Consider the following 72,089-nt stretch of genomic DNA (forward strand, 5'->3'; position numbering starts at 1 on the left):
TAGAACATCGGATTCCTGACGCATATATAGACACATTCACTGTTAACTGAAACCATTAATGCATTTGGTAATGTAAAAAGCAGAAGTGTGTTAATGACAGACCCTTAAAACTTTACAGAAGGGGAGAAATTTCATGAAACCTGCCAAAACATTTCACTCCCATATTAAAAGAAATAAGAAATTACATTTGAATAAAGAAAATGAAGCTTTAACATTTACCATTCAATGTTCATTTCATGATTGCTGACTTCTGCATTTCTTTAAGATGCTTTTATCCAAAACGTTTAAATGAAGAACATCAAAAGCAATTTGTCTTAACTAAGAAAATCTATCCCTCAGATACTCATTCAAATGTGGACATTATTACTGTTATTATTTTATTATTATTCCCATTATTCTCAATGGTGATTCTCATTAGCATCTCATTACTGTAAGAAAATACTGTAATACAATGATTTAAAAAAACTAATTATTAAAATGAGCATCAATGAAGTTAATTTATTTTTAGCAAATTCAGCAAATTACCAAATTACCAAAATTCAAACAATAAATAAGTGTAACAATAAATAATAATAATAAAAAAAAGGATTCAACTGTTATTCAAATATAATTTATTATACTTTTATTTAATTATAAAGTATTTAATGAGAATCACTGCAAATGTTGGGAATTAAAAATAAGTAAAAACAAAAAAAAACAAAAACAATCAGAATTATTTTAGTTTCATTAGCATACTAATGTGGTTTTTATTAGCTGAATCAGGATTTATAGTAGTTTTTATATTTTCCATTTTCATTTTAGTTAAAGTTATAGTAACTTTGTTCTTTTTTTTGTTTTTGACTTTTACACATTTATATAGCTTTTATTTATTTTTATTTCAGTTTTAGTGGAGTTATTTTATACATCAAACTACACTTAATGGCAAATATTGCCTTGAAAACTATCTGTAATAAAATTGTATATGTTAATTAATTTCAGTTAACGTTTATTTTAATTCAAGTAATGAATTTATCATTTTTTTTTATTAAAATTTAATTTTATTTAATTTTATAATTTTAATATTAGTGTTAGATTTAGTTTTAGTTAACCCTGCAAAATGAAAAACAAAAACAAAAGCAATGCACAGTAATGAGAATTTGGTGACGTACTTAATTGTCGTTTTAAATAATAAGGTTGCAATGCAAAAACCTATAACATAATTCCTATAGAAATTTCTTCTTTTGAGGAATTTTTTCTTATAAGCTGACAGCGTAAGTAGGTTTATCTACTCCACGCTCTTATGCAGTGAACATAGCCATCGTAAAAAGCAAATCTACCTTGATGTGTGACAAGCGTTCCCTGGGGCAAAGCACTCTGGGAGCCATCTGTGTTCAAACTGCAGGGATTACATTGCTCAATCCCCATAGCAAATAAGGGAATTAGGGTGAAATTTAATCATATACCGAATTATAGTCACTGACACGATATTACAGCCCCCCCATGAGTTCTGTGTGAATGCAGTTCAGACTGATTGACTTAATCTCATTCCTCAACCTGATTTCACGAACATGGTATCTTCCTTGCTTGATATTCAGTTTCCTTTCCATTGGATTTTCCTGTGAGCATTTCACATTCAGATTGAGTGCTTACATTCCTTTCACTGGGACTGTCCGGATGTCACTTGCTTCATTTATTCATTAAGATATGCTCGTAATGCTTTCATATGATCGCTGTTGAGCCAGTCTGATGTGAGTTATTGATCGTACATAGATTTTTGTGTCCAGTCATTTCGATACTCTCAGTTCTTTTTTTCAGATACTATATTTCTCATTGCAGAAGCCATATCATGTTCGGTATTTATTCTCAAAGTCATATTGAATCAAATGAGTTGGCACATGTTTTTGTCTTATTTGTTGTCTGTTGGCAGGTTTCCCTGTTCCTCCAAAGATATTAAGTTATTTTCAAACGGCACTCTGCCCAGCCACTTCTGAAATACTTGGTTTTCGGGAAACATACTGTTAAATGTAATTTCTTTTATCATTGTATTAAAAATAGATACTGTATCACTGAACGACCATGTACCAGTGCATGATGACAAATAGTCATACTGTTTCCACTTTGAGAGCTACAGCAGATAACCCAAAAGCTACTGCCCCAATAACTGATTTTTTTTTGTCTGAGAGTGTATGGAAATGCTCAATTAAAGGCAGATCCTAAGAAAAAGGCATCTACTGATATTGCAAAACTGTTAAAAACCAGCTCAGCTTCTAGAATGATTTAGCAAGTACTTTACTTGTTGATGCACTTCAAGAGTTGAGACCAGACATCCGTTCACAGTCCCTCTTCCTCTTTGCTCTTCATACAGGTCAATCATTCTGCAGTGTATATATACAACTGTGTATGTGAGTCTGAGGCTCTGGGGTCACAGCACTCCACTCCACGTCCCACGCCAAGCTTGTTTTTTTAAGAATTTTCCTTTCAGTTCCCTTCTTACATGCACATACGCCCATTCATGAACAAACACACAATAAACATTTATTCTCTTACACAGGAAGTTTGTGCTCTATTTAAACTGTCATTGGTTCAGAAGGGACATGCTTCCACAAAATGTTACAGGACATCTGGGTGAACTTTAACTCAAATCTCAGATCCTCTATTCAGTCGTTTTTTAAGTTTGACTCTCCAATTAGCACATGGTCATTGTAAGTCAACTGCTGAATACTGTGTCTACTATATCCAAACGAATAAGAATACCAGAATGTATTCGGCCTAAAAAAAAACATCAACTTAAGTTTAAGGCAGCACAAACAGTTGTTTATTTAGCAAATTCAGAAACATTGTGACAAATTATTACAATTTAAAATAACTCTTTTCTACTTTAATATAGTTTAAAATGTATTTATTGTATTGATGGCAAGACTTACATTTTCAGCAGCAGTCTTCAGTGTCACATGATCTTTCAGAAATCATTCAAAGATGCTGATTTTGTGTTCAGAAAAAAATATTTTAAGGATTCCTTTATGGATAGAAACTAACAGAAATGTCTATATTGTCACTTTTGATCATTTTAATAGACCCCTGCTGAGAAAAAAAAAAAAATATATATATATATATATATATATATATATATATATATATATATATATATATATATATATATATATACACACAGTACAGACCAAAAGTTTGGTGTTTTTGAAAGAAGTTTCTTCTGCTCATCAAGCCTGCATTTATTTGATCAAAAATACAGAAAAAAATGTAATATTGTGATATATTATTACAATTTAAAATAATTGTTTTAAAATGTATTATACTTTAAATGATCATTTATTTTTGTGATGCAAAGCTGAATTTTTAGGACCATTATCACATGATCCTTTAGAAATCATTATAATATGATGATTCATTATCAAAGTTGGAAAAAGTTCTGCTGCTTAATATTTTTTCAGAACATGTGATACTTTTTTAGGATACTTTGATGAATAATAAGTAAAAAAAAATAAAATAAAAAAAAAGAAGCTATGTTTTTAAAATATAAATATTTTGTAATAACAATATATACTACTGGTCAGTAATTTGGGGTCAGTATTTTTTCTTTCTTTCTTTTTTCTAAATAAAATCAATACTTTTATTCAGCAAGGATGTGTTAAATTGCTAAAAAGTGATAGTAAATAAAATATATTATTAGAATATATATTATTAGAATTTTCTTTATTTTGAATAAATGCAGTTCTTTTTAACCTTTTATTGATCAAATATATTAGACAGCAGAACTGTTTCCAACACTCATAATAAATCAGAATATTAGAATGATTTCTAAATGATCATGTGATTGACTGGATGTTACAATTGACACTGAAGGCTCAAATAATGATGCTGAAAATTCAGCTTTGCATCACAGGAATATTTTTTTTAAAGTATATTCAGATAGAAAACTATTATTTTAAGTTGTAATAATATTTCACAATATTACTGTTTTTTCTGTATTATTGATCAAATAAATGCAGGCTTGATGAGCAGAAGAAACTTCTTTCCAAACTTATGGTCTGTACTGTATTTATATATTGAATGTTATTTTTTTTTTTATTTGTGTTTTCTATACAGCTAGTCCTATAACTTTTAATGTCGGTCAAACAGGCCTTTATTGAAGTGGTTCATGCCTCAAATAAGTTATAAAGTGGAGCAGAGTCAATACAGCCTGGCTACAACCCGACTAACAGAAATAACACAGAATCTTTAATTTTTAATTGCATGACGAAAGTCTACGGCAGCAGAGGGTTCAGTCAAGCGTCAGAAGTCTATCCTCGGAAAATAATTTTCACCAAAATGAGCGATGACCTTTGACTCCACACTGGAACCATGGGAAAGTTAGCTGGGAAAGTTTGGCCAGACACAGCCAGACGGTTCCAAGTCCCAGTCCCTATCTTTGGATGCCAGATACCCCCCACCCACACCAAAACACACCCGAGCGCTAGAAATCAGCCTACGCTTACACACACACACTCTCTCGCAGATACATTCACACACAAAAACCCAGATGTGTGCAGCTCACCCACCCACATGCACACTCAAACACTCGAACACATAAATACCTGCCCACACTCCCACACTTTTGCGAATATACGTAAAGACACAAAGTTTGTTCGAATGAATTTTCACGTTCAGCTACTTCCCTGCATGCATGCATCTAATCCTCACTCTCTTACACATGCATGCACAAATTCACACACTCTCTGCTTCCTTCACACACATACTTAAAAAAAAAAATTGTGAGATTTGAGTTGTCTTAGTTTGTGTCCATTCGATCTCCCTCTCGCTCTTCCTCTTCTCAAATGCACCCTAACGAATGCAGAATTCATTCAATGTTTATGTGTGTGTGTCTGTGTGTGTGTGAGAGAGTGGGTGTCAGGGTGTTGGGTGGGAGGTCTTAGATGCTGAATAACAGTAGTGTGTTTCTGGCAGCTGTGTGTGAGTGCGACCGAGTGCAGAGCTGTGTGGGCGTCCTCAGCGCGGCGGCCATGCAGAGACTGTCGGGCTCAAACCGGGCCTTGTGGCTTGTAGCCACCACACTAATTGGGTAAAGTTGAGTATATGTTTTCCACAGCCTGAAATATATCAGCAGTAAAAGTCTGAAGTGTCCACAATGCTCGGTTCACACAGTCTTATGTTACAGGAGATCTGAAGTTTATTCCAACTTATTTGGCATTTACGATGACTTTAGGTAAATCATTTAATTAAATTGAATGTTAATGGCTAACATTCTGGCAAGGTTTCTCTCAAACTTCATAGAACATTTGCTCAAAGTTGTCTGGTATTTAATAGCCTACCTAAACTCATCACGAAAACGTCCCTGTGGGAAATTTTTCGCAAGTTGCAAAATACATACCAGTAAATAAATATCAATGCAGTAAAGTTCATATCACTCCATGTAACAAGCTTGTTTGGTAACTTGCACTGAATTGGACTCAGAATGTGGAATCCTTGGGTACAAATACCGTGAAAACTTGACTCACGATGAAACGCTCTTTTATCGCTCACGATGCAACACTGTTTTAGCGCCACTCAGTGGACATTTCACATTGAACATCTCATGAAGCATACACTACGCATTTCGCATCTTGTGAAGAAATTCCCATTTGTACGTTTTTGTCGTGAGATCAGGTTGCAACTAGCATAATGCTCTAAAAACGAATAAATATATATATATTCATCATTTATGGCACCTTTTTCTGGTTCAGAGAATATTCAAAAAGGTATTCTCCCATAATGTTTGCAAAATTACTTTTGATAGCCAACTTTAAAAATTATACTAATTATAAGTAACTGTGCAACTACATGTTAACTAACTCCTTAAACTGTTTAGGTTAAGGTTAGTAAAATAAGTTGATGTAGGCATGCAAAGCTCCTTACAGTCAGTAGAATGTCTTTGTTAGCAGATATTAAGCCGACAATCTACTAATACACTAATGACTGGTAGTTGGCATGTAGTTGCAAAGTTACATTAATTTTCTAAAATGCATTTCTAAAAACTGGATGTTATGAGCATTTAGCAAACATGCAGAAATAATGTTTTCATAACTTTTTTGTTTGTTTGTTTGTTTGTTAGCTGGGACAAGTTTAAAAGCAGCATATATAGCAGCAATATAAAGCAGCACAACAGTCTGTTTCTTTATTTTACAGGTAAAATAACTGGACATTTATGACACCAGAAGCATTGCACATTCAAGTTACAAATGGCCGCTCTTACGATAAAAATAAGGTGGATGGAATGCATTTTGATGTGAATTTGGCCTTACAGGTACAACAAAATTTGATTTCAATATTTTGAAACTCCTCAGTGGAATGGTTTGATGCATATTTCAATCTCACAACAAGATTTCTCCTATGATTCAATCAGAACATAGCTCTGTCGCAGTCATAAACAGATAAAAAGATTTGAATGAGAATGAAGCAATAAGCTATGAGAGGCCGTGAGGGATATTCTTGGGCACAACATGAAGCAGTGCAGTGTGAACAAAACTACAGAAATATGAAGAAAAAAAAGACACCAATTTTCAATAGTCTAGTTGCAATTAATATTGATAATTGGAATAAATTATTTGTACACAAGCCAACAAAGTTAAAAACAAGAGCTTAAACCAGCCGATCTGGTCGGTTAGTTGGTTGCTAAAAGCTTTAATCAAAGATCATGTTTTTGAAAAGAGTACTGCAGTGATGACGGATGTTTGCAAAAAAAAGTGGACTAGAGTGGGTTTACCTGTTTGGCGTGAGGATGTTTAATGTCCTCGACGGCCGCTGTCATCCCATTTACCAAACTGTTAGCCACCAGCTACGTGAAATCTTGAGCTTGTGTTAACTGCCGACCATATTAAACTCATAAAATAATAATAATAATAATAATAAAACTGACTTGAGGACAATGGAACCAGAAGTACTAAAATGCTAATGCTAATTTGTTTTTGGCCTGCATAAATACATCATCCCTGTAGCATTCTTCTAGCATTGTACAAGTACTTCTCAGTACAAGAAACCACTTCAGATGTTTTGCTTGAATTGCATTGAATGATGCTGGATACAATACAGACCGGATTAATCCGAACAAAAGTCTATGCATGCCACGCAGATCTGTGCGAAAGGGGAAGGCCAATGACGCTGACTCTGGGGGTTTCAAGCTGCAACAAGAACAAACGGATCACAAAAGTTGTCCAAATGAATTGTGTGCTTTATATTCCAGTTCTTATGAAGCCATATGATATGATGCAGCTTTGTGTGATGAACAAACTGGAATCTGGCTGCCGTAGGTCTCGTTGGCATGCTCTCGTTTAAATGTTGGCAATAATGTTCATGAACAAATCGATTCTTCCCAGTGAATCAGTTGGACCCGTGTCTGAATGATTCTTTTACAACTCGACTAATGATCGATCTGGGTGTTCAGTTCTACTCATAGAGTCAATGATCCAGTAGCAGTTAACAGATTGAGTGATTATCATATTCATTTTTGGTCTGTTCCTCACACAAAGCCATCATATGACTTAAGAAGAAATGGAATATAGTGCCTAAGCATACATTTACCATATTGGTGCATTAAACCCCCAAACAGTGACCAACAATATAGTAGTATTTTTGTGTTTGTATGACACAAGGGTGAATAATGATGACTTTTTATTTTTTGGCCAGCTATTAATTGATTATATATATTTCTCTTTGCTATTTATTTTACATACCACTACTGTACCTCTCAAAGTTTGATTTTAGTCAGACTAATGCAACAATTCATCTTTAAATCTAATGCATTCATTTATCAAAGCTGGATTTACAGAAGCAGAAAGCGCAATTGTAGATTGTCTTTAGTTCAACATGACATTAATCGCCATCTTTGTGCACATGCTCCAAAAGAAGAAGACGCTTCGTGTTTATTCATTGAAGATTCGTTACACTTGCTGCTTTTATTTCATTGAAGTGGCAGATGTGTATAAACTGAAACTTACATTATGATTTTCTAGCATCTCTGTTTTTATTGACAGCAGAAAAATAATGCATGCAGACTGATATACCTCATGAAATGCAAGTTCAATGCATACACAGATAAAAGACAAGAAGAGACGAACGAGTATGTATTTCTGTGTATGCAGCGACCACTCATTCTTTTAGGGAAAAGGTCTGTGTGGTTTAATTGGCTGAATCTCCTCCAGACCCTTGCTCTTGTGTATGTTGGCCTCACAGGACAAAAGGATCTTTTATCTGATCACTGGCTGGAGAACTAATGGAGCAGCTGTCAGATCTGTGTGCCCAGATCGTAATGACATCGGCTTTGGAAGAACAGAACAGAACAGAACAGGTAGGCCACTCGCTCTCAACGCCCACGGCCTGTGGCTCATTTCCCCTGGGCTTTGAACTGCCCTCACTTTGACCTCTCTCTTTATTTCCCTGTGTTCCCTCTCTCTCCGCTTTTCTGAACATATGTTGGGCATTGTGCTTTCTCACATTTCTCCTTTTGCTTTCTGTATTATCACTAGACTAGAGGATGACCAGTTGGTTTATCATCATGTCTGAATCATTAAATCCATCTTCCCTTTGCTTTTTAAAAATATTGTTTACCACTCTGAATTCTGCTTGGATATGCATTGCAAAATGCAGATTTTATATGTTAAATTGCTTGGAATCCATAAATTGCATTTAGTTGTGCTTCACACAATTTACCATTGGTAGAGCATGGTGCTAGGCTAGCAACACCAGGGTCATGGATATGAATCCCACTGATTGCATGTACTGAAATAAATATGTAGCTTAATTGCAATAAAAGTTACTTACAGTGATACACTTTTCAGTGATTATGGTAAATATCTGTTTCATATATGTATATTTTTTTATCATTGATTTATATTTAAACACTGAGATTTTTATAAATCAGAATATTTAATAGAGTGTAGATTATGATCTGTTGCAATACAGAGTAAACAAAAACAAAAATTATACACACACACACACACACACACACACATATATATATATATATATATATATATATATATACATACATACAGACAGTACATACAAACATACAAAATATGTACATACGGAAAATGTACATACAAAAAGTCACAATTTGGACTTTTTAAGAATTGTGAGTTACATTGTAAACTTTCAATTGCAGGAAAAAGTCAGAGTTGTGAGATAAAAAGGCCTGGTTATTATTATTTATTTATATATTTTTTTCATGGTGGAAACAAAAAACAGAATTGAGAGGTGTAAACTAACTCACTATATGAACTCACAATTCTGAGGATATATCTCAGAATGTTTCTCTGAGAATTGTGAGGAAATAGAGTCCAAATTGTGATAGTTAAAATGAAAAAAGTCTGACTTGTAAGACAAAATTACCTTTTTTTCTGTAGCAAAAATAGGCTTCCATACAAATGAGAGTATAGAATTGCTATCAACTCATTGCTGTTTTTGTGGATGAATTGTGCAGCTGCTCCTTGGAAACAAAACAAGTGCAATCGGATCAAATCGAATGTTTCTGTTGCTTCTATATATGTGGTGAAGCAATTATAAGACCCTTTGTGCAGGGAGTAAATTATATTAATTGAGACTGCAGCTGTGGGGAAACACTTGACAGTACCCACTCACCTGCTTCTGAATGTAATTTACCTTGTTGGAGCCCTTTCTGACATACCCTGTTTCGACAAGTGTCATTCACTTTAATTTCAGTGTAACGCTGACACCCAGAATTATTATTTAAGCACTGCATCTGTACCAATTCATTTTCACTAGCCGAGATCTCAGAAAAGCAGAGAAATCATGTTGATCATGATGAAGTCATCCAGCTATCATGAGAGAGGATGGGATTATTGTTCTGAGAGAACTGACATTTGTCCACTAGTGTACAGTACATTCCTGAAAAACCATTGCACCATTTTAATCCTTAAAACATATATTACGGTTTCCAAAAAATATTCAGCAGCAATGCTATTTTCAGCATTGATAATAATAATATTTTTTTTCTTGAGCACCAAATAAGCATTGATTATAATTATTTCTGAAGATTTATAAATGACGATTGGAGCAATGATGCAGATAATTCAGCTTTTCCATCACAGAAATAAACTACATTTTAAAATAAATTAAAATAAAAACAGTTTTAAATTGTAATAATACTTCACAATACTGCCGTTTTCACTGTTTTTGTTATTAAACAGCACTAGAGACTTCTTTCAAATATGAAAAAAAAAAACAATACGTGTCAAATTATTTTCTTCAACACACATTGGTTATAATTTCCCAGAAACATTTAAAAGATTGCATTCACACTGACAGTGGACGTGACGTGAGCCAGTCGACAGTGACATTATTAGTGCGCTGTAGAGTTCAACATCTGAAACAGAAAAAGAACAACATTAACAAAAGGAGGATGGAGGACGTTGTGATATAGGAGCTGTGTTATTGTTGTGTCTCGCGGGTTTGACAAAAATGGACATGGAATGTCGACGTGTACGTAAAGCAGTTGAAATAGTGGAAAGGAGGACTAAGAATCTCCAATGACAACTGGCGGTTCTACAATTGCTACAAGTGCCTCAGCGTCTGTCCATCTATCCCTGTTTGCCATACTTGCAAAATAAGTTGATACAATGTTTAATTTATGTTTACACAGCGTTTTAAATCATGGCGGGTGAAGGCGTTTTCACACACATCTGGCCAATCAATGTATGCTTAAGTCACGGGTAGTACCAGTTTTGCTGGTTAGACCCTGCGCTGGAGTAGGAGCTAATTTGGTTCCCGAAAAAGGCAGTCCTGTACAAAAATTGTACCCAGTTCTGGATGCTGCGAAAATGGCAAAAAGTAAATAGTTCCATAATTAGTTCTGGTACTATGAAAAGGTTCCCGCGGTACGAAAGGCCCTAATAATTTACTACCCTGCTTTAACCTACCACTGCAGACCACAGGAACCAGATGAGTCCTCTGCACAATCTGACTTTGCTGCAGCCTGGAATTGTACTGCTGGTTTCGTCTGGTCAGAGGAGAACTTTTTTCTCCATTCTGTTACCGATGGAGTTTCGGTTCCTTGCCGCTGTCGCCTCTGGCTTGCTTAGTTGGGAACACTTCATATGCAGCAATATCATTGACTTGATTGCACAGGTACTATTTAAACTGAACTGAACTCGATGATGACATCACTGAATGAAATGATGAACTGCCTTTAACTGAAAATTTAGTGTTTACTATTGTCCTTTTGCATTATTGACACTATTTTCCTATTTAATACTGTAAAGTGCTTTGACACAATCTGTGTTGTTAAAAGCGCTCTATAAATGTTGAGTTGTCTTTAACTTGAACCAGACCATAATATACATCCAAAAACATATACATTTTTACAATAAAATTACATTCATTTGCTATTAAATCAAATAGAATGTGTCACCATGGATGGAAAACTTACCCAATTAATATGTTTCTCTTGTAAACAGAACTATTTTGTTTTAATGCTAAAAAAAAACAATAAAAACATGTTTTATTTTGTTTTTCAGTGAAAGTATTGTCTCACTCATCCTGTGAATCAGTTGTATTCCTTTTGGTGTGATTTAAAGCTCATTGTCAACTGCACGGTTGTCATTTTTAGGATCAATGTGGTAGCCATCTGTCAATCAGCTGTCAAAACAGAAACGTCTCATATTTTCCTTGGCATCTTTCGTTCGAATTTTGGCACAATATTGTAACATTTATCAGTTCCCAAAATCATCTCAGTTCATCTCTGTCAGAGAAAAAAAAGAAGGAAAAAAATATAATCAAGCATGCGTGGCACCTTCGCCAGGCTGCTAGCTGTTGCTGGCCTACTTCCTAAAAATAGCATCTAATACCAAGGCAGATTCGAAGACTTTTACTGTACTGCTCTCTCTCTTTCTTTTTCTCTTTCTCTCTCACCCTTTCTGGCACCCCCCACCCAACTCAACCTCCACTTTCTCTCTTTTGTCTCCTTTTCCGTCTGATATCTCTCTTTCCTCACACCCTCCTTTATTAGTGGACACATCGAAAGTGTTGTTTAGCTATTTATATCAACTGTGATATGTAATTCTGTAGAGTATTCACATATGTATTATTGCGTAAATTGAAATGTGTTTCTCGTGGCATGCATGCACATTTATTTAATAATAAAATGTGACAAATGCAGTTTAAAACACATTTCAAGGAATTCACTCTATCATAGCACGTTGTTTACAGTTTGGCGCACATACTGTATGCTGCTTTCACACAAATAATTAAACCTTTCACTTACAGCATTATGTGCTCATTAATGCTTATTAAATCTCTCTTTCTCTCACACCGCAGGACTGAAGAAATTAATATGGAAGTAGTGTTACAGAAATGTCATACACTTAACAGAAGGTAAAACGCTCCTTCTTCCTTTAGTGTGTGCCTCAGACAGCACATAATCTTTTTTTTAATAGTCATATTTAACAGTATAATTCCTCATGAAAACTACATAACCATGAACCATGAAAAAGAGAAAAAAAATCCACCAAGCAGTGAATCAGAGTGAGAGAATTGCAACAAAAGAATATGTCTAAGTCCAGCACTGTGAATAATGCAAATCAGTATTTGTTATTTTTCTCTTTAATTTGATTTTCACTTGCATTGTTTTTGTGGGATTGTAGTTCTTTCCTTCATTGAAGCCATTAAAAACACAAGTTTTTTTTAACACATTTTTGAAAGTTTTTTAGATATGTTTTTGATTCAAATAAAAGTTTGTAATGTTGTGAATCCTCATGTAGGTAATAATTGCTTTGGTTCATGACTTATAACTATTTAATAAAGACTTTTTTTTAATCACCGTGGGAGAAATACTTCTGGAACCAAGGCCACTGAGTTTATTTTTTATCATTCTGCTCGGAAACAGTGTTGTGCTTATAAGGCACCAAGCTGTTGCAACAACCACTGAAGAAAGAACTAATCAAACTGTCATTGATTTTTCTATGAAGCACTTATTAGAACTAGGTTTGAATCATCTTAACCTAAATTGGCTGATTTCAAAATAGCCCACTCTTACTATTTCTGCCATCGTTATATGCCAAAAATAAGAGTATGCTATTCTGAGTCATATTTACTTCCTGTCCGGGTCCTGGTTAAAAACATTTTCAAGAGATGTGAGTCATTCCAAAGGACTCTATGGTGACAAAAATGTACTCGATAGCTTGATATTTCACCTTTGATTATCAGCATGAATTTTGAATTGATACTTTGATGTTTTTGGACATAATAAGCGTCCGTTGCTGCATATAAAAGAAATTACCGACCTTGTGTTTTGAGGACAGAAGAACTGCATGTCATGTCAGCTGCCCACATACAACAAGATACGAAATACTCACAATTCTCAAATTGTTTGTCAGCCAGCTCGCTCCCTCGGTTTATCTAAAGCACACGCTTTTTTTACATGAAGAAGGAGAATCTTTGTCATAGTCTTTTGGCCATGGGTGTCTTATGCAGCCTAATCCAGCGGCAGTGTTTGTGTGTGTGTGTGTGTGTGTGTGTGTGTGTGAGGAGAGGATTAGAGCCAGCTGAATCACTGTGTGTGGGAGTGTAAATATCCTGAAAGAGGAGTGAGTAGTGGCTGCATACAGGACCACAGCCCCTCCCAGCATCTCCCTTTTCACTCCTCTTCCTGCTGCAGACCCCCAAAACATGTCTGAGAGCACATCTCTCAATGAATCTCCGCATCTGACGCTGAGGAGCAGTAAGAGAGATGTGCTGAGGGGAGAGGTTTGTTTTGGTTGAGTCACTGTAACAATGAAAGTCTCTCAGTCACAAACCCCTTAGAAGGGTTTAGTTCCCGGCGGATATTCACTACTCGAGGACCACACTCAAGGAAAGCACAAACATCTGTGCATGCTCAAAAGTAAGAATGACTGTATTGATAATGCTTAAACATTCCGCTTTGGGTTTGTTCTCATCCCCCACCCTAAGTGTCAAAAAGCAAGCAATTAATCTAGCATAAACTTTCAAGATCATTTTAGCCTTAGGTGTTTTACTCCAAACTTTTATTACAGTTTTACAGTTTGAAAATCTCCTTATGACTAATAGAATGTGCTGCGGCGTCGTTGTAATATTAGCATACTGAACTGTGATTGATGATTTTGATTTGCATATCGATTCAATCGATCTTCCCTTCCTGCATGGAGAAACCCTCTATTTTGACAATATTTTTACAACCAAATATTCTTGGGAACTGCTTTTACTGATTTAGTCCGATTGATTTAAAAAACGTTTAAAAATAATACAGATCAGACTCAAAAGAATGATTCGTTCATGAATCAGACATCGCTGCCAAATTAGACCGCATTGATTTAACCTCAATGACTGTGTTTACATTTGCTCTGATTATGATAAATATACCCTGATGTGTCACACAAATGCCTTTTCTATTTTTGGGTTAAAGGTCATACCCTCTTAAGCTAAGTATGCAAACATAGATCAGAATGTGAAAATCTGTATTGTTAGAATGCATTTGTATTGTAAATATGCATGGTTTTGTCATATCTATCTATCTATCTATCTATGTATCTATCTATCTATCTATCTATCTATCTATCTATCTATCTATCTATCTATCTATCTATCTATCTATTAAATATACTCTCTCTCTCTCTCTCTCTCTCTCTCTCTCTCTATATATATATATATATATATATATATATATATATAGCCTATAGTTATAAATAAAATAGCATATATAGATATTTATATTAAATAAAAACTTTGTGAAATAGAACCTAAACTTGCTACTTCAACACTATTGTGCTTCTTTGTGGTATTTCCTTCGGGAAATGCAAATACTTTTTTTTCTTCTTCTTTTGTATTCTCTTTAATTACAAACTGAAGATCCAGAATTGCTGAAACTTTTACTAGCTAATTAACTCATCTCCAGAAAGTGCATTTTTAAAAGTAAAAAAGTAATTATGTTGTTTATGAGATTGCCTGCAGATCTTGTTATTGGCCATCAGCGCAGAACTCTATAAATGGAACAGGTAGAACGAAAAAGATGTGAAAAAGAGCCCACTGGAATGCACAAGGACTCAGTATGTGACAGGCTGTAGGCAGCAGGTGAATTTGCTCTGGAGGAGGAGGGGGCAAGAATAGCACCGGTGTGGGCGTACAGGCGGCCACCGAACCGTTATGCTGTATGCTGGCGTATTTTCAGTAAGGTCAACAAACATGATAAATGTCCGCGTGTGTGTGTGTGTGTATACACACACACACATATATGAGGCGGTGCATGCGGCTGATATGAGGTTTGGTATTCCATGCAGCAGCCTCCCACGCGCCGCTATCGCCCACGCCAGGATCTGCGTCACGCAGGCGCGTGGGAGTGAGAGAGCAATGTAGCAAGCGCGGAATATCCCAATTCTGGCAGTAGGGGAGAGAGCGGAAACCAACTAGTTTGAGAGTCCCTCCGTAGTTCAAACTACAGAGTGCGTGAGAGTTAATTCAATAACAGAGAGCCGAAGGACGCGTCGCTTACCCGCCGAACGCGCGGCACCTCATTGGACAGTGAAGCGTCGCGTAACTCTACGGAGCGTCATATTTCAGAACTTTAATAATCATTCAACCACACGCCACTTTTGGAAGAGTTTTGTTGGAAAAAGACAACGAAAGAACACCAAAAGGTATGTTTATTTCCCAATACTTTAGCTCAGTCTTGCTTGCAAATGCAGTTGAGCGCTGAATTATTGTTTTGTGTGCAACTTTCCTGCGTGTTATTGTGATCCATGTGCGCGCCGTGCAGACCGGACAGCTCTCGGTACCGTGTGTGAACGCGCCCCCGTGGGCGTCTGGTCGTCGGCAGCTGTGTGTGTACAGCATCCTTAGCGTTTCTTCACTTCCAGTCAGAGTATTCCCAATGCTTTCCACTGTGCAATGGTTTTTGTATGTGTGGATTTCATACGCTGATATATTTTCCCAAGGAATTTCAAGAGCTAGCTAAAGGATATTATATGAAATGTTATTTTAAATGTTCAATAATCTATATTAATAGCTACTGATTTGTTTACATGTAGATAATAAAAGTATTGCATGATGATAATAATGATAAAAATGTATCTAGTTGCATGCAGATATTACAGGGTTAACAATCCAGAAGCTACATTTTTTAGACTATTGTATTATTTGTATACAGTATTGTACAACTAAAATAACATTCCCAGTGAAGAAACAAAATTTGTTGTGATTGTTGTGCCAACTGGTTTGGTAAAAAAAAAAAAAAAAGGTCTAAAGATGATCTGCCATTTATTTGTTCAAATTTGATGAACGGTGTAAGAAAAGTACAATTTCCATGAAATTTTGGTGGCCAAACAATGTGGCTGATCATGGCAAAGCAAAAATTAAGGCGAAAACCTTTACTTTTTTTTTTCTGGAAAATTAATTTTACTTTTAAGAGTATTTTGCAAATAGCACATATCAAATATCACCTCTTTTTGCTGAATTTTTAGTCAAATACAGCATTTTATGTGTAATATTAAAATAACCAATGCATAATGTACAGCCTGAGATAGACAAATATCCTAACTTATTTCAACCCTAAAGACTTGATTTATTTTAGATGATTTAAAACCATATTATTTATAGTTATAAACAATGATATCATATTCATATTGCATGAATAGAAGATGGCTCCAGACTGTTTACTTTATTTCTACAGCCGAACTGAACAATTTACTTCTAGCAGTCCTGCCATAGTCTGCAATGACAGAATAATAACAATATGATAAGTGTCTATAATAGAAACTACCCTTGATGCTTGGCTCCTAATGCTAATGTAATGCTGTTCTGCCACAGATGGTTTATTATTGTTCCCATAAACATTAGTAATAGTTAGTGATGCCTCATATTTGGTTTATCATTTGAATAATAAATTGGAATGAGGTAATGGGAATTTTTGTTTCGAAATGTTTCTTGTGTCCTGTGAATTTATGACTCATTGTTTACCACTTCATTGTACACACTGGGCCCCCAATACACTGACTCGGATGTTACTAATATTAAATGCAAAGTGGTGAACTTTTAGCATGCTATTCTCCTTCTCTACTTTCCTCACCAATATTTCCCCCTATTATTTTCGAAAGACCCTATGACGAATCGTACAGTATTTGGGTTAAAGGCACTGCCACTTGAAATTAATGTGTTTGCACCCATCTTTTGAAGTGCTTTGAGAAAGATTATCAAAGTTGAACTTGAGTTGATGGTCCTCATAAAGAAGCAGTTGAAAGGTGATGTTGAAGATGTTTATATATATGATAGTGGCAAGTTATTTTACATCTTCTAGTATTTGTAATTATTAACATACCGATTCTTGTTAAAAGAATAGGCTAGTTGACTCAAAAATGGAAATGTTCATCCTCATTTCATTCGATTTTCTTGGAAAAGTGTAAAGGGTATGAGAACATTGCTGCTGTTTTCTTTAAAGTGAAAGTGAATGGTGACCAGAGGCTGACCAATATACTACTCCGAATCATCTGAACTCAAAAAATAGCAGAACTGACCATAATTCAAGTTGACAGACATTTCTCACCATTCACTGTCAATGTGCGGAAAAAAGCAGCATGGACATTCTTCTAAACATCTCTTTTGGTGTTCCACAGTAGATAGTAGATTTTTTATTTGTATAAACTATTACTTTAAGAGATACCCCACTTCTTATGTACACACAAACAATTGCTTTTCTTGTGTAGTCATCCACTTAAGAAGTGAATCGATTGTGTTCCTCTTATAGTGTCTGATGTTCCTTTCACAAAAACAGCCCTTGTAGCTTTTATATGGAGAGCAGCTGTTCCACAAACATTTAGTCTGATGCAGAGGACTGATAGGTTTCCTATCAAGAGAAGTTCCTTAAACGATAGATTCATCACATTCACAGTATTTAGTACAGGTCTCGATGAGAATCCATAATTCATTTAAATTGATAAGAGGCCGCGGTTGGGCAACACGAGTACGTGCTGTGAGTGCTTTCAGCTTGTTGCGTGAAGCCCTGGCCTTAGATCTCCAGCATTAGGAAGCCAATATGCTGCGGGGAGAGAAAGCTTTGGATAAATAGCTGCCTGAGTGCCATCCATGCTGATACTAAATTGGTTTCAACAAGGCACCCTTCACTTGGGTCTAGGCCTCAGTCATCCATCAGAGTGGTGGATCACTCTGCTGTGCAGTGGGGTGTCCTCATTAGACTCCATACACTCACTCATCAGTACTCACTATCAGCCTCGCTGTGTTACTGTTCTTACTCACCTCTAGCACACTAAAAGTCATGATGATTTGGCAGCATCTGTCATCTTTTACTGCCACTGAAAGAACAATAATTGAGGTCTGGTTTTCAAATTGGCATTGTTCTTCATTTTTAAAAGTGGCTATTTTATTTTTAATTATTTAAAATTATTATATATATTTTTAACTTTAGATTTTTAAATTGTTTATTTATTTAATCCTAAAGTATGTGCGTGTAGTATAGAAATGCCATAAAATAATTTCCTTTTTTGCTGTTATAGGTTTGTTGTTGTAGTGTCTCGGAAAGCAGTTTCTGTCTTTATACTTCATTGCGGGCAGAGAAAAGTGCATATGCAGATGTGTGTGTCTGTGCAAGTTGGTTTGGAAATTTAGGGTAGAAGGAAAATATTTTATAGGCATATTCATTTCTAAAAAAAAACATGCAGTTGGTATATTTTAATGTAAAATGCTGTTTTCTGATGACGTTGAAACAATATCAGTTTCTTGACATATCTGTAGGGGTCAGAATACTCTCAGAAAGAATATGTTCCCAAAATATGATTCACAAATGAGTAACCTAATTCTTATTCACAAAATATGATTCACCACTTTAAAAATTTAAAGGCTTGTTTGGAGATCTTCAGACAGCAATGCTGTAGGAAACCTCTGGAGAACCTCTAGGCATCATTTTGAACGTGACTCAATTATCATTTTGTGTACTCAATGAAGTTCAATATATCATTTAAGCAGTGTTGTGGGTAACGCGTTACAAAGTAACGCGTTAGAGTACTCTAATTACTTTTTTCCTGAAATGTGTAACTTAACGCGTTAGTTTCGTGCGTAAGTAATCAGTAACTTCGTTATTTTTTTAAAAAAGTAATCCGTTATTTTAAGGAAAGGAAAATCCCGACTGCAGCCTGCTTTTTGTCAGACAGTTGTCCTAGGTCTACTGTGCCACCTGCGGATGTATCAGCGGAGCCGAAGCTCTGTGATCGTAAAGTCAATGGCTGTGATGCGTCTGTGCCCTGCGCCTGACCCTGTGTGTGTGTGTTTTTTTTTTTTTTCGAACTCCCGGCAAGATGGCAGAGAGGACAGCGTTTGGTTTATGGAAGTACGCACATTATTTTCAATTTGTCAACGAAAAAGAAATCGACTGTCGGACAAACGTTTCGAAAATCTGCTTCTGCTACGTTTTAATCACTACTTTGAAGAGTAAATGTAAGAGGACTGTGTTAAAGCGAATTTAGGCTTGTGACTGTGAGTGACACTTTAATAATAATTAGTTCGGCTATTAAGCGATTTGTCATTTGCCTGTGTGGCAGTGAAGGATTTAATTCGGTTTATTATCATTTGTTTGTTTGACAGGCAGCTGTTAATTTCTGTTAGATCGTTGGCTGGCTGGTTGTTCATCATTTCTGAATGGATTTAAATCTGCAAGCCTGTTTAAGGTTGTGTTTACAAGTAAGCATACTTGTACTTTGATAACTGCATTATGTAAAGTTAAAGAAAAATCAGGAGTTATCTTGTGGTGCTCATAATATACAGTAGCCTAGGCTACCCGGGCTGGGTAGGTGCGAATTTTGATTAATAATATGTTCTGTGATAATAAATAAATAAAACGCCATGTGGAATAGCCGATTGCTGACTGTCTTTCCTGTTATTGTTATCCTGCAGTGTTAATTTAGTCGGATGACTGACGTTATTCATTGTCGGGAGTCACGACTTCTAGGTGCATTTAAAGGGGCCGGGGGCTGTGCCTGTCATGTGTGAGCCACTGCAAACGGCTTTTAATTTTTGGTAACGCATGAGTACTCTAACGCGTTACTTTTATGAATAGGTAACGCTGTATCATAACTAATTACTTTTAATTGATGGTAACGTTGTAACTTAACTAACTACTTTCCAAAGTAACTATACCCAACACTGCATTTAAGTGTCTCTCAATGCCTTTCCCCTGTAATGGGGGAAGAAACCGTTGACCGTCTTTGAAGTTGTTGTAGGAACTTAATAGATAATTTTGTACGTTTTCAGGTTCCTTGAGGTTCTCCACATCGTTCTGCCACTGATCTGATGAAACTTTAATTTCTGCCATGATCTCTTCATTTGTACTGTGACAAATGAATAGACAAGTTCACAAACTATGACAAATCCGTGATCTAATTGACATTCACATAATATCATTCAAATATGCGAAACATCATTCAGTACACAATTGCGCTTTGAATGACTGAATGATTATTCATGTGCATTGTCTATGCATCTGTAAATCATCACTATAAATATGCGCCGATCCAAAAATGAGTGGCGATTTGCAACTGCAGATTCAAAATATAAACATTTCCCCACCAAATATTTCAGATATATCATTTCTAAAACACATCTAAAATAAGCAAATGAGCTTAGTTACCACATTGGTATGCATTACAGTATCCAACAAAGTTTGCATGCGTGAACATTTGTTGTGCATTCATAATCCCTGTATCCTTCTAAGGAAGAAGTGGGTGAATTAAAGAAAAATGCAGAGCGCTATCTTCTTAGCATGCACATCTACCGTCCCACTCCCACACTGCTTCATTACCCCACCTCCCTCCCCTGCAGCCAATCTCGCTTTTATCTGTGCTGCTGTGGATCCAGATCCTGACAGTGGCAGCTGTAGAAGCCAGATCCCAGTAGAAACAAATGAGGCCTGTGCTGAGAGAGTCCACCTACGCGTGTTGCAGAGGTGGAGTGTGGTATGTGACTCTCCCAGCAGCTCAGGAGCCTGACAGGCGCTCTCTTATAGTCGCCACTGTTGGATCCAGCCACACATTTCTTTTTCTCCCCCTGCTGTGGCAACCAGTGTCCTCTCCTTCAAGCACTTTTGCTTTGTTTCCTGTAATTGCTGCTTACTTTGTTCCTTCCTTTGTTCAGGTATGGCAGCGACTTTACCCAGAACCCTTGGGGAGTTGCAGCTCTACCGCATCCTTCAGAGGGCCAACCTGCTGTGCTACTACGATGCCTTCATCCAGCAGGGCGGCGATGACGTTCAGCAGCTCTGCGAGGCCGGCGAGGATGAGTTTCTAGAGATCATGGCTCTCGTAGGCATGGCCAGCAAACCGCTGCACGTCAGACGCCTACAGAAAGCTCTGCGCGATTGGGTCACAAACCCTGCCCTGTTCAATCAGCCCCTCACGTCCCTTCCCGTCTGCAGCATTCCCGTCTACAAGCTGCCCGAAGGGTCGCCCACATTGTTGCCTGGGAATGGCGCCCGAGGAGACACCCAAGTCAAAGTGCCCAAGTGTTTGGCAGCTGCTTGCGTGGATCCCGGAAAAGTGGAATCAGGCAACGGGAACTCTTCTGCCACAGTTTCGCCCCTTCAGAGTGGCAGCGAGCCACGTTTTTGGACTGGGCACGGCACAGAGAGCGAGCACAGCCTGTCCCCGGCAGAACTGGGCTCTCCGTCTTCCCCTCGGGACGGCCTGGAGGCACTAGACGCGGCTGCTGTTCAGTCTGTGGCAGAGTGCGTAGAAAGAATCGCTCAGACTTTGCCCAAGAGTGACCCCGGAGAGGTTAAAGAACAGTTGAAGGGAAATAAGAAGCTTGCCAAGATGATCAGCCACATCTTTGACATGAGCGATGAGGATCCGCACAGGGAAGAGGAAATCCGCAAGTATAGTGCCATATATGGGAGATTCGACTCGAAAAGGAAGGATGGAAAGCATCTGACTCTGCACGAGGTGCGTTTTACGGAGCTTTTGCATCTTTGGGTGCTTTTGGGGTTTAAATGTATCATGCACTTCCAAGCGTGCCCTGTTGAAAAAATAAGCAAATGCTGGTTAGGTATGTTTTGAAGCATGGCAGCTGGTTTAAGCTGGTCCTTAGTTGGTCATTATCTAGTTTAAGCTGGTCCTGAGCTGGTTATGAGCTGGTCCTGCCCTGGAGCTAGTTGCTTAGGACCAGCACATGACCAGCTCAAACCAGCTGCCATGCTTCAAAACATACCTAACCATCATATGCTGATTTTTTTTCAACAAGGTAGCTGCACTTCCAGTAAGAAATGATTCAAAAAGTGCTTCATCAGTTAATTGGCTGCACCAGAAATATAATGCAGGGGTGTTGCTTGCTTGTGGGACTGGTTTAATTCTTTGCATGTGACAATATGTATTATTTATTATCAAAGTAATAATACAAATCCCCTTTGTTTTTACATAGCTGACTGTGAATGAGGCTGCAGCACAGCTATGTATGAAGGAGGTGGCATTGCTGACTCGCAGGGATGAGCTTTTCGGACTGGCCCGTCAGGTCTCCCGAGAGGTCACCTACAAATACACCTACAGAACCAGCAAGTAAGAACTTTGAGGTCATTTCCCAAACATGAAACACCATGGTCGACTATTTTTGGACATTTGGTTAAAACTGAAACATGCAATTTTTCAGTTTTAAAATAATTTCTCATATCCTAGTTGATTATGCACAGAAAAGTTTCCCTAAAAAGTGTTAACACTGTGTGTTTGTAACATTGTAGAAACATTGCACTGTTTGAGTAGTTCGGGTAACCAGCAGCATGAATTTTGGGCAGGATGGTCGCTTTGTCAGACCATTTCCACAGATGCAGGCCTTAAATATGAGAGCCAGTATCTGTGTTTAAAGCATTTTACCATTGTTTAAATCATAAAATTCCCCACCTAAATCAGTGAATAATTTTCTAATAAACACAAAATATCCTGCAGATTCCACCTTGTTAGTATAAAGAATGCACATTGTAGAGGAGTTGTTTGTTTTAATGGATTTAAATTCTCTGCATGCATCACTTTTTTACACCCCATAACTGACTAGAGTAATCATTCATGATGTTTAGCCTTTAAGCCAAGAAAGAGATAGCTCGTGCTAATGCATTGTGAGCAGCTCAGGATCTGCTCTCTGGTAGTCTGCTTAGAGCCGAGCCGAGATATCAAAGTCAGCTTTGTGCGGGGCGTGTGTGTTAAGGTGTGAAGTGCTGCACTGAGGTCTACAGAGAGATGAGAAAACTCCCACTCCTATGCATCTAAAGGCACACAGGCCTTGTCAGAGACTCAAAACCTGCCATCCAAAGAGACCGTGCAGGTGTTTCCTGGATTGCCAGGCTTGCGTGTCAGTGGATGGAAAATTCCTTTTGGCGTTACATAATTGTAGCCACTCATTCAGAACTTGAAAGATTGCATCACAGTCGTGGACTAGGTATTGCGAAAGTTATCTAGGCCAAGTTTTCTTACAACGCTTCTTACGTCATATAATGAAATTTACCAAGGGCACTCCTAAATGAGGTTGCAGGTGAAAAGCTAGTATTACTAAAGCATACATTAGCATTTTAAGGCCAGGGTTTTCAAGCAAGGGTCTATGATATATTTGAAGGGGTGCCATGTAGGAGTTAATAAGCATAATTAATAATGGGGGTGGGGTTTGAAAATCCTTGTTTTAAGTTTTTTTTCTTTTTTAAATTAAAAATAAAAATATCAGCACTTTGGTTAAAGTAATTGTAATAACATGTCCACAATGGTAGATTATGGCAGAAAAAAACTAAATCTAATTGCTTACCCTTACATATTCAAAAGTTTGGTGTCATAAGTAAGTTTTTTTTAAGTCTCTTATGTTCACCAAGACTGAATTTATTTGGATCAAAAATATAGCAATCACTATCAGTGTGAAATATTATTTCAATTTAAAATAACAGTTTTCTATTTTAATGCATTTTAAAATGTCATTTGTTTCTGTGATATTAAAGCTGAATTTCCTGCAGCCATTATTCCAGTCTTAGTGATTCTTCAGAAATCATTTTAATATGCTGATTTGTTTCTCTTAATATAATAAATGTCGAAAACCGCTGTGCTGCCTAATATTTTGGTGAAAAACCAAGATCATTTTTTTTCAGGATTCTTAGATTAATGGAAAGTTCAAAAGAACAGCATTTATTTGCAATAGAACACTTTAACATTATAAATGTTAAAAAGTTTTGTATATTTAAAGCATCCTTACTGGAAAATTATTATTTTCTTAAAAATACATATATATATTTACTGACCCCCAAACGTTTAAATGCTTGATGAATTAATAAAAAAATGTGTTCTGATACACACACACACACACACACATATACACACATATATGGTCAGGTCATTTTTTAATTTTTTTATAATGTAGAATTGCTAGTGGTTTTACCCAGCTTTTTCAGTGCTGAACATTAATTTTCTTTACTGCAGATCTCGATGCGGTGACAGAGATGAGCCATCGCCCAAGAGAATTAAAACTGAGGTGAGTAAAATTACTTTGTGATTTCTCCAATCCGAACTCCAAATAATCTGTCTGTAGCTTGTTATTAATGTGCGCTACGGCTCTAACACCGATATGTGAGGAAACTGTTGTAGGAGGCAGGATTGACACTGGGTGGGTCCATTGGCTTTTTGTTTGCATAGCTGCCTGTCAGCATACTGAGCTGTGTGGGAGGGCTTTGCAGGATCATGCGGGGTAGCTCCACCAGGATTGCATGTCATGGTGTAGGGGAAAAGTCAAAGTTCAGCCTGGAGAAGTTACAAAGGACCAATGTTCGCAAGCCCACTCCCTCGATCACACCTTAAATCCATATTTAGCTGGCCCACGGTCATTATTTTTCCATAACCTACATATCCGTGATCAGCCTGCCCTGTACTGCACACATAGTGATCTTATTGATGTGGCTTGCTGAAGAGGCCTTTGTGCTCTATGGCAGCTGTCCATACATGGCTCTCTAGTGACACATTTGATCATTGTCCAGTCGTTAGATCTACTGGAAACTTCTAACATCCCACATCAATGCTTCTGGGCTGGGCTGGTGTCTGAAGAAGAGCAGGTGTTTGCCCGCTTAACCTCTGCACTAGTTTCACTCTGCGTATGGGCACAAAACATGTGACCACTTCGGAAAATCTGTGGTTTCTACCCACTCTACATCTAAGGAGAAATGAGACCTTTATCATTAACAGACAGCAGCAAATTACCAAGTGCCTTCCTTTCCCCCTAATTTGCATTGTTACTCACTTAATAATCATATTTTACCTCACTTTTACGTCATGTTCCCACACTAGTCATGTGAATAAACACCAGCACCAGAGAAGCTACTATAAAACTGTAGCTTGTACACCACCATTCATAAGTTTGGGGTCAGTAAGATGTTTTTTTTTTATGTTTTTGAAAGTCTTTTCAAACTAGGTTTGTGGAAACTGATACATTTTATCCAGATTATTTGATGCATTGAAAAAAAAAATAAAAAAAATAAAAAAAAACTGACCACAAAGGTAGAGTAGTTACTCTAGTCAATGCGTCATTGACTAGAGTAACTACTGGATGACTAGTAACTGGATGACTAGTGGATCAAGCTAATAAAAAGTATGGTTTTTGTAATCAAAGCCAAAATGATCTAACACAAAATAAATTAAGATCTCAGTTTGGGTTATAGAATTAAACACATTAAAAACTTAAATATGTTAGTTACTCTAAATACAACAAAGGAAATATAGAAAACAAATTTATTTGTAGTTAAAATAATTAATGAAAGGCTATATTAAAGAAAATACTGTGCTATGAAAACATTTATTAAGAATGCTGCACATAAGTGGTAGCCATATTTAGTGTATGACACGAGCACTGAACTTAGCAGAAATCATGTTGAGAATGCATTATAAGCATATTTATCAACACAGTCTTTTGCAATAGACATTTTATGTGAAGCAACATACAATAATGGAATGAATTACTCACCATTTGTTTGAAAAAAAGACATCTGCAAATTCAACAAGCAGTGACAGGCATCCAAACAGCACTCTCTATTCAGCAAATCCAGATCATTTAAGCAGGTTCTTGCTACAATTATTATTATTATTATTTTCATATAAATTAATTCTGTTTGGGTATAAATGTGATGCCTCATGTCATGCTGATTAAAGATGTCATAATTCTAAATGGCACAACCATTTTATAATTTATGAAACAAATTATTGGAATTTAGTGAGGTAGAAATCACTTTATTTTCTTTATAGAGCCACAGATTAGTCACACATCCATGACACCCACAAACATAACTGAACAAACTGATTCACGGAACGGGATCTGAATTTCCTGCAATGTTTAAGAAAGTGTACCAACATACCTTGTTTTTCATGCTACTTGAATTGGTGAATCATTTTTTTATTAAAACAAATTCCAAACTGATTCACTCATTCTTGCTTTCCTGATAAATTTAAAAGAGAGGGAATATTTTGTCACATTGTTTTAGCAATTTACCAATTGGTCAAGCTACCTCACCGCTAAATAACTTGATTGTGCACAAAGCAAGCTGAACTTTTTTCTGTACTATTGAAAATTCTAGTCAAGGTAGTGTCTTGCTGCTTGATGCTTATTGCATTGTTTTTGCATTTCTGATGCAGTTAACTTGCACCCAACTCACTCTAGAATGGATTTTCCACGTTTAACCATTTCAAAGCGTGTGACAGTTAATAGCATGTGTGTCTCAACTGCAGAAAAGAAAAGCATAAACTTCCCCTCCCCCTCTCGCTGTCCCTGTCTGGCCTCGACTCTGCCCACATTACACTCCCATCCACACCAGTGAGAATAAGCCGCCCGCCCACATGCACCCAGACAAGGTCCAAATGAGATCAGTTTCGCGCCCACCCGTATTCTTGAGGTAGAAGTGACATCATTACGTGGGTGCACTCGGAATCACCCACGCCCATGCATTTGCGCAGATACCACAAAGTGAAAAGGGGCCGAGTCTGAAGACACATGCGTATACATGCAGCCGTACGCACGCACCTTTGTCTGTTCGCTCTAGAAGACCATAGCAAGAAAGAGAAAAGCCATAACTCACAGGAGTGGCTCGATGATATTATTGTTACTGCGTGAGTGTTGGCAAATTTGCGTCAGAGCTGTTATTAGCAGTTACTTCTCTGCCTCAAACACCCAACTAGTAATGAAAAGAATGGAATGTCTGTGGTAGTTTACACCCATGGCAACCCATGTAAACATTTGAAGTTTTCAAGCTCATCCTTCCTGTAGTAATTAATACGTAGCGGTACGGCAGACAAAATGTTCTGTTTGTTCATCCGCCCATCAGGTTGAAACTCATCCTGAGGGGTTTCTTAAGTGGTGTGACATTTTATTAAGTATCTGACCTTTTCGCTCCAGAGGAATGAAGCTTTAGTTAGTGAAAAATCAGTGGCTTCGCTCTGTGAAGTGGTTGAGATGAACAACTTGTCCTGGAATTGTTCAGGACTTTTTCAAATGTCACACTAACCCCATGGACCTCCAGTAAAAAGCTGATTCATATTGCTATCTCTTCGTCTTTGACCCACAATAACAATATCGTGCACATTCATTATCGTGATACATCACATTACCGAATATCGGCACTTGTCTAATCGTCACTTCCTGGTAAACTGGCATTATAAATCACTAAGAAAAGTAGAAGAAGCCACTGAATATAATAATTTTCATATGTAATATATTACTTGCATCTCAGAGCGAGCAGACATAACTAAATGAATTGCATTCGGAAGTGGATGCCTGCTGTTAGAATGCAGTCGTGTAACATTTCTGGGATGCAGTTTTACAGAAATATTTTGATGACAGACTTTGCTCGGGAATTTCAAAATGACCATATAACATTTCAGATGCTGTGGAACAAGATCGGTCCGCTGGTTAATCATGTTTTGCCGTCCCATAGTGCAAAATCATATTATTTTTTAATGCGCTTGGAAGAATTTACTCGGCAAAAGCGTTTCCATCTTCCATTATTCGCATCAACCCTTTTTCGCACAATAAAAAAACCACCTCAAGCGAGCATAAAAACTTTTTTGCAAATTAAGTGATTTTTATTCAAAATTTGGGGTTTTCTGATGCAATACTTCAAAAAACGGGGTAATGGAAACATATCTATAATTTGTGTACTTACTAGAGGTATATTGTCATATATCCTCTTGTGATGTGATGTGTTATCTTTTGGTATTAATTTGCAAAAAAAAAAAGGCCTGCACACTATAAAGCTGCATTAAGTGTGAAAAAAACCCCCACAGCTTTAATAGAGGAACTGCAAATATTTCTGTCACAACATGATCACCTTCAAGGCCTGAGACTTGTATTTGACCTTCACAGTGTGTTTTATTTTTATTTTTTATTTTTTGTGCAAATTGTGGCTTGTTTGGATAATTGTGGCTTAGTGTTTGTGGAGTTTTTGGCGATTGCTTCATTTTTGTGGTGTTAAAATACTCGCTTGCCCGCTTAACTTGGATGAAACTATGAGTAAGTGGGTTAATTCTTCAAAAAAGTCCGCAATAAGATTATCCTGTTTATTTGAGCAGAATTAGGTAACATTCAATAGCATAAATTTGGGCAGGACTGTCTGTTTGTCCTGCTGAAATAAGGCGCGGATCGAGGGAAACCGGTTTTAAAATCATTATTTTTGCAGAAATGGCAAAATTCATTTTGAAATTGACTGCTTCTGGAAGGGAATATCAATCGAATGTGTATTGATCTGCAGGAGGGCTGTTTTGACCTCCAGGAGGCGCTGCAGGCTATTCACATGCGCCAGGAGACCCTTAAGGAGCAGCTAGCCCACGCCAGATCTAAGGGAGAGGAGACGGTTGGGCGGAACATCCAGGTGACTGACTGCATTATGACAGTGTGTTTATTTGTGTGTGGGAGAGGAATGCTCTCAGGCGCCTCGCTGACTCCATCTTCATGTCTGTCTATCACCACACGTCTCGCTCTGCTATCCTATCATGCAGGTTTTTGGGTCAGTAGCTGCAACAGCTTCACCTGTCCTCCTGACCATGACCTACTTTTGGTCGACTGGTCTAATATATAAACAATTAATGGTTGGATATTTGTGAAAGAGATGAACTGATCAAACTGACTTTTATCAGCTTTTATATATCAGCTGATTGTTGTTGTACTAAGACAAAGTTTATACTTGTCTCCATTATGTCTCAACCTCTAAGCATTTAAAACATATTCTGGGCTGTCATTTCTCTTTTCAGTAGATGGAATGACAGAATGCATTGTCTCAGAAACATCAGTTAATTATGCTGCTTTTGTGTTGTGAAGTGGAAACGTGTCATTTTGTAACTGTGAATAGCATCTTCCTGTGTTAAAAAAAGCCTCTTTTTAGGTAGGATGCCGTTGCACATGTAGGAGGGGTGCTATTGGAATCAATCAGGCTCCACACATATTGTGTTTTTAATAATAATCAGATAAATGTACTGAGAAAACATGAATATAAACATAACAAATTATTTATAGTAATTGTAAACGCCGTTTCATATTCAAATGGGATTGAGGAGCCTTCAAATGAGCAGATATTTGGAACTGTAGGAGTTTGTTTATGGTTAGTTTTGTTTTGTATCACTACACTTGCGGTATGTTATGAATGATGAATATTGGAAATCATTTCTGTCACTCTGTACGTATGATGCTACACACATCCGCCTGTCTGACTCCCTGCTGTCTGTGCATATTACAGGTTCAGCTGGAGCGTCTGTTGGCCAAGCAGATGGAGATACTGCATGACGCCGCGGCGCAGGATAGACTGCAGGCTCTTGAGTGGAGGGTTCCACCAGGGCCCTACAAACACAGCACAGGCAGGCAGAACAGCAACGGGATCTCTGCTGACAAAAACACTGACCAGCAGGGTAAGTTTGTGCATTATAAAATTTGAGATGATGGGTTATTTGTCATGTTGTGGATGCTTTTATCCAAAGCAACAAGCTGTGCAGCAATTGCATTAATTTTTTTTTTAATCTTGTCTACGAAATCAGGTTTTTTTTAACCACCTAAGGTCAAACTAGGGAGTTCACAAATATAAAAAAAAAACATAAAAATATTTTTGGGGCTGTCAGAGTTAATGTGTGGACTTAAGATCGATGTAATATGTTTGACTTTTTTTTTTTTTTTTTTACTTTGCCAAATGACAATATAACCATTTAATTTTCTTGTCTAAAGAAATTGCACTAAAGTACTAGAGTTTAATAGTAAGGGAAAAAAAACATGCATATATTTTAGTGCTGTCAATAAATCGCATCCAAAATAAAAGTATTTGTTTATATAATATATATGTGTACTGTATACAAATATACAGTATTTTGAAAATATTTACATATATTAATATATTCCTATATTTTATATGTAAATATATTTTACAAATTTCATAAATATATACATGCATGTGTTTGTATTTATATATGCATAATAAATATACAGTATTCACACTTATATTATGTAAACAAAACTTTTATTTTGGTTGCGATTAATGGCGATTAATCATTCAAAAGCACTAATATATTTATAAAGAATAAAAAAGTGTTCATCTCAGATTTCAGTTTAATAAATAGTAATATTATCAAACAATATATACATATATATAATAAACATTACATTTAAGTTTACATTTATATGTATATATATATATATATATATATATATATATATATATTTTTTTTTTTTTTTTATAATATGTAATAATAATAGTAATATTAGTAAATAGTTTTCATGATTATAATATAAAGTGAATTATTTAATTTGGGAAAGAATGAATTTTATTAAATTTCAATATCATGAAAATATTTTTTATATTAATATAATATAACATTTTATAGTTAAATAGTTTTGGAAGTCCTTTACATCAAAACTTTTGAAAATCCTAAAGCAAGAGCAGTTGAGAAGCACACTGCACACTGCATTATGTAGAAGTCAATAAATTCATTTTCACGATCCCAGACCAGAAAAAAACAACTAGTATTATTATTACTGTCAGAAAAGCAGACAAACTGTCTTTTACTCTTGAGTGACCCTCCAGATTATTTTTGAACACATTAGACAGTACCGAAAACCGGTGAAGCGTTTCGGTTGTTGTTTCTCAGATAATTCAGTAGCTTGCATCACCTGTTCCAGACTCTCTTTTTTCTCGCTTCTTGTTGGCACTCTCATTTCTGGGGCTCATCTGGCAGCTGCAGGCGGAGGCGGGGTGGTGGGTGTCAGAGAGGGGAGGGGGACGTCGGGTAGAAATATGAACACAGCTTTGCGTTCTGCTACTAATCTTGTGCCTTAGAATGCCACCCGTCTGGAGTTCATTTTGACCCTCATGTTGGTACATGACAATAATTACTGCACATACACCGAATCTGAGCACTGATTATCTGCATCACAGCACAAGCACAAATGTTTACACCTTTACATGGGGTTTTACATTGCAAAGAAGTGACTGACCAAGATGGGTTTTTTTGTACTGATATATTGGCCACCTAGCTCTTTAGGTATAATATAATTTGATAAGATGAAATAAAACATAATTTAGAGAAGATTTTATGCATATATAAGTGCAAGGTATTCTATATTGTAATTTTTGGTATTCTACACATCACATATTTCCTTCTTTTATGCACCAGCCATTGAGATGAATGGGGATGCTAAGAGATAGCTTTCTTTGACTATTAGAGCTCCTTGGAAATAATTAGACTTAATTTCTCATCTGCTGTAATGTGAAATGCTTGTTCATTATTTATGATAATTATTTGTGGTTGTTTCACACTGCGCTGAACACAACAGTGCTCTCTCCCTCCTCAGCTCTGAGAGTAACTCCTTCATGAACTCTCGGAGTACACGATCCCTGTCAGCTTCCTAATATCCCATGTGTTATATCCCCAGAACCCCAGAGTGGGCGTATGGGATCTGCAGAGAGAGAAAGACAGTGAGAATTAGATGAGATCTAAATATGTCCTTCTTTAACCTTGACTGGCCCTCTGCAGGTTGGGCTCTAACAAAATGAATGAGTGCTGTTAGGGGGGCAAGTAATAGCATTTCAGTTCCATTCTAGAATTTGATTTGAGTGTAAATATGCACACATAGATTTTTAAAATGCTTTAAAAGAAGTCTCATTTACACAGTTTAAAAATTCTATTTTATTTGAATATGATTCTTAGAAATCATTCTAATATGCTGATTTATTATCAATGTTGTGCTAGCTCAATATTTTTGTGGAAACCATGATACTTCTTTTTTTAGGATTCAATAATGAATATAAAGTTTGAAAGAATAGCATTTATTTGAAATCGTTTTGATTAATCCTTAAATGTAAATAAATGTACTTTTTATCCTGGAAATTATCATAATAAATAAATGCATGTGTATAAGGAATTATAATTTGAATGCAACAAAGTGGAATTAATTGTTGAAATTTAACTTAGTTTAATTTTATCTAAGATAGATAGATAGATAGATAGACAGACAGACAGACAGACAGACAGACAGACAGACAGACAGACAGACAGACAGACAGACAGACAGACAGACAGACAGACAGACAGACAGACAGACAGACAGACAGACAGACAGATAGATAGATAGATAGATAGATAGATAGATGGATGGATAGATAGATAATTTTGAATGATGGATGGATACAAAAATACAACAAATAAACTTGAAATTAAACTATATAAATTAAATAATAAAAAAATCTGATACAATAAGTTTATTTAACATAGTATGAAATACTAGAGAAATGTAATAACTCGAAATAAAAATAAAACACTACATAGTACTGTAAGAAATACATATAAATAGATTTTTATTACAAATGTTGGATGAAAGACAGGGTGGCAGGACACAGTTTCCCAGAATTTATTACCTGTATCGATTTTCTTTCATTTGTAGCTTAGCGGATTCCTCATCCTGTCATTCCAATGCAACTTCCCGTGGGACTCGACCAATTCCGATTCGCTCTGAATTCCAACCTTGAGGTCCAGTGGTCGTTAGCTTCTGTGGTTTAAAATGAGGTATTGCGAGGAGTGGGTGGCAGAGACGTGTCCCCTCAGCTGCTGCTGGTAATTAAAGGGCATTGTGTTAAGTTAAAAATGACAGACATTAGTCATGATGCTGCACTGATGCTGTCAATAGACACAAATGAGATCAGCCAGCCAGGGACAGAGGAGGTTAATGTTCTGTGTGAAGGTGTATGCCGCATTCACTGTCCTCAGGCTATTACGGCATGTGCGTTGGCTGGCTTTAGTCAAAGAAAAAGGTGCATTTGTTTCAAATGAAGCTCAGTTGCATGTGCAAGTGAGAGTATTGTGCCGAGTGTTTCTGGTAGGCGGAATGCTTGTCTCATAGCATTAGCTTGGACTCTGTAATGGACATAATGATGCAGCCTTGTGTTTTGTTAAATGCCGATCGTGAATACAGTTGCGAGGTGAAAAGAGAACATGAGTTAAATCGAAGGCTTTGTTTTGTTTCGTCTCTACAGGAGAGAGGCCACTGAATCTGAGGGTGACCAGCCAGAGGACGAGCGTATCAGATGGAGACACGCCTCTCGGAAAGCAGCTGGCCAATGAGTTGAAGAGACATCATCACGCTAATGCAGAGAACAAGACATCAGCAGCCACAGGTGTGTGTCGAAAGGGATATGAATATGTGTCATGCAAAGACTAAACCTACTGAGCTGCCTACATAGGCAACATTTAAGGCATCATAAGCACCCTAAGGCTAATACACCTAAGAAAGCCAGCATCATATGTGTCCTTGAGAAAGAAAGCATCCTATAATGCATTACAATGAGCTTAATAAAGAGCTAAAATGCTCATGGAGTAATTGAGAGTTCACATACACAGTTTTATTTTTTTTTTACGTTATTATTTTTCGCTTTAAACATTTTAATTGCAAAAAGAAAAAAGTGAAAAAATGGCTGTACATTTATTATATTATTATAAAATACATTATAATTTTTTTTATAATAATAATAATAAATTAACATTCCTTAAATTTTAGAAGCACGTGGGGATATGACAAAAATTATAATTATCAATTATTATTATTATTATTATTATTAATGTATTATTTTATTTTTTATAAATTGTCAGTTTTTTCCATTTTAGAAACTTATGGGGACATGGCAAAATGACAACGCCTGATCATTAAATTCATAAAGTAATGAAATTATTTAATTTCAACATATGTTCTATCTTCACTTAATTGTGAAATGCTAACTATCATGATTTGATCTTTAACACTGTGAGGTATTTTTAACCATTATATTTACACATTAAGGAATGGTCCATTTAATGTGTAATTGCCAACTTAACATTTTCATTTATGCATTTAGCAGATGCTTTTATCCAAAGCAACTTGCAAATGAGGAACCTTGCAAGCAATTTATCATACATTACATAAAGGGTATCCGTATAGTCTCTTAATCTTTTTTCGTTTTCTCTTTTCCAGAAAACGGAGCAAATGCATCTTCACATGCCCTCAACCTCTCTGAGAAGAAGACCATTAAATCCGAGCCGGAGGATTCCAGATAGCAGCCGTGAATGCTTTCGTTTCAAACCTACAACAATACACGTCGTCTGTCAGTGAATACTAAACAAGCACAACTACAGTAGAGCCTTAACAACCAATGTTGCCTCAAAATAGAGTTTATTTTAGTTTCTCGCCGTTTTTGTTTTTGCCAAAGCACCTAGAGCCCTTATTTCCATTCTCCTGAGTAGATTCACACTGTTTGTGCTGTCACTGACTGTACTCGTTTAATTCTCTCTAGCTCTCATCACTTGTTTTTATGCTCTCCTATCGCTGTGGACCACAAAGTCCGCTATTTGTACATACATAGAAAATGTCTGTTTGAAAACAGTTCAATGTTATTTAAATACAGTATGTGTTGTATGTATATATGAATGCATGTAAAATATCACTGAAATGGAGGGATGCAGTGTTTTTAAAGTTGTTAGTAAGCAGCTGTTTTTAAGTGAGCCTCCTGGATTGGGTTTCTCTTTAAAGACCCCATGCAATCACTTTCATTTCCTGTATCGACTATTTCAATTTTTTTAAAGAGCCAGTAGGCTTTATTTACACCATAAACAGTGATTTGCTACTTGCTATTGCTATTAGATAGCTGGTGGTATTGTTAGCAAAAACAATATTATCATTGTAGAGAACATTTAATTCAACAAAAATATTTGGGCTGCACAATGTATCAACATATTATTGATATTGCGACAAGGCTAAATGCATCAACAAAAGCGAAGCTTGGCACAGTTCATTTGCTCAAGTACTTGTAAATTTAGGCAAAAATGAAGAAATTAAGACGGAAATATTAGTATTGTAATCCTACAGTATTTTAAGGTATTTTTTATTAAATATTCTCTATTTTGTAGTATTTTATTATTTCTTATTTTAAGTATAGTTATATTAAATAAGACAAAAACAGTGGGTTCATTTTTTTGGTGAACTCTGCTCGCTTTATGATTACTAAAAGATGTTTTAGTTTGTTCTTGTAAAGTCTACCCAAGTGCAAACAAAGTTTTTCACAAGTTGTTCAACAGAAAAACGAAATATCGCAAATGTCTGTTTTTTCCCCAATATCATGGAGCTGCAATCAATATTTTTTTTTTTTTTTTTATCCCACAAGAGAATGTTTAATTTTATTTTTTTTAATCCGTGAAAGTGAATTTTGTCACTAGCACACTAGCATATAGATGACACATAGGGACTAAAAACTCTAATTTTGATCTCATGGGGTCTTTAAGGAAGTCGTTTGTCAGAATTTCTGATAGCAATGCTAACAGATCTGAATATAAAAGTCTACTATGGTGCTATGGCTGAATTTATTTGCGTAACAGAGGAAAACTGCGGCACACGTTGCTATTTAAACACTGAAATCTCGGAGCCAGATGTTTGGCCTCCTTGTCATCTTGAACGAATAGTAATGCCTGATTTATTCCGATACTAAGCACAATTAATATATTAAATCATACTCTATACATACCGACAAAATGCTAATATAGACAAGCATGTCTCCCCTCCCGACCAATAGTCATGTAAATAGTTTAAAGACATTCGCAACTGACTGGACTTGAAAACAGGGCGTCATTACTGCACCATTCCAGTCTTTATCATAATCACGTAACGTATTTGTATTTCTGAATATTTAGTCGTAGAGCAATACCGGGTAGCTGTTGTCACTTAACTCAGTGAACGTGTCTAGGTGTCCCAGCCCAGAGGACTTTCACTGTACAGTATTTCTACTCTGTTTCGTAGTGTAGACATAGTCTTAGATTCAGCTAACAACGTGCAAATGTATGTGAAACTGATATGCACTAGTGTTTGATTCTCAAATTTGCATCCTACTGCTCAACCTTTCTGTGTTTCTCAATGGTGATACATGTTTTTGTAGGACTTGTACCAGTGAAATCATCGAGTCACACTCTCTATGTAGTTTTAGAGTATCATGTGAGGTGAAGTAGGCACAAGATAATCAGGTTTTCCACAGTTACATGTCTGTAATGTACCGGTCAAGCTGTTTTATAATCTGTATTTGTGTCAAAGACAAATACCTCTCTATATCGGTACGAAGAGACCGATTTTTAACGTCCTGATCATACACTTCAGTATTTCGAGGGAATATGTGGAAAATATTGTGTGCTTTTATTTTTTAGGATTATTTTCAGAGATCTCGAGTATGCAAAATCTTAATTTAAGTGCCATTTTAAACATATTTTTGAGAGCGTGCGATAAGTTGGTAGGTTATGAGATGTCCCGTGTGATATAGACGAGCGTTATGTGAATATTTATCTGCATTTTCAACTTTTTGCCTTAGTTTGAAACATTCCATGTTGCGATTCTCCACTGGTGGTAATTTATTTTGGATGTTCATTTTAGTTGGAATGGGAAATGAGATTTGGGAAGTTGTATGAACATCTGAGACTTAAAGCCTTGGCAATATCAAGCTCACTAAGAGCACTGGAACAAAATTGACTTTAGAAAAAAAAAAAGGAAAAAACTGATTGGACCTTACTGATTACATCATTACCAATGACCTATATAGCAAGACATATCTAGACGCCTACCTTTGTTCCTTGCTTGTTACTGTCTTTAACCACTCACAGAAATTATCAGTCTTTCTCTAATCTTTGTACCTGCTTTGTATAATAGACTTATGCATCTTGGACTGTGGGATGAAACTGTGTTGTCAGTAGAACTTGTTCTCATCACTTTTGAGTAGAGAGTACATTAGGATATGCATACGGTAGTCCTGCACATATTGTTTTGTAAACACTAATATATTTAATTTGTTATAGAGCACATGAACATTAAACTCTATTTTTTTGACATCTGATTGTGAAGTCCTTTTCATTTCTGATGCTTTGTTTTAGGGCAAAAATTTTATACTGGACATCAAGTGGTTTTAACATATAAACACTGAAATTTCAGAGGCACTTTTGACCTCCTTGTCATCTTAAAGTATAAATAGTGTCTGATTTTTTCCGATAATTAATATATTACATCATACTCATACAAACAAAATGCTAATATATACAAGCATGTCTCCCCTTCTGACCAATAGTCATTTAAATAGTTCAGAAACATTTGCATATGACCGAACTTTAAAACAGGTTTTGATCAGGCTACTGCACTATTTCAGTCTTTATCATAATCACGTAATTTCTAACACATAAGATATGTTATATGTTTAACATATAAAAGTAGACATGAAATATCCTTAAAATAAGAGGTTTTTACTGAATTTCCTTAAAACCTCAAGGCTAGAGCGTAACAGGGCTGTGGGAGGAAACTTCAACGCCCACAATGCACTGCCCTCTATCACACTATATGTGAGCGGGAAATACAAAAAAGCGGAAGTATCATTTGTAGTTTGACAAAAGCCCTGGCGGTTAAAAACGTAAAACGCCTCATCCGGCGGAGTTTTGCTGAAGGGGAAATTTCTTTGCAAGTTAAACGGAAAATAATAGGCCTACACATTGTTTACTTTATTATGTTAATGACGTTGTAACAATATGAAGTTGAAAATGAGTAAATTTTCATGGTTTAATTAATATTAAGATTATTATTAAGAATTATGAATTTCAGTCGATTATAAATGTATTTAAATTAAGTTTTAATCCATTTACTGTCTTTTGAATTAGTTTGTTTTATTAATATTTCCTGTAACCCGTGACTCACTGAACAGATGTCAGATGTTCTTCTTTTTTTCATGATTATTTAAACGTAAATTACCATAGCTAGAAAACCTCAGTTTCAGTCTGATTCAGTAAATCTCCGACTACAGCTGTAATGGTCTGCATAATTATATATAGAGACAAATTCCTGGCCATTATGATTATCTATGCCTATTTAAAATAATAATAATACATAAATAATATATATATATATATATATATATATATATATATATATATATATATATATATATATATATATATATATATATATATATATATATATTAAAAATGAAATGGAATGGAGGCAGCCTATTGGGATTATGTAATGATTAAAAAAAAACATCTTATATTTTATTTTCTTCTTGGATGCTTTTGAAAAGTCCTTAATCAATTCACATAAGTGTTATTATTCAGCTTATAATAGTTTTAGTATGTAGAATTGTTTTAGTTTAAGTTTTAGTATTTTTTATATTTGCTTTTTTCTGTCGTTAGTAAACACAAATTACCTGTGTAATTTTGGATGGCGAATAGAGGAAGTTAAACGTATTTTGTTATGAGTTGGTGATGTTTCTTATCTTCTTTCAAGTAACGCTAGGCCTATCTTGCCTTGCGTATAGACAGATGACACTGAGGGCAGCGTGTGGGCCGATGTGTCTTCACCTCTATTCATTTGCATCTACATCATATTAACACATTTTGAAACTGCAGAATGACTCACAAACACTCACTTTTGTGCTTCCACCCTTTGTTGTGCGTACGCAATGTCTGTGTGCGTGTATAAACCGTACAAACCATAAGCCAGTGCTGCTGATAAGCGCCCCACTGCCGCCCACAGACAGCCCGGAATCAAGCCTCTCCGCGCGGATGTCACAGACCGGTCACGGCGACTTGCCTGATCAATCGTCATTCGGGTCATTGTGGTTTTATTTCGAACAATTCAGGGGGAAAAAAATAAACATTTTGCCTTCATTTATAAAACGTATTAAAAAGTCCTGTAATGCCTGCAACATAATGAAACTGCAAACAGTTTGTCTACACTGCGTCCCCTACAGAGATAAATATGGAGACTGAAATTATTAGAATTTTGATTAATTATCCAAAAGTTTCAAAGTAAACAGCCGAATTGTTTTCTTGCATGGAGTCCAAGGAGAAAATCACCTTATAGTGCCCCCTAGTGAACTAAAAAATAAAGTGCTCATTGAGAAAAAGCTTCATTTGTAAAGGATTTGGACTTCATTTACCTGGACTTTAAAATGCAATAAAATATATTTTTTGAAACCATTTTTTGTTTTCAGGATTCTCTGATCAAACTAAAAGCATTAATTTAAACCTTTTTAACATTGTGAATGCTTTTACTGTAATTTTTTTTTTATCAATTTAATGCATTTTACTGAATAAAAGCGTTAAGTTTTATTAACCCCCCGAAATGTTTCTTGAGCAGCATATTAGCATATCTGATTTTTTTCTGAAAGATCGTGTGACACTAATGATGCTAAACATTCAGCTTTGCATCACAGGAATAAAGTACATTTTTAAAATATATTCAGTTTTCGAACTATTTACAAGTCCTGTATTTAATTTCATTTTTATTTTATTTTTTTTATGTGGACTTTATTCGTTTTATTTACTTTTATTATGTTTGGTTAATTCCGGGCTTAATCTGCGTACAGTTCACAACACTTCTCCACAAGATGGAAGCAACACAACATACATGTGTCTTCATGCATTTTGTTTTAAAGCCAGATGTGAAATTGTGTAATTATCTATCTGTGACAGTAGGGGGCGAGAAAGGCTACATTTCTTTCTGGTTCAGGCCTCTTTTTTTCATGTTTAGAAGTTACTAGAATGAGAAGGCCTCAATGACTCATATAATTTTTTTTTTCTCAAGGGCAATGGCATGTGGTCTAAAAAGAATTCCCATACAGAAAATAAAACTATTCTGAACAAAATGTCTTTTTTTTTGGATAGTCAAAATAAAAAAAATTGTGCAGAATTGTATGCCAGGACTGTTGTAAAGCAAAAAAGTGACGTCCACTTTTTCAGTGGCCATGGATCAAGAAGTAGCTTTCCCATTCTCAAGAAAAAACAAAAACAAATCTGTAATGAAGTTTTCTGAACCATGAGCCAAACCCAACTAACTCTGAGATGTTTGAGGCTGACTCAATATCGTCATTTGTAATGCTTCATGGAAGTAGATGCAGTCATTTTGCAGTGCTTCATGACAGTGTTACTTCTAAAGGCCTACTGTTGCACTATTGTGGCGCAAAAGAATACGATCTCAGACCAAAAGAGTAAACTATTTTCATCTCTAGTGACTCCTTCCTAATGTTCACCATCATAAAGTTTGCTTAACATGTAATGACATCATTGCATCACTAAGCGCCATGTATTTTTAATTGAATTGCTCTTGGTATTTTGTCTTTTTTCCAAAAGGACAGTATTGCATCAATGACTCTTAAGTTTCTCATAAATTTTGCCATTGAGGTCACAAAAATAATGAAAGGTATATGAGATTAAGAATAAGGAGCATAAATGACTTAAATGGCTTAAATAGATTACTATTTACATTTATAAATGTCATGCAATTAATTAAAACATCATGTTAAAGTATAAGGTTGCAATGTCAGTTAACTTAAGTTAAACTATATTAAAACTTAAATTAAAATAGAAATATTTACCATACAGATACAAATAAAAATATAAAATACAAAAATAAATGCTAATTCAGAATATTAATAAATACTATCATCTACAATGGAGTGTTAAACAAGTTAGAAGTTATTTTAGTAGTAATATAGTATAATACAGCGTTAGTATATAAAAATAAAGTTAAATGCACGAATACTTACATGACAACAATAAACATTCACATCCCTATACTAATAAACGATATACAAAATCAGAAGAAAAAAAAAACATGCAAAAGTGAGTCATTGCAGGATGTGATGCATGGCAATTAAAAATGAAATATGTTTTATTGAGCCAATGATGCGAGAGAATACGCGCATATATTAGCACGTCGTCCAATAGCTCGTCAGGTGGGCGTGTCCGAGCGCTTTTGCTTGGTGTTCTTCACTGAAAATCTACACTATCAGTGTGTTTGTGTTCTAGAACTACAAGTGGTCTTCTAGCATTATTTAAAAAGATAAAGACGTTAATCTGAATTAGCGCGACAGGATTGAGATGTTACAGTTTAGGGCTTCACTTGTGCTGAAGGAGTTGTTTCAAACCAGCCCAAAGCGTTTGTTTTCTGACATTATAGGGCATAAGAAGACTTTCCCAAAAGCGTACATCTACAGCGCTGCTTATCCGGCTGGTAGAATATCTAAATTAAAGTCTGGCTGCAATGGAAGACCTTTCTTTCTGCCTTTAGCTGGGAGAAGATTCCTATGTACAAAGACCGAAGGATCAATTGACTCTACAGAACCGGTGAAGAAAGATGACTCCGTCCAAGAAGCGACGGCAGACAGGTACGAAATTTTGTCATTTGGTCATGACGCATGAAATATTAAATGCTATTGGTCAGTAGTATATAGCATTTGTTTAGCACACGCGCCAGAATATCCTTGAAAGACAGACAACGTGGCGTTGTGTGTACACTTTTACAGCAAGTGGGTGGGGAACGTGTACTAGTAGTATACTTCATGTTAGAATAAAATGTTATCAGTTTGATTGGTGTAGGTCAAGTATACAGTGTTTATTTCTGGTAAGTTAATGGTCACACCCCATTACTGTAAAGTAGGGCATCGTCTAGATGTGACATTGTGTCTTTACAGAGATGAGTGAATAGGTCTCCTTCGCTTCCATGCATGCACTGACTCGCATTTTCCGTTCACTTAAATGTCCTCTTTTCTAGGGCGTGACTCCTGTTCTGATATCAAAAACCAACTATACATCACGAACCAATAGTAAACGAGTGTTGGCTGTTAGGGAGTATTTCATTGGTTGAGTTTACTGAAGGGATACGCCCCCTTCATGATTTCGAACGACTGAATCAGTCGTCTCTTTTTGAATAAAATTAAAGAACTAAGCATATCGTTCGTGAGTGAAAGTAATCGAACGAAGCATCTCGGTTCTGAATTTCGTCAACCAACTGAATGATTTGGAGCATTTAATATTGCAAAGAAAATGTATAAATCGGAACAGTTAATTCATGATCCATATTACAGAAGTAAAAAAAACAACTTTTAAATCTGTGATAACAGAGAAGCTCACACCACAGAAATAATATACAAAATCTCTTTCAGAATGTTATTTTCCAGCTGAGGAAACTTAAAAAAAAAAACAATTTACAGGCAACCAGAATCTAACTGACTTCAAAGAACTCTTGAAAGTATAATAATCCTTAGGGTTGGAGATTGACACTAATTTCAAAAATCAATTTTATTCTGATTCGCATAGCTCTTATTCGATTGTAGCTTTATATTCATTCGGATACATCTAAACATACCTTCATTAATGTTTCCTTAATAGTTCATTAATGTTTATTTAATGCTGTAAAGAGGAAAAGATGATGGCTCATTTATTCATGCATGCTCTTGAAATGAGACAGCTACAGCAACCTTCCACCACATGAAAGGGATACTCCACGCTAAAATGAAAAATCTGTCTAAAATCTGGGACTTTAGTTTCCAGAATATGGGTGTAACAATTATGAATGTGTTCAGTACATTATTGAATGTCTTAACTTAGGTAGGCTACTCCTGTTTTTATATAGTAGCTTGGTAAAAGTCATACTGAGGTGAGGTTTTAATGATTGTAAATAGTTTTTTCTGGAATCTTAGTAGTTATGTAGATTACAAGAAACATATTAATTAATGCATAATAAGACTTGTGTTTTGAGTCACTGAGATGAATCAAAATGAAACAACTATTATTGCTTACTTTATGGAGGTTGGAGATGGGAATGGCGGCGGCGGTGGCTCTTATCAGCTGCTAGATTATGACACTCCGGCTGTGGAATGTCAATAATGCACTTCCGCAAACAGACAGAGAGGACATGGGGAGATCATTAAAACTGTTTTCTGCACAACAGTTTTCTCCATATTTATAGATCTATATATGAAAGTTTCAAAAAATCCTCCCTTGCTGTATAATCAATCCTTTCCTCACGCTCTTCTGTTTGCTCACGGCTCACACGGTGTGCGTGACTCATCGCTCGTCTGTCCATATGGATTATTCATAAGATGACGCAGAAGGCCCGTGCTGTCCCTGCAGAGAGACCTTAATCGAGAGCTCGATCATCATCTCATGAATGCCACACTGTCTCAAGATGGGCAACACAACATCCATTTTCCAGAAAGAATGTCAAATTAAAAGTCATTTTCTGCTAGATTTGGTGGAATTTCTGCCCTCCTCCTTATAGACTGATTTTTACTTTCTGTTAATGAAACGCTGGGCATTTGTTCATCTGGCATAAATAAACTGATGACGCATAATCCTGTTAAGTAACATGTTGCACTCCTCCAGCAGATTACTCTATTAAAAGTGCTGTAAGGTCGTAATGGAGTGAGGTTTTTGAATGGCTGATAATGATATCAAGAGAGAAGAATGATCATTTGAGAATGTAATCATGATATAATACCTCCATATTATCATCATGGCCTTGCTGTGGTTATTCTTCTCATTAAATGGCTTCATACATGCAGTGAGAAGCTGCGATCTGACACGTCGTCCAGTTTGAAGCAATAAATTCTGGATTCTTATGGAAATGAGATATTGCTTCTTGTGTTGTCATGGTGATATTCTGCTCCAAGGTGAGGAGAGGTGAATGATGAGCTGCTGATGTTCTGGGTGAATGCGAGGACACGGGTTGCTGGATTGTTCGTGAAGCCGATCACAGACACCAGACACGCAAGCTTCACACCAGTGCTGTTTCCTTGACAACTAGACTAACAGGTTATCATGAAGGTGTGAGAGCGAGGTTTGTTGAGGATTTGCTCTGATATAGTTTCTATTTAATGACTAGAACTGATTTAAAATGATCAAAAGAGGACGTTACTTTCATTTGTAAACTATTTTGTTTGATCGGATTATGCAGAAATAGGCTATGCATTACCGAATGCTGCATGTGCTATTAGAAATGATTTTCTTCATACTGCACATCACTGTTTTCAGCAAGGCCGTTCTGAAGGTCATTCACATTTCTCTTATTGATCGGTGGGATGTCTGTTCATCTCTTGGGGATCCCAGAAGGCTTTTCTGCGCTCCGTCTCTAATGGATTGGCTCTTGTGGATTGATCTATTTAGTAGAGCACTCTGTCATTATTTTTCAGCATGTAGCTGTTTTTTTTTTATTTTTATCCCACTCAATTATGTTCCATCTTGATTGTTGTTGTGGCTGTATTACTAGTGAGCATGAATGCTACAGACTCTGAGAAGCATTCAATGAGTCCTCTAACTATTACAACATGTTACCATTGCAAGCTTTAGAGCAGCACTGTTTCAAAATCTAGTAAGATAGACCGCAGTGTAATTAGTGGGGTTTAAGTGGACTAAACAGAAACATCACGTTTAAAAAATGTCTAGCTCCAAAAATGTAAAAATGGACCATATGCACAGATGATCTTTATGATGCATTTAGAAAATAGAAAGGGTGAGTGAAAAATATTTTTCTAATACTTTTTTTTTTTTTTTTACTATTTTTCTTTTTAGAATATTATGCCATTGTCTTAGTAACAAGCTGACAGCACAATCTGTAGTAAAGTCTTGTAGGTGCTTGCTGCTTGTTGCTGCAGGAGACATTAAGGCAGCTCACTAGGTTTCAGATCACAACCGTTAATCATCAGTAATCAGTTATTTTTAATGACAATGTAACACATGTGCAATTGTTAAACTGCAGTCTCCATGTGTAACATGATGCATGACTCTTTCAGAATGACACAGGCCAACTATCTCCAGGAGGCTGAAATAACTGAAATGTTTTCAGTGAAAATATCAAGCATTGAGGGGTTGTATCTGTTGACTCTGTGGCCTAAAACAAAACAATGAATGATTGCTGTGCCAAAACATACAGTATGTCATGTGTACCAGAAGTATATCATCTGAGCTCTTGATCACTGAAGTACACATTTATCAGGCATTTTAACTGTTACTTTACTGGTGGAATTATGATCATTTGTTGTTTGTTGATTCACTGCTGACAACTAACCTCCTGTCATATGAGTTAAATGGGTGCACTCAGACTTTCTCTGACAGTTCAGCTAATTGTGTCCAAGGTGACGGAGTGTAAAAAATGGACTGATTGTCTGGCATGTCAGTAGAAACTAATCCCTCAATCTCAAAAGTCAGTAAACAAATTGCTGGGAATTTCTTGCCAAAAGTGAACAAACATAAAGAATTGAAACCTGCAATTAAAGCTATTATGTGACAGGTTGATCCTGTCAGCCTTTGCTGTCAGGCAGGCAGGTGCAGTAAAGTTATGTGACACCAGAAACCTGCAGAGACTGTTCTCCTGAGAGCACGTGGTACAGAGGTGCATGCCTTCTAACCCCTAGGGCCCCATAGAGGTGTAACAGAAGTTTCCAGTCTTCTAGAGCTTCACGTTGCATTTGGCACAGGACTGTAACATTGCATTTTTTTTTTTATGATAAAGGAAGGAAATTTCTATTGAACAAAGAATAATAAAAAATGAAATATTAAGCATGCGATATAAACTGTTTTCAGCATTGATAATAATCTGAATTCTGAAGAACATGGTTTTCTGAAGAATATTACTGCATATATTACTATTACTTGCACACAAATTTTAATGCAATAATTAAAAAATAAATGCGCTCCACTATTATCTGTTTATTTTAATTAACAATGATATTAAACTATTATTAAAACATTTAAATTCATGAAAAATTGCACTTTTGAGTGATGGACTGTTCAATTAGAAATTTGAACTGATTCGCTTAAGCTTCAGTTTAAATTGATTTACAGAACTGAATCAGACCTATTAACAAACTTACCAACTTTCATCCATGCTACTGAGATGCTTTTAAACATTTCTGTTTTAAATATATTTCTGGCTTTTTATATTTCTGGAACTAGTTAAGTAAAAAAAAGAAAATTAGAAAATTGTCCGATTTATTGTCGAATGTCCGAATAATATACTCTTTATAAAATTCACAATGTTGCATTTTATATTTCTACCAAAATCATTGTGAATATATATATATATACTGAATAATGTATTAATTGCAAGTATTTAGTTATGTAAATGTTTAGTAAACGAATCTCAGTGCTAAATTCTCACCTCACCTACAGAGTGTGTCTCTGTATCCAGAATGCATACTTCCACTTGGCACATAGTTTAGAGCAGCATACCGCTGTGTCAGCAGCAGAAAATGTAGATTACAGTCTGTCCTATCCAGATCCCCCACCAAGAACAAACTCTTGACCAAAAGACTACACTGGCCGTTCTTTTTACTTTTCACTGAGAGCTGTCAGCTGAAGATATTTTAGACAGCAGCTTATATGTTTCTGCATCTGTTAAAAAAGTGAGTTTTTTAAACCAAGTTTGAAGGAAGGTGTTTTGTAACAAAGTATGTCCTAGTAACCAGCTCGGTAGTTCAGCCCAAAATGAAAACCTTCATTATGTCTCACTGTCAGAGATTATGATGAACTCAATGCAAGACCTTCTGCTTTTGAATCTTTGAATTGAGGGCCAAAAGGGAACTTGTAGTTGGTAAAGTATCTATCTTTCTTGAGCGAGTTCATGAACAGGAAGAGCAGAAGACATATATAGCATCAAGTGTCCATTAATTCCACTGGGAGGTTTGACAAACTTACCCTGAGGGTCATCATCTCATCTATGATCAATAAACAACTGTTAAGTTTGCACAATGTGCGGTATACAGAATCGACTGCCATGTGACCTGACCAGTGGTGCAATAACAAAACAGTTAGTTAGCCAGTGAATATATATATTTTCAGTTTCACATGCCTCCTCTATGGAGATACTTCCTCTCCTGTGTGTCTCAAATGAGCCAAAGACGTGGTCAGTTATAGTGTCCAATGCACTCCTCATTATTCCTAGTAAATGATGGACTTTATGCCTGGAACGGCTGTCGTGTGAGCATGTTTTCGGTAGACTTTGGTGGTACGGATGCAAGTTTTGGCTGATTCCTTTAACCCATAATTGACCATTTATTAACTGGTAACAAACTTTAAATCAGACAACGTACTCAACAGTTGTGATATAGGCTAAAGATGTAGAATTGTCAACAGAGGCAAAATTATCTGTTTGATCATCCTACTTAATGCGTTATATGATCACACTTCACTTGAAACGTGAATGAAATATTAAGTGTTTAATCTGTTTGCAACAATCTGCGTCAGACTATGCCATCTTGGACAAAATGGTTCCAGATGGTGGATTTTTGTTGTTGTCCATTTCATATTTTCTGATCTTCCTATTCTGATCTTTATATTTTCGGAATAATATGATAGAATTTAGATTAATTGTAGATTTTCTGTACTTAAACACATCGATTTAACGGGTAGTTGTTTCTAGTTAAAAAAAAAAATTCTAATAATTGTGCTGCCATAAAATAATCCCACAATCCCTGCTGTCAGGTCACAGTGTCTGCACAGCCTGTGGTTTTTGGTTAGGTGTTGGGCCCTGTCTTCTGTAAGCCATCAGTGGTGTGTGAATAGGCATGCAATGTTTGTTTTATTAAGTCTGCAGGAGGGCGATGAGGCTCTCTGAGAGTCCCATGATCACACACAAACTGCAGAGATGAAGAAACAAGTGATGAAAGAAGAAGAGATTGGACCAGAGTCAGACAGATGCACTGTTTTAAACACCAAAGACCTTTGCTGCTAAATAGATCCCATAGGTCCAGCACCGATGATTCATCCATTTCTCTTTTCAGGGAGCTTTGGCTTTCGTTAGACAGAACTAGAGACCTGTTTCTGCTGCAAGCTGATACTGCAATTATGATGAGCACACAGTTGATTTTCTGTCAAGTAACGCAGGTTGTTGACTATTTACTTTAAGTGACCTCACTTCAAATGAAATGAAATGTATTTTTGTTCAGCCCTGTGTCTGTGTAGTAAAGATGCTGAATCAGTTGAATTGTAAAAACAGATAGTTTGTGTTTTTGCATAATGACTTGCTGAGCTGTCTGTGGGCTACATTGTCAGATCTTTCTGTTTGTGAATTTTTTTTAAGTAATTTTCATGCATTTAGTGTTCTCTTATGGGAATATTATGGATGCATTTTGTGGCAAAATATCAATCAGAGCAGAACATAGTGTCAGAACAGAGTCATTTTGTAGGCTCAGGCAGTAAATATGAAAATACTTTACAAACCGAAAGCAAATATTTTTGGCATCATGGGACTGGTATGATAGTCTGATAGTTTGATAGGTTAAATCAGATATTTTTTTGTTTTGATGTAACAATCACGTAGAGCAGGTTAACCCTGTATTCTGAAAAGAAAGACTGAAAAATATAATATAACCAGTAAAGTGCTGTCAAGATAACCGGTAGTTCAACTTAAAGAAATTTGTCCCAACAAAATAAGGATGATGAACTAATTAAACAGATTTTACCAAATAATTCCTAATAAGTTGTTTAATCTATCAGTATTTTTTAGAGATGTTCCGATACCCTTTTTCTCTTCCCGATACCGATTCCGATACCTGGGCTCAGGGTATCGGCCGATACCGAGTACTGATCCGATACCTGGGTGTATATCTGTATATACAGCTGTATATACTACTAGCCCTGTGTAAATTGCTAGAATTTTTTTATGGTGTGCTTCAGACAGATCCCTCAATAAAACATGAACAAATACATGGTGAACTACTGTATTTATTACAGTATTTTTATTATCTAACATGAATTTGACAGTATTATTTATTTTCTTATGCAAAAAAGAACTTCAAATGCAGCCAAAAATCTAACACCGCAAACTAAAAAAGGTATTTAAGTTTTACAATATAACTGTATAAAAAAACTGCAACAAATAAGTCTAGGAATATAAAAAAAGATCTATTAATCAGATAATCTCTAACAAGTAAAAAACAAGTAAAAAACAAGCAACCATCTTGGCATAATTATTATTATTATAGAGATGTATTATTATTACTGTAGGCTACAACAGTAGCTTTATATATTGTCAATTTACTCATGTAAACCAAACATTTATTTTAATGGGCTGCCATGAAGATCTTTGAGTGTCTGTGTTTATGATATGACAGTATTCTCAAATGAAACGGTAAATTCTCATGAAGTGACGGTTTATGCGTTCGTGTCCTCATGACACACAGCAGAGACTACAAAACAGCGAGCTCTCGCGCATCTGTGCCAGTCACCCACAGAGATGTAGATTTTGCGGGAGTAATATTTAAATAGTATTTTGCAGTTTAATATTCACAGACACTAGTATATATTCGGCTACTGTCTGGAGCCCTGCGTTTTGACTTACACGGAAGCAACTGAACGCAGCTGCCGGTACTGAATATACTCGAGAGTCTGTAACTACCGGTACTACAGAGACATACTGCTAACCACTGATCTATAATATAGTAGCGGCTTCACTGTCTTTTGGCAGTTTAGAATGTGATGAGTGATCCAGTCATATATAGATAAGGGCTGCTAACGCGTTTTCATTTCTTCTTCGCTGCTCTAAACAGGGGTTGCTTGTGGCAACACAGCACAACTTCCTGTGTTTTCAATGCATTTTGAGCAGCGAAGAAGAACCGTGCAGCGGTTAGGCAAAGCTTGCGGTCATAACTAGGTCTTTTTTAAGAAAATGGTATCGGATCGGTATATGGGTTCATGTACTCGCCGATGCCGATGCCAGAATTTGTTGTGGTATCGGAGATATTTCCGATACTAGTATCGGAATCGGAACAACTCTAGTATTTTTTTAATTCATTCCTTCCTGACTAAGGGACGAGTTAAATGAAAATCCTTTCTTTTTTTCTTTTCTGTTTTGATGTAGCAGCTTAAGGAACAGTACATTATTTCAAAACAGATGTAGTTACATTCTTCTCTGCCATTAATTTAATTTAATTATTTGAAATAATACAAAATATTAAATAATATTTATAACAATAATCATTTTCACAATTCGGAGGAGGTCCGGTATATATTTAATCAAACTCCATACCAAATAATTTCACGTTTTTGTTCTTGGTCTATGATGGAGACTGTGGGAAATGGTCTGCTGGTTTCCGATGTGGAAAATATATTTTAGAGAGATTAAAATAACATTATCCAACATTTCCATCCACAAGGGAAGGGTCTTTTGTTTTATACTTCCACAAAGCCTGGCCGTAATGGCCGCCCAAAACCCACACTGTGTCCAACATTTGGTGTCCTTGTTCTCAATATGTGCTTTCTGTTTTGGTGTAATAAAAAATCTCCCACCATATGTGAGAGTTACTACATTTCCCCTGGAATTTACTCAATCCACTTCTCATTCGATATAAAAATATGTATATATTTTCCCCATTTTTTTTTAATGAAATTAATATTTAATGCATTGTGTATCATGAACGATTCTTGATTTATGTTTTATGTTTGATCAGTTCTTAAGTTTGTCATAATTGATTTGACTGATCTGTTTATTGTGTGTTTCTGATTGATTCTGCATGTTTTTCTCTCCCTCATTGCTCTGTCTGCTGTTTGTTTGTAAGTATGATTTGAATTGTCACTTCCAGTCTTTTACCTCTATCAATCCTTTCTCAATAAATTCCCTCTCTGTTTCACATTCCTTACAAATTATCCCAAACGATCAAAATCACCTTTTTGTGCAATTCCCATGACACCCTTAGATGTGTATTTAAATAATTTTAAAGAACATTCAAATGAAACATAATCAAATGATCTCTAGGAAAATGAACAGAGCAAGTATAAGTCAAGTTTGGTAAAGGACAGCTGTGGTTCATTTAATGTTGGTGGTGTGTGATGTGTTGGGAACTTCTGGGAAGGTGGGGCTGTTGGTGCTCTGTGAGAGGATGTTTTGGCAGGCCGCTGGGAACTACAGTCCTGGCCAGACTGTGAAGTGGCTCAGTGCCACAGGAGCTTATGTAGAGCTCCATTAGACTCAAAGCCCTCTAAATGTGATAATGCAATAGCTATGTTCGGTCGGCTCTTAATAGAACTTGGCAAGAGTGAATCTACACTCGTGTATTGTGCAACTGCTAATGCGTGTTTTCATCACAGAAGACCTATAACATGATGTTAGCGTAGTTAGGTATTTTAATAGAAACAATAAATGACCATTTTATTTTTTTGCAGTGTAACCATTTAAAACCCAAATATATATTTACCCATTACATATTTGTAATAATTGTTGAAATCATTTTACTTTTATAGTCTTTCTATACCAAAGTGTAACTAATGCCTATCATTATTATTATTATTATTATTATAAATAATAATAATTATTTTATTTATTTTTAATTATTTAATAATGATTGATTAGTTTATTATTATTTTTGAATTGTTAATACATTCCTTTCATTACAAATTATTCCTATAGTTAATAATAGGCTTATTTTTATCAATGCTATAATTCAATGATCATTCAAATTGTTTAATAAAACATACAAATATATAAATGTAATTATATGATCTAAGTAAAAATGTTATGTAATAATAATATATGAGTTGTATAAATGACATTCATCAAGCCCAATGTCCTGTCCCAAATTTCTGTAAAAATCAAGGGAAAAAAAATGTCAGCACAAGAATTAAGGAATTTCATGGGCTCTTTAACTCTTCACTGACTCACTCTTTTTCTGTTCATCATTGTTGCATGGTTATATTTTCTAACATTAACCCCAACTAATTAAATTCCTTTTATGGTTTCTTAGTATATTTGAACACATTACATAAAAATACACTTCAGGCTGATCTAATAATTCTTGTCTTGTGGCTGTAGATTGTGGTATATTTGATCATGGTAGAAGTCATTGATTAAGGTCAGATCACTCAATGCACTTTTCTCTCTTATTCCAGGAGAAGGAAGGCTGGCATCATGCCCAGCTTGGAAGACCTGCTGTTTTACAGTATTGCTGAAGGCCAGGAGAGGATCCCAGCTCACAAATTCATTACCGTGAGTGACAGCACACCCCTTACACACATTTGTATTTGAAGGACGGATATTATTGGCTGTACCTTGTTTTGTGTTCATAGGTCATCGTTCTTTGCAATAGTATGACCAAAGGGTCAGTGCATATAATTAATGTTGTGTTGTTGCACCACTAAACGGGGCACAGAGTCATGTTTTATTACACCAAGGCCATCTTATCAACCTCACTAACATAGGAAGTGAAATCCCCTGATAAGAGTGTTGGGATTGATGATAGTAATGAGTAATGCCATAGACAGTTAGCTTTTAACCGTTATAGAAGCTCATGGAAATCTCTTGTTTACATATGCGTTCAGGCACTGAAGGCCACTGGACTTCGAACAGGAGATCCACGTCTAAAGGAATGTATGGACATGTTGAAGGTCACCCTCAAATCCACATCAGATGGTGTAATGCTGGACCGACACCTGTTCAAAAAGTAAGTTGACACTGTTTTTAACTGGCCGTAGTATATTTATGGTTTCCTCAGACATGGACGCATATTATTATGCATACTACAAACTGTGTACTTCAAAGCTGCACTTATTATTCCTATTACTATAATAACCCCGAAGGCAATTACCCTGATAAATCAAGGTGAGAAATTCTTAGTGTCAAATAAAATATTTCCCTGCAGGTGTGAAGAGAGAAGAAATGTGTATTTTCTCATACACATTTAGAAACCACACATACAGTATATGATTGTATATATTATATGTTATATAATAGCACTTTGTGTCATATTTATGAACAAACTCTGACAATCTGCTCCCTCTAGCTCCGTGTTACTCCTCAGATGTTATCCATAATACCTGCCTCCATACACCAGACTGATAGATGTCTGTTTTTCAGCTTCTCTGCTGTTGGTGCTGTGTTTATGGCCCGGTCGATCCAACTGACACTGACAGCTTCATTACATCCTGAAGAGATGGGTGTTGTGCTGTCAGCTTGAAGAGGCTTGATAGATTATACTCAGCGAGTGAACTTGCATGACAGGGCAATAAAGAGATGTTTGGGAATGAATACTAGCATACTGCTTGCATCATTTAACAATTTGAAACAAAGAATTAAATAATCAAACAGCACTTTTGATGAAAATCATGACCATTCACAAAATTAAATAAGGTATGGAAACTTTTTTCCAACTTTCTGTCATGTGATAATCAGATGTGATATGATATGATCTAGGAAAACCCATCACATGGTGAAATTTGACCTTTTGATACCATATGAAAGCTGAGTTCAAGCTCTTTCCATTTTGTCCATAGCTTGAACGTAACAACAGTTGGCTGATAGCTATGGTTTTCCCGAATGGCATTTTGAGAAAAACGTGTTTAAAGTGGGACGGGTTTCACTTTCACGAGTCTTGTTCACGAGTGAGGGAAGGATGGAACGTGAGATTGACAGACTGATCGGTGCAGCTTCTGCAGTAATGCGGTCGCTGTACCGGTCTGTCGTGGTGAAGAAGGAGCTGAGCTGTAAGGCAAAGCTCTCGATTTACCGGTCAATCTACGTTCCTACTCTCACCTATGGTCATGAGCTGTGGGTCATGACCGAAAGGACAAGATCCCGGATACAGGTGGCCGAAATGAGCTTTCTCCGTCGGGTGGCTGGGCGCTCCCTTAGAGATAGGGTGAGAAGCTCGTTCACTCGGGAGGAGCTCAGAGTAGAGCCGTTGCTCCTCCACATCGAGAGAAGCCAGCTGAGGTGGCTCGGGCATCTATTTCGGATGCCTCCTGGACGCCTTCCCAGGGAGGTGTTCCAGGCACGTCTCACCGGGAGGAGGCCCCGGGGAAGACCTAGGACACGCTGGAGGGACTATGTCTCCCGGCTGGCCTGGGAACGCCTCGGGGTCCCCCCGGGAAGAGCTGGAAGAAGTGGCTAGGGAGAGGGAAGTCTGGGCGTCTCTGCTTAGACTGTTGCCCCCGCGACCCGGCCCCGGATAAGCGGAAGATGATGGATGGATGGATGGGTTTCACTTTCACTTTTACTTCGCTGTCTGTCAGCAGTGCTATACTGCATCATTACATAAACAGACTAACATTACCCTGAAGTGGACGGTTTTCTGTTGTTTACTGTATCATGATGAGCGTAGTCTCTGAACTTTTGATCACCCCTTGTTTGTTTGGATAGCACCAATAGTGTACCTTGTAGTTAGAAAAACATATTACAGACTGTCATCGGCCTCCTCCTCTTTAGTACATGTTTCTGCACTTAACAAGTGAATTTTGCCAAAATATTTTCAGAGATGATAGACAAGATGTTATAGAATAATAATTGAATGAAACCCTAATTTTGACAAAAAATGTACATACAACCTATTTTTAGAATTTCCTGAAAACGTCCCAGTGTGACATCCGACAGGTTTCCCAGATCGCATCGCATATAAATAAGGTAGTTGTGGCTTTTTATGCCACAGTTGTAGCGTTATTCTTCACAATTCTTTATATCTTTACATATTTTATCAGGTCAGAATTGTAAAAAAAAAAAAAAAAAAAAAAAAGGTTGAAATTAACTATTTTTTATTATGTGGTGGAAAAAACAGAAGTAAACTAAGAATTTAAAGAAAACTGAATTGTGAGATGTAAAGTTAGTTTAATTTTAAAGGGGGGATGAAATGCTCGTTTTCACTTAATATCCTGTTAATCTTGTGTACCTATAGAGTAGTACTGCATCCTTCATAACTCCAAAAAGTCTTTAGTTTTATTATATTCATAAGAGAAAGATAGTCTGTACCAATTTTTCCCAGAAAAACACGACCGGCTGGAGGCGTGACGTGTGGGCGGAGCTAAAGAATCACGAGCGCGAGTAGGCTTTTGCGTTGAGAGCATTTGGAAGCTGTGACATTACCGTGAGGAAAAACAAACCATGGCTAACAGTCAGATTCAGCGTATATTTATGATCCAGAATCAGATCCAGAGGCTGAAATTTAACAAGAGCAGCAGCAACACTGTATATATTTGCTTAGCGTTTCCACTTTATGTCGTCTTTTTTTTTTTTTTTTTAAGCTGTACATGTGGAAAGTGCAGTTTGATGACAACATCGCATGTTGTTTACTTGATGTGCTTACGCGCCGATAGCTAAGTTAACAACACAGATATTTGAAGCAGTTTTACTCACCGCCTGCGGTTCCAACACGCGATCGTGACCCTTTTTCGTTGGGACTGCATTATCCTTAAAGGGTGGGTGAAATGCTATTTCATGCATACTGAGTTTTTTACACTGTTAAAGAGTTGGATTCCCATGCTAAACATGGACAAAGTTTCAAAAATTAAGTTGTACATTTGAAGGAGTATTTTTGTTCCCAAAATGCTCCTTCCGGTTTGTCACAAGTTTATGGATGGAGTTTATTTTTACAGAGCATCAACGGAGTTTTGTTTGTTCCCTGCATTTCGAAGATGCTTGTTTTACAGTTTGACGACGGATTTGCACATCGTTTATTTCTTAAGGATGATGCAATCCCAAGGAAAAAGGATCACGATCGTGTGTTGGAACCGCAGGCGGTGAGTAAAACTGCTTCAAATATCTCTGCCTCCTTGTTAGTGCGTCCCCTCCCATACCAGAGACCCGGGTTCGAGCCCCGCTCGGAGCGAGTCATTGCTGCTACTGCTTTCGTTCAGTTTCAGCCTCGGGATCTGATTCTGGATCATAAATAAACGGCTGAATCTGACTGTAAGCCATTGTTTGTTTTGGATGATGGGTTTTCCCTCACGATAATGTCACAGCTTCCACATGCTCTCAACGCAAAAGCCTATTCGCGCTCGTGATTCTTTAGCTCCGCCCACACGTCACGCCTCCAGTCGGTCGTGTTTTTCCGGCAAAAATCGGTACAGACTATCTTTCTCTTATGAATATAATAAAACTAAAGACTTTTTGGATTTATGAAGGATGCAGTACTACTCTATATGTACTCAAGATTAACAGGATATTGAGTGAAAACGAGCATTTCACCCCCCTTTAAGAAATAAACATATTAGAATAAAAATATAAGAAAATTCCGCTCCATCTAACGTCACACAGAGCCATACTCGGAAAAAACTTTCCGAAACTTGTGACAAACCGGAAGGAGTATTTTTGGAACAAAAAACTCCTTCAAACGTACAACTCAATTGTTTAAACTTTGTCCATGTTTAGCATGGAAATCCAACTCTTTAACAGTGTAAAAAACTCAGTATGCATGAAATAGCATTTCACCCCCCTTTAAGTGTGTGTTGTCCAATCAAAAGTAGATGCTTTCATATTTTTAAATCTAATATTCTGTTAAAATGTCTTTGTTCTGTCAAAAAATTAATTGATAAAATTTTTCTAAATATGTGTAAGCTAGTGTTAGAGGTCTGTACACACACTCTCACACACACAACCACACACACACACAGTATAGGTACTTACTGCAGAAATAGCAGCAAGCTTGTATGCTATTCCAAACAGATGGGCTCCTCTTTTGCTTCCCTGCCCTATAGACAGCAAGTAATTTATTACCTTTTGAAAATTCACATCCACATAAATCTGCACAGCAGCACTATGCACAGCTGCTTTGAGCTTCTCTGGCCGTTCAGGGACCTTCATAAAGCAACTGGACCAATATTTCAGACACAATCACAGGAGAGGTCTGTGTTTATGATATCTGTGGCTGCTTTACTTCCCTCTGCTTTATAGTGGAAGCTCTGCGAAACCAGCCATGGCTTCCTTTCTCACACCATAGCTGTTTTGAAAGTAAAACAGAAAAACTTTTCTGTGGGAAATGTTCAATGGAACAAATCCAGTCTCTTTCTCTTTTACCTTCAATTAATGCGAAAATAAACATTTTGGAAGGAGTGTAAAGGATTGTTGCAAGAGAATATCTATCCTCTTTGTTTCTCCAGGTGTGTCCAAAGCAACATTGTTCTCCTAACACAGGCCTTCCGGAAGAAATTTGTCATCCCTGATTTCCAGCCTTTTGCCTCCAATATTGATGCACTTTATGAGAAGGCCAGAAATCTCTCCGGGGGGCTGGTAAGATGAGGGAAACACAAATAATAACTCTCAGTGATTCTTTTAAACTTGACACAACCATTGTTTCTGATCACTTATTTGCTCACAGGTTGCTGACTACATTCCCCAACTTGCCAAATTCAGCCCAGATCTGTGGGCCGTTTCCCTTTGCACAGTCGATGGACAAAGGTATGAATAGTACACCTTCATTTACTACTTATCTTATTTAAGCTTGATAAATAACATAATGTAGTCTCTATAGAGAGGAAGGTTTTTTTTTTGTTTTTTTGTTTTTTGACAAGTGACTAGTTTCACTGCATTTGTCCCTTAAAAAAGGTTTAGCTTCATGTCAAAGTATTAAGATTTTCATATTTCAACAACCATTGATGATCATTTTGGGTATTTATTAACCAGACCACTTGAATTGCACAATCACTGACCACTCACTATATGTACATTATGACAAGTACCGGAAATACTTCATGTATTTTATGTTTTAAAACCATCAGATAAAGTGGCAGCTAATCTTAAAGTTGAATAAACACTCCACGTATCTCCTGGTCTAGTCAACCAGTGCAGATAAAATGTGCTAATGTTAATCTTCTCATTTGAGAGACATTGATAAGAGGACTATAAACTCACAGTCATCAATGTTTCCCTCAATACTTAGACCCATGATGTGTCATGGTACATCCTTTGATCTCTGATAATCAGGATATACTAAGATATAATATGTATGTGTTTACCCTATGCTATAGGATTTATTGTAAAGATACACAGGGTGCCCACTGTGGTCATTGACTAGTTACACAGTAACAGTCAGAGCCTTGACCTATTGACAAAAATTGATGGAATAACATTAGTCATTTTACTTTGTTCTATTAAGGTCTTTTAACCAAGAACCATAATAAGTGAATTAACTCTGATAGCTCCATTTTAGCAAATTTGCATCAGTTGTGTAAAGTTATTTAAGAATCCTTTTATCTGTTTACTTAATTTTGTGTATTTCATTTGTTATGTCTCTGGTTCTGATCTCTGTTTACTCTTTTGCACAGACACACAGTGGGTGACACTAAAGTGCCATTTTGCCTGCAGTCGTGCGTGAAGCCGCTCAAGTACGCTATTGCCGTGCATGACCACGGCACTGAATATGTGCACCGATTCATTGGGAAAGAGCCCAGCGGGTTACGCTTCAACAAGCTCTTCCTGGATGAGGACGGTAAGGATTATAACCATCAACTTCAGCATGACTGCTTTCTTCTGTAATATGCAGCCCAAAGAAATAAAATTGTGTTTTTCCACAGACAAACCCCATAATCCAATGGTGAACGCTGGTGCAATTGTGTGTACCTCTCTTATTAAGGTAAGCCTCTTTCTTTTGTTTTTATTTTATTTTCATGTTTTTGACTAACTAAACTCACTTTTACCTGATTTGAATTAGCTAGAACAGATTAGGATATTTGGCAGTGGCCAGAATATTGCTGATAAACGTTTTAAGACCAGTTGTATTTTGAATAAGTGATTGTGATCAGTGCTGCCTAGACTAAGATTAAATGACGATCAGTGTGTTTTGTAGGTGGTTCTTGTGTTTTCTCTGTGTTTTATTACTGTACACAGTACACCTACTCAAGGCCTCCACTCTCATTGTGAACTTCAATGTGTGAAGTTCATCCTGTTTTCAGGACCATTATTGTTAAAAGTCTGTTTTCAATGAATTTTGAGTAAAATTCATTCAGACTTTCTATTCTCCACATTTTTTCCACTCACTCTTGTGACTTAGGCTGGGTGATAAAACTAAATAAGTGGTTTATACAAAAATTGCATAAATTCTATTTTAAAATTAACTAATTTACATAACAGAGCCCATTCAGTACCCTAGATCAGATGTAATTGTTTATGTAAGTGCTTTCGTAAGTGCTGGGCAACGATTAAATGTTTTAATCGCGATTGTAACAATATAAACTTCACAATCACGTGAAGGAGGAGGCGGGAACCGACGAACATTCAGATGATAAACACAAAACAGCACGACAGCCCCTCACGGATGACTGCTGTGCACAAACAAAACAAACACAAAATAAAGCCCAGGCCTGGTCCTCTCTCGTCCTTCACTGTCATAACTCTTCTTTTATCCTTCCGATATCCTCTGTGTGACTCGAGACAGGTGAGTGGCACAGATGTCGCTCATTTCCAAATCACTCCACCCTCATTTCCAAATCACTGACCCCCAAAGCCCGTTACGTTTGACTAGTGTGATCAATCCGTGCTGACTCGGGTTCGGTTCGTCTAGCCGGCCCTGACTCGGTTGGAAGAGGTGGACCAGAGCACGGATCAGTTGGGCTTAGGCGCAGCACGCATGCAGTGTCGGAGCGCTGAACTTCTGATATGTGCAGCATGATTGTGTTAACATATCTAAGCGGCAAAAGTGATAGATCTGTAAAGCAATATATTGTGAAAGGGCCATGTCATGTCTTACTGTGTCCCAGTGATCAACATCCCACCCCTCCTGTGACCCATGATTAGTCTGTATGTGTATTCTGAGCCAATCCGCACAGACTTTCATTGTAATAAAAAACTGTGTTAACGTGCAATAAAATAATTGATGGGGTTAATCAATTAATGCGTTAACGCAATAATAACACGTTAAAGGGTTAGTTCATCCAAAAATTAAATTTATGTCATGAATAACTCACCCTTATGCTATTCCAAACATGTAAAACCTCCTTTTATCTTCGGAACACAGTTTAAGATATTTTAGATTTATTCCGAGAGCTCTCAGTCCCTCTATTGAACCTGTGTGTACGGTCTACTGTCCATGTCCAGAAAGGTAAGAAAAACATCATCAAAGTAGTCCATATGACATCAGAGGGTCCGTTGGAATTTTTTGAAGCATCGAAAATACATTTTGGCCCAAAAATGGCAAAACGACAACTTTATTCAGCATTGTTATTCAGCATCACCAATATCCCAGACTAATGCATGCACTCAAACAGTACACTGACTAAACTGCTGTGAAGAGAGGACTGAAGATGAACACCGAGCCGAGCCACATAACGAACATTAGACTGACTCGTTCACGAGTGAAGAACCGGTTGCATCGGTTTTCGGATCACCAGTAGTTCTTTCGGACAGTTCGATTCAATAAACCGGTTGAAGAAAACGGTTCACCGGTTCTTTTGCACTCAACGTAATGGCGTCATTTGCGACAATTGTCCTTGATTCAAGCCTTCGGTTTACCCGCGCTCATAACACTAGCACAGAATCAGTTCAGAATCAATCACCAAAAGAATCAGTTCAGTTCAGACGCCCTGTGTGTCGGTCTGCTTCACACTGAATCACACATGCGCAGTATCATCAGCTCCTCGGTTCACAAATCGGACGCGTCTGACTGTCAACGGTTCTTCACTCGTGAACGAGTCCGTTTATTGTTCGTTATCTGGCTTGGCTTGGTGTTCATCTTCAGTCCTCTCTTCACAGCAGTTCAGTCAGTGTACTGTTTAAATGCATGAATTACTCCGGGATATTGGTTTGTTTGAACTCAGAGGGAGTGTCAGCCACATTAAAAAAGTGAACAGCTTAAGTCATTTGTGGATTAATGCGTATTAGAGATGCGAATCGTTTAAAATGATTCAGTTCGATTTGGTGAACTGAATGATTCGTTCGCGAACCGGATATCCAGCTGCTTTGTTTTGAACTCTCTCTCACAACAGACACGGAAGAGAAGACAATGCTGAATAAAGTCATCGTTTTTGCCATTTTTGGACCAAAATGTATTTTCGAGGCTTCAAAAAATTTCAACTGATGTCACATGGACTACTTTGATGATGTTTTTCTTACCTTTCTGGACATGGACAGTATACCGTACACACAGCTTCAATGGAGGGACTGAGAGCTCTCGGACTAAATCCAAAATATCTTAAACTGTGTTCCGAAGATAAAAGGAGCTCTTACTGGTTTGGAACAACATAAGGGTGAGTTATTCATGACATAATTTTCATTTTTGGATGAACTAACCCTTTAACTTGCCCAGCCCTAATATATATATACATATATTAAAACATTTAATATATAAAAGTCTTACACAAGATGCAAACAAATAATTTAATCATATGTCAAAAATGTTGTTAAATTGTGTCCAATATAATTTATACTACTATTTAAGCTTAAGCTAATTTTACTAATTTTACTACTTAAACACTTTTTGCAAACTTTGCATTAAAATCCATATGATATTCAAGATATTCACATAGTTGCTTGATTTTAAATCACAGGAAATATAATAGCAAATGTATCGTGGATATTGGTTATATCGCCCAGACCTACTTGTGCCATATTAAAAAGAAAATCTCTATAGACTATAAAATGCATCATATTATATATTTAGTGTTTTTGCTATAAGCCTTTGTAGTGGTTTCATGAAGCCTGGCTGGTATTTCTTGGAGTTGTTTGCACCTTTTGGTTGTGTTTGTGTAATACCACGGATTCACCTTGATCTTTTATATGTTTTAATCCATGTGCAAACACACAAGACAAGAAAAACACTCCAGCTGGGGTAATGGCGATTTTGTAATGTAGCTGTAGATCCTGTAGATTCACAGGTTCTTATTGCTTTATGCACAGTTTACACTGTAATATATGCTCACAGTTGAGCCCTTGTGTACATATGCATGTGTGCGTGTTATGCAGAGTGATTATTTCTAAACAAAACACACATACAAATGCACATACACATTTCTAGGATGTAGGAACTATTTTTATCCTCTGCATTGACAAGCTTGCATAAGAAAAACTGTTCATATTTTTAGGCATTCATTAGGGCTGTCAATTTAATGTAATTTTTAGTGTAATAAATCATAAAGATGAACTACTTTTATTTAGAGCCTGACCGATATATCGTTTTGCCAATATTATCGGCAGATATGAGCCTGTCGCCAATATGAACGTTTTTTACAGAACATATAATGCAGCAGAGTGTGCTACATTGTTTGCTACTGGCAACCTAGATGAAATGATTTAAAGCTTAAGTCTATGGAAAACTAGGGATGCACCGAAATTTCGGCCACCGAAAATTTTCGGCCGAAAATGGCCTTTTCGGTTTTCGGCCGATAGACTTTTATTACCGAAACAACACGACCGAAATGTTGTGATGACGCAAACAGAAACCGCGACCTGCACGTGCACCTGCATAGCAAAGACCACGAGCTCCCCGCGACATTCACTTAACACCAGTGAGAACATTCTCTCTCTTCGTATTCCTTTATTCGCAGCACTAAAACGTCTCCTAACAAAGAGATTAAGACGGACCACGAAGTGAAAACAAAGAAAAGTACAGTCTTATAGAGTCTGTTAGCACACGTCTCACTGAGATCTTTTCGGATCCTCTGCACTTCATCGCGAATGTGCTTGATCCGCGTTATAAAGACCATTACTTGGATGCGGAAATAAGGCAGCGCGCACAAGAAATGATCCAGGCCGCGCTGGATGCGGAGAACCCGCGTGGAGACGGAGAAGCGCCAAGCGCAGGAGACAGATCAGAGCGCAGAAAAAAAGACTGGTCTCTGCACCAGATGAGTGGCGTGCACCATCGTTGTCTGATATGTTCAGTGGAATTCTGCAAGAAAGTGCCTCAAATGATAATAATATGTTGGCTATTTTGTTCTTATACACACACACAAACATATATACATACATAATATCAGATTGTAGCTATAGTTATGCTAGATTTTCTGCTAGATTTCTGCTTTAATTTGATAAAAATGTTTATTTATGCCCTGGCCCTATTTAAATACACTCTCTCAAATATTTCTCAAATGTCAGGCAGATGACAAGCTCAACTGCTCAACAGCTAGATGGTTATCTGTCTGAAGTCCCCATCCCCAGAAGTGATAACAGTCTTGCCAACTGGAGAAGTAATGCACTTTCTAGTCCTACATAGAAAAATTTCAAATGCACTTCACCTAAATGCACTGTTCATTTTAAAACCTTTCTGCAGGTCAGTAGGCCTGTACATTATTATTAAATATACACATGAGTGGGATACATTTTTAGTTTGAATTTTATTTTATACTGTGCATTGTTGCAATGTGCTTAATAAATATTTGCATCATTTGTAATTATGTATTTTTATGTATTTTTTTTTTAAATAAGTTATGTAATTGTAATTAGGGCTCAAGCCCGAAGGGGCGAAGAGCCCTATTGTTCTTCTAAGGATTATTCTTATTATTATTTTTTTTATTTTTTATTAAACCTTCCGGGGGTTTTTGGGGGCCTTAACATGCTCAAAAACTCTTGAAAATTGGCACACACATTGGAATCTGCGGCCATCAGGACGCCGCAGAGGCTGGGACCCGGGCGTGGCACAGGGGCTCTACAGCACCCCCTGGAACACAGTCAGAAATCTTGAACCATAGCTCACACACACTTGCATGTATTTATATGAAACTCAGTACACTTATAGATCTCATTGAGCTGAACAACTTTCGCGCTTTATGTCATAGGCTCCGCCCAACAGGAAGTCAGCTATTCAGGGCTGTTTAAAAAAAGCATGCTCTGGAATTTGAAATACTCCTCTGAGGTTTTCAACCCGTTCGCCACGAAACTCGGTGAACATGATCTCAAGACATTGTGGATGAAAAATTGCGAGGGGATTTTTGATATCTCGAACGGTTTGCCCGTGGCGAGGCGTGGAACTTATGGCGAGAAATGAGGAACAGGAAATGTCTAATAACATCCACATACATTTCCTGAATTTGATCAAACTTCATGGGTTTGTTCGTTGTATGATACTGATTGTATATATGTGACTATTAAGAGTCAACGTTATAGCGCCACCAACTGGCAGCAGGAAGTGTGTCATTTTCCAAATGCTTTGAATTCAGCATCTTATTTTTACTCGATTTACTGAAAACTTCATCAGAATAATGACAAAACACGGCCGATGTAAATCTGTTGTGGGGATATTGATATCTGATATAGTGTTGCCATGGCAACGTGTCAAACTTGAATGTTCTGTTATGGTGAGTTTGAGGCAGACAACAAGCTCAGATTTACATGAAACTCAAAACACATATCAGTATTAGTGATAGCTAGACAATGGCAAAAGCTTTTAAAAGGGCGTGAATGAGGCACTCTATAGCGCCACCTTTTGTCAAAAGTGGGGGGGTTAGTTTTAGCTACAGACACCAAACTTGGTACATAAATTGTTCTTATCAAGACGGACAACTTTCTAATTCACAGTCATCAGCTACGATCAACAGGAAGTCAGCTATTTTGATTTGAATGTGGATTTATTTTTACATTTAGCTGTGAATTAATGCATACTGCTCAGAGGAGAGTAACACTATACACACCAAACTTTGTCTACATGATGCCAAAACATTTTAAACAACTTAAATTGTGAATGGGTTTTGGATAGCTTGGATGGTTTTGTCGTGGTGATTTTTTTAAATGACAGTAAAAATGGAATTATTAATTTTCCTTCATTTTTAAATTCCAAACACTTCAAAACCTTTTTTCATACAGAAAAAAAAGTTATTCTGAGTAAGTATGCATAGTTTCATGACTTTACAACACTGTATGATTAAAAGAAAATTAAAAAACTGTCAGACATCTCATCTCACTCTGTCCATCTGTTTGAGTGTGTGTGCTTAGACTTCCATTGTCTCAGAGAAAATGCGCCCCTACAGGTGCAGTTACCGGACTAAAAAAGGGAGGAGACTCTCTTTTGGTTTCACTTTTAAATCGGTTAAAATACAAATAAATACTTGGATTTAATTCACACTGACAAGCTAAACCAACATATATGATTATTATCAGGTCAGGGCTCATTAATAATTGATGTGTGGTCAGTGATACGTGAGAAACACGAGAGATGAATCACCGCTCTGAGCAGGAGCGTGTGGAATGATGAGCTCAGAAAAAAACGAGTTTATTCTTGTTTTATAGCTATTAAAAATAAAGTATTGCAGCGATATCACACAATACACCAATTAGAACACACCAAGAGCCTAATTAAGATGTTTTTGAACTGTTTGTGTGAAAATGAAATATTCGCGGCTGTCTAGCTGAAATCATTGCCTCCGATCAGCGCGCACAGTGTCACAAGTTCAAAACAAACGAATTTATTCTTGTTTAAGAGCTTTTTAAAATAAATTATTGCCACAAATGCACACAATACACCCATTATAACACAACACGAGCTAAATACAGGTGTTTGTGACCCGTTTATGTGCGCAAGACTGTTTGAAAGCGCGACTGGCAGAATAACATATAACGTTATCTCTCGAGCTGCAGGATTCTGCCTTTCGTCGTAAGAACGGACACATCACGGACAAGATTATTTCAAAATACATAATTGCTTGGCTAATATAAACGAAAACAGCCACGTGAACATAAACTGTTGAGAAATAAATCTGAAGTGGATCGGATTTTAATATTAAGTGACCGCATATACCAGCTGCTTCTGTCTTCAATTTTAATCTATATAAAAAATAAAGCTCATTCATCTTGGCTGCTTTTTTAATGTGTGTAAGTATTTATTTATTTATTTATTATTTTGCTCTAACAAGAATTAATCTATATTTAATTAAATCAATTCAATTTTATTTTACATTTGATTTGTCCATTTCTGCATCTAAACGCATAAAAAAAACCTAAAACATGCTCTACTATACTATTGACTATTATATTTTCTTTATCGTCCAATTTATTTGGTGTACACACTTCCATTTTCATAATAAACTTGTTTGTTAGATTATACACAGTTACAGTGGTCTATAATAAATATTAACAGGTTTTATTCAAGCTGTTTAGAATGATTGCAGTAGGCTAATTTTTTTAAATGTAAATCCCCCCTAAAAATTATTGTTATTGTTTTCCAATAAATAAAAAACATTTGAAAACAATAACTGTTGTACTTTTTTATACATTTTGTATAATTTCATAGTTTATGCATTATAGTTATAAAAACAAATACATTTTGCCACTAACATAGTAATTTTAGGCCTTATCCTTTTCTGACAGTTTTAGGGATTTTAAAAAATCCTAAAAAACCTTATTTGTGCTGCAAATAATAATTTAAAACTCAAAAAGTAAATAGTCAGTTCATGCTTTATAAAGCCTTGTCCCAATATTAATAGTCAGTAGTACGCAGTTTATAAATACAGCTATAAATAGCTTGTTCTTGGTTTATAAGCACATTTATTAAAAAGGAGAGTAAAGGGTCAGTTATCTTCCTATGAAAAATAAAAGATAAAAATAAACAAACAACCACACAGATTGATACAGAACTCGGAAATTTTATTGTGGATTTATGATAAAATCAGCCTGTAAATGAATTCATACTCCTCCTCATACTGCTCCATACTCCTTTTTCAACATGATGCCAATATACTGACATGTTAAATTGTGAATGAGTTTAGGATAGCTTAAATGGTGTTGCCATAGAGATTTATTAAAGTAACAAAAAAATGCAATAGTTATTTTACTATATCTTTAACATTTTTCATTCTTACTCTTCATAATTTTTGTTTATATAAATAGAAGTCATCATTTGAAGGAAGCACAGTAAGTTTCATAGCTTTATCATTTTCAAGAGCCAGCATAAAATTAAAACTATCATAACTTATAAATCAAGCTTGCAATTCTTAGTACCAATAATGGCCACCAGATGGAGCTATAGGATTACTTTTAAATAATTATTGTAGAAACAAGTATGATTTAAATCATTTATAGAAATCTTTCAGAGAAAAATAATATGAATTTTATGTATTTTACTGATAAAATGACCCTCACTTAATTAGAATAACAAGCTGAAGTATTGTGAACTGTATATTAAGAATAATTCTTTATAGGCTTTATGGACAGATACGTTTTGAGTGACTCTTGAAGGTTCACCACCACATCCTCTTTTACCACTGTTTAAAGAATTAATCTTACAGAACAGGTGCGAATGAATTTTGGATAGCTTGAATGGTTTTGTCGTGGTGATTTTTTGAAATAATAGTAAAAAAGGAACCAGTAAATGTCTTTTAATTTTTTTAAAGTGCAGCTTCTAAACACTTCAAAAAAATTTACACATGGAAGACCAGTCATTCTGAGGAAATATGCATAGTTTCATGACTATACAACACTATATTGATGATAGAAAATTAAAAAACTATCATATATCTGATGTCACTCTGTCCCTCTCTCACTGTGGGTAATGTGTGTGTGTGTGTGTGTGTTAACTGAATTAGGTGTGAAACTATCAGGGAGCATTTAGTCTCCAGCGCCAACATTTTACAGAACTGCCACTTTCCTGGAGTCTCAGAATTACAATTTGTCAGGTTCTGAGAGATCTAAGATTCCAAAAAAAATATTTAATTAGAATATCATGAAGTATTGTGAAATACTATATATTAAGACTTTATATATAGGCTTTATGAACAGATTAGAGTGACTCGTGAAGGACCAGCACCACCTCCTCTTGTCCGATGGTTTAAGGAATATATCTTCCAGAATCCGGGATTAATATATATATATATATATATATATGGGATATATATATATATATGGGATATATATATATATATATATATATATATATATATATATATATATATATATATATATATATATATATATATATATATGGGATATATATATATAAATGTGATTTTAATGTCTAGATGATTCGGATTAACCCTTTAACTGCCGTATCCTTTAAAACCTCACTGCCAGAGGGATATTGTGAATGCATGTGCCCGCTGCGCACAGTTTACCTGATGCCACCGGGGTGGCGATGGCATTGGTGGCTTGAGCCCGCCATCGCTGCTTGCAGCTATATTTATCTTTGAAACTTTAATATTAATTTATGCAATTGCAATGTCTTAATTTTAGTAAAGTTAGTACACTGTCATAGCAATAAATGCAATGGTACTAATAATTGGCATAATTTCTTTCGGTGTTTCGGTTTCGGTTTTCGGCCTTAGTTTTCTCTTTTTCGGTTTTCGGTTTCGGCCAAGAATTTTCATTTCGGTGCATCCCTATGGAAAACCATTGAAATTTGAACCGCCATATTTCTGTAACAGCATGTTGAATCCGCACCAAATTCAGGGGATCCCTTACGCATATTTTTTACGTGCTATTTATAGCAAACCATATTACAGGTGATATTACAGATTCTTTGTCAGATATAAGTTGAACTGCGGTCCCAACGTGTGCCGAACTGTGTGTGGTGAACCAAACGGTTAATTTTTTTTTTCAGCGAACCGTGCAACCCCTAGTTTATACTATATTCTATAATATACACAAAGAATATCGACCGATATATCGGTATCTGCCTTTTTTTACTCCCTAATATCAGTATCAGTATTGGCCCTAAAAAAAACATTGGTCGGGCACTACTTTCATCTAGATGTTGCAAACTTGCAACTGTCACTGATGTATATATATAGTGCCTTTTCACATAGAAAAAAACTGTAGATGTTATGTACAAATATAGCTTCAAGGGATTGACAGACCCAACTGCAAACGGGAGTGCTGTGGAAATATATCTATCTATCTATCTATCTATCTATCTATATATATATGTATATATATATATAGAGAGAGAGAGAGAGAGAGAGAGAGAGGGGTTTATGACTTTTTGGTTTTATAATTATTTATCTTCTTTTATAGGCAATTTATTAATTTGTTACAAAACATGCACGTAATGTAATTAAAAGTCAATTGACAGCCCTAGAATCTGTTTTAACCCAGCACCAATCCACACATTAAAAGGATGCATCGTCAGTCACTCTGCGTGACTATTGTGAGGCGTCTTGTGAACAGACCGTGAAGTTCAACCTCGCATCTCCCATCACACCTAAACTCAACCATCGTGATTGCTTTTCTCATATTGCTCTCCTGTGATAAATGTCTTTCATCCCTCTGATGTGTGCTGGTAGGTCAGTGCTGAATGTAAGTCGTGCCTGTCGGTTTCCTTTGCACCTAAGTAATGCATGACATCATTTCCTCCTATTCTGTCCGAGTCCTTGAGCACCGCCATGAGCGTGTACTAAAAGCGTGTGATATGCTGTTGAAGGCTCTGTGTGCTGTTTTATGTTGTTACATATTTTGCAGACGTAGGATCTGTGGGATTTTTTGACCACTGCTGCAGGTCAATGACGTTGGTAATTTTTCCTTTCCATTTTTCCCTCCCTACCCATGAACAAGCCTGGATACTAAAATATCAGTAGTGCCATTGTGTTCCTTAATAAGGTGCCAACTGCATAAAATAGAGAGCATCTGTGCTGGACCAAATGGTCTTTACTGATGGAAACTATGGAAGCACATAGAGGCCGTTTGTTATTATTGTATTCAGCCTTTTTTTTTCATAAGATCTTAGTGCAAAAATAATGATGCATGGCCTTTGTGTGTTTCTCAAGTAAACTGGGTATGCAATACATTCAGCATATATAATAGTGTCCAGCAGGGGTGTAAAAATACAGAGAAACTGTTTGCATTTAGTTATAGTTTTTTGTTGAAAAGTGGTGCCTAGAATTTCTGTGAAAACTGATTTAATTGAAATTGACATTTTTGTGACAGCCGTATAGTCTTTACTATAGGTTTTGTGAATTAAAGCATTACTTTCTTTCAACAATATCACCCAAGCATTTTAATTATATTGTTTATACATACAACAAATGCATTGTCAGGCTTTAACATGATTATACTTTTTTACCCCCTTTGTAAATTTAATTTGGTAAGAATATAGTTTTCCCAAAATACTACAGAAATATAGTAATTAAAGTGCAATTATTTGCGTACTTTACACCCCTGATGTTCAGCAGTCTAAACAGACAGTCAAACAAACACATTAGTCACTGTCCGTTTATGGCACAAATGCAATCAATCTCAATGGCTCTCTTTGCATTAATTTGATGGGTGCCTCAACCCATACTTGTAGGTTAGTGGACACTGATCCACACTCACTCAGAAACGCATCAACACACAATGCACAGATCCTCCTTGCACATCATCTTAAGACATTACCAACCCTTCTGATTCACATCCACTCTGTTTTTTGACCACTTCTGTGTTTGGCCTACAGGTCTTCATGAACACGTTTAACTCCAGTCCTTGCTCTGTAGCGGTTCATCATCATTTCCTTTGTAGAGCATAACAGTACTTTACCGTAGTACACATATGAAATGATTATGATCTCATTGATTTCTAACAACAGATTACTAACTGACAATTTTAGCATTGTACTAGTAATATTAAAGGAATGAAGTGATCAATTTCCTTACTGCTAATCTGTATGAGTTAGTTATTGTTCTGATTTATTTTTCCCTATGGTTTCCTGTGTCTTTCAGCAGGGGGCAAGTAATGCTGAGAAGTTTGATTATGTGAGTTAATTATAAAAAGATTATGGTTTATTCTTCAGAGTAACTGTTGTTTTTGAGTTTGACCTGTTCTGATTTCTCTCTTGCAGATGATGAACTTCTTGAAGAAGATGGCAGGAAATGAATATGTTGGTTTCAGCAATGCCACGTATGTTGAGCTACCAGTTCTATAGTTTTGATCATAAAAACAATGGGCAAGCAGTCCAAAAATAGTCCTCTTCTGTACTTTCAGAATCTGTTTCTATGTTATGCATGATTTGTGTTGTTGGGTTTGATTGAGGTAACTGATTATTTTTATCAACTGATCTAGATTCCAGTCGGAGCGTGAGTCAGGAGACAGGAATTTCGCTATTGGCTATTACCTGAAAGAGAAGAAGGTTAGTATCGCAGGGATGTGATTTGTCATCTGATTAGGTGATTTATTGCACCCATTCATCTCTCTATTTCTCTTCAAATATACCCCTCACATTTTACATGCTGTTATTTTTTGGGGGCCATTCACACAGAACACATTTTTGCTTTGAACACAACGCTCCAAGATGTGTTGAACTTTGAACTTGAACTTTAAATGTGTTTTTAAAATGCCGTATCCTGCGTGAAATGCTGAGATGTGAGACGCAAGCGCAATGATCAAAGATGTCTGTAAAGTGCATGTTTAGATAAAATGGAAAATTAACTTAACATTTTTTTGTGTAAATGGCCCCTTTGTCCAGGAGTGGTTTCATGTTTAATTCTAAGTTTCTCTTGAATGCAGTGCTTTCCAGATGGTACAGACATGACTGGTGTTCTGGACCTCTACTTTCAGGTGTGTAGAGACCTGCCTCCCATTTCTGAGTTACTGTCAGAACTGAGTTACTGCAACAAAAAAAGTTATGAGCTTGTTGCAATGCATTTTGTGATTGCCTTCTTAAATGCTGACATTGTAACTGATATAAACTACTATTCTTAAGTTTGGGGTTAGTAATATTTTTAACATGTTTTTTTTAATGCATTCAGTTGATCAAAAATACAGAAAAAACTGTTAAAATATGAAATATTACTGTTTTAAAATATTTAATATATAAAAATGTCTCTCTCTCTCTCTCTCTCTCTCTCTCTCTCTCTCTCTCTCTCTATATATATATATATATATATATATATATATATATTAGTGCTGTCAAAATTAGCGCGTTAACGCATTCGATTAATTTGAAATATTTAACGCGTTAAAATAAAATAACGCAATTAACGCGGTTGCAGTTTTTTTTATTTCCAGTTGTGGCCTATGTATGTTCAACGTGCAAAGAAATATGGATAAGACCAAGGAAGGACTTTTAGACGGAAAGTTTCAGTATAAAACTCTGCCGGATTACTCTTCAGTCTGCCACAAGAAACATTATGACTGTATGACTGTAACAGTGCGTAAATCAGACCTTTCTGTAACGCTAACGTTAATAAGCTTAAACGAAAATAAAGAAATAATTGTGT

The 72,089-nt window shown here is 36.3% G+C and overlaps 2 protein-coding genes across 8 annotated transcripts in view; both read left to right on the top strand.

Moving 5' to 3' along the window:
- The first annotated feature begins 15,248 nt into the window (after window positions 1-15,248).
- Window positions 15,249-37,356, top strand: nab1b (NGFI-A binding protein 1b (EGR1 binding protein 1)). 2 transcript variants are annotated; one of them, XM_026271414.1, is made up of 8 exons: window positions 15,250-15,635; window positions 21,133-21,938; window positions 22,414-22,547; window positions 24,438-24,489; window positions 28,742-28,861; window positions 29,723-29,891; window positions 33,500-33,640; window positions 34,471-37,356. In XM_026271414.1, the coding sequence occupies exons 2-8, from the start codon at window positions 21,135-21,137 to the stop codon at window positions 34,551-34,553; spliced, it is 1,503 nt and encodes a 500-aa protein (XP_026127199.1). In that variant the 5' UTR covers window positions 15,250-15,635; window positions 21,133-21,134; the 3' UTR covers window positions 34,554-37,356. The 2 variants fall into 2 exon arrangements, with proteins under 2 accessions (XP_026127200.1, XP_026127199.1); XM_026271415.1 differs by lacking the exon at window positions 28,742-28,861 and having other exon boundaries at window positions 15,249-15,635.
- Window positions 37,357-41,264: 3,908 nt separating this feature from the next.
- The window catches only part of LOC113108354 (glutaminase kidney isoform, mitochondrial-like), a 46,105-nt gene continuing 15,280 nt past the window's right edge, over window positions 41,265-72,089 (top strand). For 2 of the 6 annotated variants that reach the window (XM_026271416.1, XM_026271420.1), the window contains exons 1-11: window positions 41,266-41,677; window positions 52,173-52,269; window positions 52,602-52,723; window positions 57,147-57,276; window positions 57,365-57,444; window positions 58,311-58,474; window positions 58,560-58,618; window positions 70,593-70,625; window positions 70,712-70,770; window positions 70,933-70,999; window positions 71,377-71,427. In XM_026271416.1, coding sequence (XP_026127201.1) covers window positions 41,391-41,677; window positions 52,173-52,269; window positions 52,602-52,723; window positions 57,147-57,276; window positions 57,365-57,444; window positions 58,311-58,474; window positions 58,560-58,618; window positions 70,593-70,625; window positions 70,712-70,770; window positions 70,933-70,999; window positions 71,377-71,427 — 1,149 coding nt within the window. In that variant the 5' untranslated portion in view covers window positions 41,266-41,390. Of the gene's footprint in view, window positions 41,678-52,172; window positions 52,270-52,601; window positions 52,724-57,146; window positions 57,277-57,364; window positions 57,445-58,310; window positions 58,475-58,559; window positions 58,619-68,904; window positions 69,408-70,592; window positions 70,626-70,711; window positions 70,771-70,932; window positions 71,000-71,376; window positions 71,428-72,089 lie in introns of those variants that run through there. The other 4 variants (XM_026271418.1, XM_026271421.1, XM_026271417.1 and 1 more) reach the window with 4 other exon arrangements.

Source organism: Carassius auratus, chromosome 9 (genome assembly GCF_003368295.1).
Source record: "Carassius auratus strain Wakin chromosome 9, ASM336829v1, whole genome shotgun sequence".
Classification (NCBI taxonomy): domain Eukaryota; kingdom Metazoa; phylum Chordata; class Actinopteri; order Cypriniformes; family Cyprinidae; genus Carassius; species Carassius auratus.

Bases quoted from the DNA above. Each gene is read 5' to 3' on its own strand.
- nab1b (XM_026271414.1), top strand. From the start codon at position 21,135: ATGGCAGCGACTTTACCCAGAACCCTTGGGGAGTTGCAGCTCTACCGC. The intron at 22,548-24,437 runs GTAAGAACTTTG...TCTTTACTGCAG, and splicing joins TACACCTACAGAACCAGCAA to ATCTCGATGCGGTGACAGAG. The intron at 33,641-34,470 runs GTGTGTGTCGAA...TCTCTTTTCCAG, and splicing joins CAAGACATCAGCAGCCACAG to AAAACGGAGCAAATGCATCT.